The sequence below is a fragment of the Telmatherina bonti genome (assembly GCF_933228915.1).
Source record: "Telmatherina bonti genome assembly, chromosome: 3".
Lineage (NCBI taxonomy): Eukaryota > Metazoa > Chordata > Actinopteri > Atheriniformes > Telmatherinidae > Telmatherina > Telmatherina bonti.
The window spans coordinates 31499742-31571830 of NC_136621.1; the positions used below are offsets into that span (position 1 = coordinate 31499742).

Below are 72089 nucleotides of genomic sequence, written 5' to 3' on the forward strand. Positions count from 1 at the left end.
TGTGCCATTAGTTGTAAAAACAATAACAAATTCTGATGTTATCAATTCAGTTTTGTATTAGAGAAAGAAAAAAAATCTAAAACACTGTGGTCTACCTCAGTGAATGCTTCAGGACAGGGAAGATGGGTAGAGGAGGATCTGTAAAGAATAATATTAATAAAAAAACAGTAATCTGCCCTGATACACAGCTCTTAACTCCTCCTGAATGCTTTTTATAGCCTACAGTATAACAGTATACATTCAGTATGTTGCAGGACATCATTCGCAATGCAAATTGCTTCAGTGATTCTCATATTTCCCCACACTAAACTGTTAACTGTCATGGAAAAATAAACAGTATCACATGAAAGATACCTACTGCCCTGAGGTCGAAAGCCACTTTTCAGACACTTCCAATACACAGGTGAGGTTCTCTCATATTTCTCTTTTTTTTCCACTGGTTTTCTTTACTAGAACTCTGAACTGTAGCTGGTAAGAACATAGAAAAGCAGTTTTTATAAGCAATTAGAATCTGAAACATCACAATGGCCTTTGTACTTGATGGTGCTTCTGTGAAGTTGAAAACTTATCCAAATCTTGTTTAAAAAAAAAAAAAAAAGCAAAGTATGCTGCCATGAACAAGGTTATTTCTTTAGGGGATATCTGCAGTTCTGGATGCCATCAGTCTTTTTTTGAATCGCTTAGTCAAATTAACGGGCCAGCAATCAACCCAGCTGCCATTGGGTGAGAGGCAGGGTACACCCTGGACAGGTCACCAGTCCATCACAGGGCCAGCACAGAGAGACAAACAACCATTCACACCTAGGTACAATTTAAAGTCACCAATAATCCAACATGCACGTCTTTGGACAGTGGGAGGAAGCCGGAGTACCCAGAGAGAAAATGCAAACTCATAGAAAGACCACCGTTCGGGCCTCTCCCGCAGTTCTGGATGGTTAGAAGAAATAATGCTAAAAACATTTACAAAACATGTTTTTCTATGCACCAACATTACAGTTGAAGAGCTTATGTTAAAGTGCTGAGATAGGTTCTTTCCAGGTGTCAGCAAGTAGTGCTCATCTCCTGACAAATCACAAGCAGATTTGTTTGGTAAAAAGGCAGTGGCGGTTCGCTGCAGAGTCATACTGAACGCACCTGAGCAGTGGTCTCTGTACCTGACTTCTGGTGCTCCTATAGGTAGGATTCTCCTCCATGACTTGATTTTTACTCGTTATGACTAGATCGAAACAGTGTTCTAGTCCGTACTAAAACTCACTGAAAGAAGAATTACAGTATCTTATATTCTACCATAAGAAAGACAGATATAGTCATCATAAAATAACCAAGGCATGTTTAATACAAATAAGCCGTTCTGGCTGGGACAGAACAGATGCGTAGCAGAAATTTACTGACATAAATGAACTGACTTTGCAACAGAAACCTTTGTTTTTGTGTTCTGCTCTTCTGCCAGAAACAGAGACACAGACTTTCTCCTCCTGTCTCTCTTTAACCACATGCTAAGTTTCCACGTGAACAAAACCTAATCATAACACCATGCAGAGCTCTTTTGAAGTCCACATATTTGGGATTATATGTGGGTCAGAGTGAGGTCAATGAAACAATCTTCAATTTGCAACTTGGTTTGGAATTTAGTGTTTGTTTTGGATTATTATCACTTTACAGAAGGCAGCCTTTCTTCATCCTCAGCTTTTCTACACATGGTGTGATGCATGCCGGCTGAAGTAGATGCTATTTAGATCATTCCACGCCTCCCTCTGCCACTGATTCATCCTCGTACTTAAAATATGAAAACAAAAACACACACAACTTTGCAAGTTTCTTTTTTTCTGACGAAGTATTTCCCCACAGTCAAAGGATGATCTTTGCAATTTTGCAAATTTTTATGCTGATGTGTAGCGCTGTCCACATTCAGAAAAGTAAACATTTTTTCAAACAGATAAAATTAGGTTTTTTATTTGTTGCTGCAGAAGGCAGCCTTTCTTCATCCTCAGCTTTTTTACACATGGTGTGATGCATGCTGACTGAATTGGATGGTATTTAGATCATTCCACGTCTCCCTCTGCCACTGGTTGCAACACAGACCATGTTTTCTAAATTTTTCAGGATTGCAAGATTCTGATGCTGATGTGTATGTCCACAATCAGAAAGGTACAAATGTTCTAAAACAGAAAAAAGGGAGGCTTTTATTTGTTGATGGATTTAGGCCTTTATTTAACATACAGAAAGGGTTGTAATTGTGGTCATTCATCGACCGTTGAGTTTAGAAAAACTAAATAAAGTCATGACTGATGATGATATGATGAAACTGTTGTGGTTAAATTATATAGTAAAATGCATCTGTTCCTTCTGAATAGCAGATCACAGCTGCTCAAAAGTCCACAAAGAGTTTTAAATATTGAAATGACACAACAATTATGGAAAAATGTTTGTGTACGTGCCCCCGCACAGTGGACAGGCTTCTGGATTTCTGAAAGCAGCTCTCTCTGAAAGTCTTCTATTATTCAATACTTCTCCATTATTCCTAATTAACCACCATTTTTTCCCCCAGTATTACTAACTGTTGTATAATATAGCACTGTCATGTATTTCTTCTACTTTGCCTCAAGAGCAGAATAAAAATGCATTAACAAAGTGTCTGACTGCTTTTAAGAGGAGTCAGACAATAATAAATTATGCACACAGAATTTCCTCCTGTCTCTCTTTAACCACATGCTAAGTTTCCACGTGAACAAAATTTAATCATAACACCATGCAGAGCTCTTTTGAAGTCCACATATTTGGGATTATATGTGGGTCAGAGTGAGGTCAATGAAACAATCTTCAATTGGCAACTTGGTTTGGAATTTAGTGTTTGTTTTGGATTATCATCACTTTACAGAAGGCAGCCTTTCTTCATCCTCAGCTTTTCTACACATGGTGTGATGCATGCTGGCTGAAGTAGATGCTATTTAGATCATTCCACGCCTCCCTCTGTCACTGATTCATCCTCGTACTTAACATATGAAAACAAAAACACACACAACTTTGCAAGTTTTTTTTTATGAAGAGGCATTCCCCACAAAGGATGATTTTTGCAATTTTACAAGATTTTTATGCTGATGTGTATGTCCACATTCAGAAAAGTAAACATTTTTTCAAACAGATAAAATGAGGTTTTTTTATTTGTTGATGGATTTCTACCTTTATTGAACCTATGACCATTCATCGACCAGTGAATTTAGAAAAATCTAAACAAATCAATGATTTGATGCATGTTGTGGTTCAATGATATAGCGAAATGGGTGTCTCTTCTGAATATCAGATTTAAACTGCATAAAAATCCATGAAGAGTTTAAATTTGAAGTTGTGGCACGATGTGAGATCTTGACAACCCTTTAGCTCTTTGATAAACTTATTTCTCTTTTCTTAAACTCATTTTATTTAGTGTTTTAACTGTATGAATTAATTTTCCAAGAAGAAAAATGAGAAAGGAGAAGAAAGAAAAGAGTAACTATTTTACACCAAAAGCTTATGAATCTATAAGGTAATGTTATATTAAATGTGTATTTGATGCAGCCTTACTATATTTATTAATGCACTTTAAAGCGGGAAGACAAAAAAAAAAGGAAGAGAAAGAAAATGATACACAAAAAGAGAAAGAAAATGAAAATGATAGGAAAGATAAGGACACTGAAAAGGGGAGAAATAAGAGGAAACAGAGAAAGACAAAACAGAAAAGGGCAAAAAGTGAAAAAAGGTGAAAAATGAAAAGAACAAAAGAGGAAAACAAAATTAAAGTAAAGTTTAGGGACAAGTTTAGGGATAGCCGGGCTATAACAACAAAGAGAAGGAAGTAAACCATTTAGAGACATCTTGTTTGTTTTTTTTAAATACCATATGCAACCATATACTTAATTTCCTGTTTTACCCTCTCTTTACAGACCCAAAGAGTTGTTTGTCATTAACCTTGTTGGTAAATTGTATTACAACTGGCTGTTTTTCATTGCAATGCCAGTGATGTACAACTGGACCATGATCATAGCCAGGTGACTTTCAGTTCATTACATCTTTCAGCATAACACTTCCCCTACATGTCAAACTATCACATGTATCTATTCTGAATAGTATTTAAATTAATTGCTCAAAGATAAATGTCTTTGTTTGGTCTTCAGTTTGTGGTGAATAACTGGTCCTGTTCATAAACTGGGTCTAGCTGCTTCTTGTTCTTCTCTGCAAACAGAGCCTGCTTTGAGGAGCTGCAGCATGACTACATTCTCTACTGGATTTTGTTTGACTACACCTCTGACCTGATCTACCTGGCTGATATGTTTGTCAGAACCAGAACTGGTGAGAAAAACCCAACCTGAGCTTCAGGTTGATCATAAATGATTTTGGTGTATGTAAACATGTATTTTTGTATAACAGGAGCAAAACACAAAACACATTTTGCATAAACATTTATATTATACTTTGCTTATGTTATCTTAAAAGTGCGACTTTTTTAATACAATTGAGATGACTTGTGAAAAATGTTTTTAATTCTTTTTACTGAAGTTGTGTGTTTGCCTCCCACTGAGAATAAAAAGCAGAAAAAGGCATCATGACAAACTACCCTAACATCTTTTGCATTTAGGTAATGTCATCATGTATATCTTTAACATCGACTTAAATGTATTTCAGCAAATGCCTGTTGTGTGTTTCAAAAAGCCTTCATCCCTTATTATATATGTTTGCTAAAAAACACTGTTTAAGAAAAAAAATAAAACTTAGTGAAACTAAATAGCATGCCAAATTCATGCATGCCTGATTCTTCTATGATAAAGCCATAGAAAAAGGAGATTTCAAGTTGAATTTTTACAGCAGAGCAGGAATGATTCTCAAGTCTTTACTGTATGAAGCCATATGATCCTTAAATTTAAAAAAAAAAAAAAAAAGATAATAATGATGATAAAAACATGAAATGGGTGTAACAGTATTTTCCCAAACAGAGTTTTTTCACAAGTAAAGCAATAATATCTCAGATAAAAGACAGTTACACACCTGGCTGTAACAAGTGAGCTCAGAATTGTCATTAATTTTAACCAGGAAGTCATAAAAGCTTCCACCAGGTGGCGTCTGGATGCTAAATACCTGAGAGATCCAGGATTCTCTCAAAATAGAGAAAATGACCATCATTTGGGAAAATGACCAATTACAAACAACATTGTGGAAAAAACAAGCAAAGTAGTATTAAGAGGGGAAATAATATAATATTTTTGGAAAATATTTATCTGCAAAAAAGGTTGGTTAGATGTGGCATGTTGTAATCTCACTGCGGTTGTGGGGGCAGGGACTTTTTGTGTGTTTTGGACCCCTTCTCTGTATCCTTCTCTTTAGTTATAATGTGACCCATTTACTGGCCCAATTGACCCAGGTTTTAGATGCACAGTGTACATTTTCTATCAGATTTAGCCAACAGAAGGTTTGTTTGTTATTTGTTTGTTTCTGTAAATAGAAATAGAAAAGGAAAATTTGACAGAACTGTACAGCTCGTACAATCAACAACCTGTGAGTCAGACTACTGCAGGTTACTGTGACAGTCCCCTGACCCTAAACGATACCATTTTACCAGGAAATAATGCTGCCTTGTTTGCCAGATCAGATAACAAGAAGCTTTTCTCTATGACACATTTATTTACTCTTGTCATTGACGGCTACCTTTTCCTGTGTTTAACAATTACTGTGATAAACTTACAACAAATTTTCAGTGTTACGTATGAGCTGCTTTTTATATCAAATTAGGCTAAATTAGTTCATTATTCAGGCTTCTAAGTGCATACTTTTCTTTCAGCCTCAAAGTCTCTCTGTACAGTCACTGAGCTCATTTCCTTATTGTCTACATTCATGTCAAATTACATCACTCAGATCTACAATGTCTCAGTAGTGATTTTATTAAGGTTTTTTTTTTCCTCAGGTGAATGGGGAACGTTTAGCTGTGAGTGGCAGAAGCATTTCCATAAACCAAAATGCCTGAATGACATATTAGTTTATGTCACTAAGAACACAGTTCAGTTTATCTCAGAGAACACAGAGGTCAATTTATAGGTAAAACAAAACACAGATTTCTTCACTTCCTCTGGTTTTTCTGTACATACAATTAATAAACTGTGAACAGAGTACAGTTTCTATTCAAAAATCAAACATCAGTAACAATAAATGTCACACCTTTAAACTAAAAGCAGCATTTAAGCAATGGACACACTTTTGTGATGGGCTCTCAGAACTGATAGGTGATATCTTTGTCTCAACATTTTGTTCATTGAACATTTTGTCTGCTAACAAAGATGGTGAGTTGCTCTTTCATTGGGTCGAATTGGGTCAAATAATGGACAGTTATTTAACGTCTTCCATATTACTGTGTCAAAGAAGTGTTATTTATACACATCTATAGAGAGATAGATGATATAGATATTGATATAGATATAGACATAGATATAGAAATAGATAGAGACACAGATATGGATACAAATATAGATATAGATATGTGTCTCCAGATTGTCATCATCAAGCGCTCAGTGTGACCATGAACGTCTGTCTTAAATCAGTCTGGATTAAATAAAGTTGAGCAGCTTTTGTGGAACAACTTGAAGTTTAAGTAGGAGAACACACTAGTCTGAGCCTGACTCTTTATGTTTTTTTGTTTGTTTTTTTGTCTGTTAGCTGCACAAAACTCCTTAAAATCTGCCATCAACAAGTTTTTTTTTTTTTTTGTTTTTTTTTTTTTGTACTTAATGTCATAGCTGCAGCCAGAATCAACAGAAGGGGTGGAAAGAAAAGCAGTTTCAACAACTAATTAGCAGCTGATTGAGAATATTGTGCAGGTGCAAGTACTGAGAAAATGTCACTGTGATGAAAAAAGTAGCAACATAAATACAAAAGGAAACCTAATTGCTTAAATTTAAAGAATTTTTTTCTTTATGCCCCACCCGAGACGTGTCACTGAAAATTATATAAAAAGTAAAGACATCAAAACACTTATCATGAACTGAGCAGTGATAACCTAAATGTCTTGGCAGAACGATACAGTGGAGTGATGGACAGCATGACATTAACCCTGGGGAAATTGCTGCCTACACGGCAAATTTCCTGGAAGAGATATTTCTCTGATGGATTTGGAGCTCAAAGAATTTTAAAGCAATATAAACGCCAACATACAATAGGGAGAAAAATATTTCTACTGAACACATGCAGCAGTGAAAAAATGTTTCTATTCAACACAATTCTTTCACTTTAGTGACTCTGTTGTTAACAACACTGTTGATAACATTGATGATAACATAACATAACATAACATAACATAACATAACATTGTTAATACCACTCATCAAACAGAGCGTCAGAGTGATTATTATCTCATTATCATAAGTAATTTAATGGTCATGTGGCTCCAAAATGACGCTGGCACGGTTTCTCAAGACGGGCGCTTTATTGTGGCTAAACGAACGCTGTGAAAACTTACAGAAATAAAAGACAGTAGTTTTAAACATCTTTTATAATCAACAGAAACATATAAATGTTAGCAAAGTATTACCTTGTGGCCGCCTGCCACTTTGGAGGTCTTAATCAGGTAAACTTGCAGCTTTGGGACAGTCTTGTGCAGCTAGCTAATTAGCCTAGCTGCTGTAGATGTGGCTCGGTCAAAGTCCTTTGTATGTCTGATGCAGCTCTCGAAGCCTCTTACACTGAGCCAAACCTCACGATATTAGCAGTAATACAATAAAATATTCTTATGAACGCTATATTGATGAATGAAATGCCTTTTCACATTATGAAGAATAATAATTTCAGGCAAAACAATAACAAAAAAAAAACAAAACAAAACAAAAAACACCTTAGTATTTGGAACAGCAATAAAATATTAAGCTTCTTATTTGGCTTCTCTGTAATTTCAAAGACACTTACAGGTCATAATAGGTCAAAGGTCGAGGGAAACAAGCTACATAGATTGTATTTAATGACCTACCTGAATTGAGAAAGCAGATAACTTAGAGGAATTTTGCACTTCAAAAGCTGTCTTTACTACATCTTTTCTTTTTCATTATCTTTCTTCCAAAGTGATGTAAGTACAAGTAAACCTTTTCTTTCTTTTGTTAGTAATTTTGTAAATAGTTAACTGTTTTTAGGTACATTTTAAATATCTTTTATAAAGCACCTTTCCGCATGTTTTTAATTAACACATGCACTTACACAGTAAATTTCTGGCATCTAGTGGTAAAGGTGAGGAGAGAAATTATTTCAAATTTCAAGCACAGTTATGAATGGATGGTGGCAAAAATTCTTCTAGACATAAACATGTTTTCATCTCAGAGTGAATCCAGTGGTCTCAGGTGCAGCAATGATTGCAGTACCCGAAAGCTGGATCACAGTGCTCATCCTCTTTGAAAAAAGCAACACCTTTAAGCTAGTTCAGGTTGGAAACTTTCCCATGTAATTTATCTCATTCTGCGGAGCAGATTTCAAACACACCCATCCTATCTGTGTTATTAATTTAAACTGCACAATTCCTGTGTTTACGTTTTGTTTCATACTTTCTGCTGCTGCTCACAATAAGCTTCTTGCTTTTCGTGCAGTTGCTGCTTCTGCTCAAACACAACATGCTCCTTGCTTTTCTGCTCCTCCATCACCCCAGTATCCACCTGTAGGCTCTGGGAAGCCAGCTGGTTGTTTAATTATTTCTCACAGCAGCTTTGTGTCTGAAACACACATCAGTACCAACTGTTTGTTGCCAAGGTCCAGGTAAAGGAAATATAAAATGTGGGGGAAAAAATGTGTTTCAAAGATTATTGCTACCAGTTAGAAGGCTGGAGTGAGATTGGGACCCCACAGGTCCTGCAGGAGCCTGACAAATTTCACTTTGATCTGTGTGTGTGTTTATTACTTTCCACTCGCCAGATGCTTTGATTTAGAGTGAAGAGTAGAGAATGAGTTTTTGATAGACGTACACTCCGATAATCAAGTCCACCTGGTAGCTTTACACATTTACACTTTATTTTATACTCTGTTTTAATGTATTTTTATCTTTTAATCAATATATTTTATCTTCTTTTATTACGTGTTTATTTTGTTGTTTTATTGCATACTGTAATGGTTTCAAGTACCTTAATTACAATGCACAGTATTGCATAATGGCAAAAAAGTATATTCTATTCTATTCTATTCTATTCTATTTCACAGCATGAAAATATGCTGGGAGGGATCACAGACTAAGTGCAGCAGAGCTCCAATCAGTCAGTGGAGAAACATGCTAATGTTTTCCATGGTCTTGCTCACATTATGCAATCTATGAACTCAGATATCCATAATTTATGTTGTGAATTTTCAGCCGGACCCACAAACGACTTCATGAAAGTGTGTTGGTTTGTGTGTAGCCGCAGAGAGTTGTTTCCACCCTCAGGAGATGGTGTTAACCAATCAACACGTTGCTGTGTGTCAGTGTCACCGAAGCAAATACTGTAGTATGGAATTGATTTGTGTGGAACCTTGGCTGCGATAGTAACAAAAAAAGTGTATTGTCTATTTCATTGGACTACCTACAACTGAAACCCCTGCAAAGCTAACCTAGCTGTACCATAATATGCAGAACCATGTACATTGAGTCAGTTTGAACCATTCAAAGACAGTACAAAGCAAAAGAAAATTAGATGTTTCCACTGATCTATGTTTTAAACAATACCAGTTTGGAGCTGGATTGGGATGTTAGCAAGTCCTACAAGATGTGTGTCCTTCCAAGTTATGGAAACATCTTCAACTACTGTATTTACTGGAAAGTTCTTCAGTGAAGAGCTTTTTTAATCCACTCTGTTTACAATAAGTTTGTTTAGGTCCAATGTATATCAGCAGCATCATTACTGTTTCCTATGGTCTGCTGTCTTTCATCTGGTGTAGATTTATTGGCTGCTTCCTGACAAGAAATTGCAGATAAACATCTTATCTAACCTTCTTTCTCTGGAGTGGTAGAGGAAGGTGAAATCTTTATCCAGAATAGACCACCAATAATTAGAATCAAACAAAATAAATAATGCCGCACAAATGTTTTTTGTATATTTTGCCCATCAGACGATTAGGGTTACAGAACAGGTAACTGTGCCTCGGATGCTTAATGGTCCTCCACCAGTTGCAGAGATGCAGGTTTAATTCTCAGATTCTCCATTTTCCATGTTAAAACATTCTTGGGCAAGATACCCTCCATTGTTCTCAATGTGCTTCTTACTTCCAAGGTACAAAAGTTCTCCCTTTTTTGTTTCCAATGTTTGCACAAGCTGGACAGTTAAATAAAAAGACTTTTGTGTGCGAGGTCTGATGTGTGCCACAGAAATAATAAACTCTCTCTTGTTTTTCAGAATACATTTTGAATTACTCAGTTTCACGCTCCTCATACCGCTTGTACCAAATGGGACACCTTTCTAAACACAAATAGGAGGCAGTATTCCTGCCACTTCAGCAAGTCCAGATATATGCTTTGGAAAAGGGTTAATTCCTGATATTACTATTAAATAAAGACACCTTTAAAAAAAAATGAAAAAAACAAAAACCAAAACAGTTATTATTATTTTATTTACTATTGTTTTAAAAAAAAGACAATTTAATAAGACTGATGTACAAACATGATTTGGTGGACTGACTGGGAGGCTTCAGTAGAACTGGTTACTTACATTTTACACTATTAAAGAACAAATTGAAAGAAAGAGTCTTGCAGCCGCAGTACCTTATCATGGGGAGTCTGGACAACCTTCTTCAGTGTAGCTTCAACTGTGCAATTCATCACTGTAATACCGAGAGCAGGGCATGATCATTAGCTTGTGATGATTTAATTAAAAAGGACAGGATGGCTTCTTATTAGCTGTACATTCATCTCCTTGTCCATAAATTGCCTGTCTTGTTGGACTTGAGGCACCCTCACTAGATAGGAAGAAAGATATGTTGAATCATAATATGCTAAATGTGTTTTGGTGATTTTGCAGGTTTGTCACTGAAAGATGTGACTCAGGTGGGTTGTTTTCACTTCACTGCAACTTGCTGTAACAAGTGTGTTTATGTGGCTTATTTGAATTGCTGCTAGCACACTCATAACACATTTATATTTCCTGTTAACACTGTAAAATGTTTACTTGTGTGTTGTGGAAATCTGATGGAGACGTGAAAAACAGTATGTTGCAATAATACATGTCATTTTGTCTTTTTTGCGTCCATCGCCCCACAAAAAACAAATAAATAAAATAAAAAAAAACAATAACAAAAAAAACATAATGCCAGTAAAAGGTCAGTCCATAAGAGAGAGAGGCTCCTCTCTTATGGAACCAGCTCCCACCGTGGGTTCGGGAGGCAGACTCCCTCCACACCTTTAAGCTCAAGCTGAAAACCTTCCTTTTCCATGATTCTTATAGTTAGGATCAAATCAAATCAAATCAAACTTTATTTGTATAGCACTTTTCGTGCTTAAAAACAATACAAAGTGCTTTACATTATAAAACAATTTACATCAAAATAGATAAAAATAGATAAAACACTAACACACATCACATCCCCTTTCACCCACCCACAACCACCCTCACCCATGCCCTATTTGCCCTGTGACAGTTAAAAGAAGTTGAATGGCCAGGTGCATTTGCACCAGATGTGCACCAGATAAGGAAACGATATTCTCAGGGAGCCTCTACACAAAGGGCTACCCCCAACCAAGACCACCCAGGCCATCACCATGGGGGCCACCCGGGTCCGGGCAGACAGGACCCACGCCACAACCGTAAGGCTGCAGCGCTGGATCCCAACCCACCAGACAGGGACAGCCCCCACTGCAACACCCATGCAGTCAGAGCAGGGGCAGCCCTTGGTGAAGAGGACCCCAATAAGGAGAGAGCTGGAGTGAAAACAAAAATAAAATCCATTTAAAAAAAAAAAAAAGAATAAATAAAAATAAATAAATAAATAAATAAAATCTATACTAATATGTAAATAAATATATAAATAAATCAAATTAACTAATAAGATGTAAATCAATATATAAAATATATAAATAAATAAAATTAACTAAAAAGAAGAATAAATATGGGTTAATATAAGAATATTAAAACTTAGTTATAAGCTAAACTAAAAAGGTAGGTCTTGAGCGTTTTTTTAAAAACATCAACAGTCTCTGCAGCCCTGAGGCCCTCAGGCAGGCTGTTCCATAGGCAAGGCCCGTAATACTGGAATGTGGCCTCGCCATATGTTTTGGTACGAACTTTAGGAAGAACTAAAAGGCCGGTACCTGAGGACCTCAGGGTCCGCGAGGGTTCATACCTTAAAAACAGATCAGATAAATAAGAAGGCCCAAGACCATTAAGACATTTATAAACCACTAAAAGAACCTTAAAATCAATCCTGAAATGCACGGGGAGCCAATGCAGCGACTTTAAAACTGGTGTAATGTGTTCCCACCCCCTGGTCCTTGTCAGAACTCGTGCCGCCGAGTTCTGCTGTAGTTGTAAACTAGAAATATTCTTTTTGGGAAGACCAGAGAGCAGGGCTTTACAGTAGTCTAGTCTACTAGAAATAAAAGCATGCATTAGTAGCTCCGTGCTGGCAAGAGAGAGATATGAGCACCTCCTGAGTTGGAGCCTGCATGTACGGGACCCAACTATCCAGGTTATGCTCTTTGCTCTTATAGTTATGGGTAGTCTAGCCAACCATTATTTATGTAGCAATGGGGACGTCACCTGATGCACTGACAAAGTATCTCGCTCTATTTCTCTAATATATTACTGTATAAATATATGACAATATTGCCGTCTCTAACTTATTTCTCCTTTTTTCCACAGGTCTTCCTGATTAAGTGCAGTTATACATGTTGATCTGTCTTTCCTGTCGTCTCCACCCCAACCAGTCGAGGCAGATGGCTGCTCTCCCTGAGCCGGGTTCTGCCCGAGGTTTTCTTCCTGTTAAAGAGGAGTTTTTTTCCTCCCACTGTCGCCGTGAGCATGCTCAGGATGAGGGATTGGATGATGCAATCAGTTGGTTTCTATAATAGGATATGTATGAATTGGATTAAAATGATGTGTATATTGATTTGTGTATGTAAAGTGCCCTGTGACAACATTGTTGTGAAGTGGCGCAATACAAATAAAGTTGAATTGAATTGAATAACTGGAATTCCCAGATATAAGTGGGACATTTTAAAGACAAATTTACATTGTAAGAGAAATCAAGTGGAATTTGGATTATTCTAAGCTCTTGGGTCAGTTCATGATATCTCTGAACTCTACCACTGATTTTTTTTCCAGGTCTGCACAGAAAAACTGCAGAATTTCCAGGAATACCCAACACATCTGTTCAATTAACCAAATAGAGCACATGAAATCCCATTGCACATTTAACTCCACTGGTTACCCATGACTGCTTGAACCAAATTCAAAACATTAATGCTTCCTTGCCGACTGACTGGAGCTTTGCACCCAGTTATCTAAACTCATCAGGTTTATGCTTCTGTTGACAATGGCAAGAAGGATCATGAGCACTCAGGAATGTGTTGCAGGCTTAAAATGCCAAAAATGATCTTCATAATGAGTGAATAGCTTCTGAAAAGGACCATTAATGTGTTTTTTTTTTTTCTTAAATTTGCTCTCTACCCAAATAATAAATAGTAACCAAGTAGCCAAGGTACCTGGCAGGGGTAACTGGTGTATCATAGATGCATGAATCAAATGTCTCTTCAATTTAATCTTATTGAGCAGAGGATACGTATTCTCTCCATGATTCTGAAGCTGCGCTTCAGCAAGATCACTGAAAAAGCCAAGCAAAGTAAATGAAACACAACACAGAACATGGCAAGGTTCACAGATTAACAACCAGTGTTTGTTGTCCAGTCACTTGCTCATGCACGTTATCCAGTTATTATCCTCACATCTTGCATCTTCCAGCAGCTTTATGCTCAACGTGACCTTTTTTTGTTTATTTTTTTGTTTATTTAGTCATATTTAGTAGAGCGGAGAGTCTTCACATCTCTACTGCTGCTGTTTTTTTGTTTTAGATATGTTTTTTTTAATTGTTATTATTAGGTCTAACATTATTATTATATTATTATTATTATCATCATCATCATCATCATCATCATCATCATCGTTATTATTATTATTATTATTATTATTATTATTATTAATAATAATAATAATAATAATAATAATAATAATAATAATAATAATAATTAATCAGTTTTTACTAGTTTGTTTATTTTATTTTTTTACTGTCAGGGGAAAAACATTATTAATTTTCATTTAAAAACTATAGTGACTTCCCTTGTTCTGGACTCCAACGTACTAGATGAACTCTACCACCTGAAGCATTTGCCTTCTCTAAAATTGTTAGTTTTGTCTGATATAAAAATCAACAGGTCTTTGTGATTAACATTCACAACACAGTTATTACAGAGTTATGCCATATGGTTTTAATGTCATTGTTTGAGAAAATTAATGGCATAAAATGTAATCAAGGCTGATGAAAAAGGACATTTTCAGGTTAAAAAAAAAAAAAAAAAAAAGTGGGTTAGGTAGAGATGGAAAATAGAAAATGAATGTATGAAACTGAGACGTTTTTAAAGGGAGAGAGTGAAATCATAATGAGCAAGGTAATTATATGGATTGTGACATTCTCAATTTGCTACCAAGAAAATGTCACGACACCAGCCACAGAATGTTTTTCAAAACAGAGATTTTTATAAGAAGTTATGGCTTCACCTGAAAGTGCTGAAAAATTATTCAAATGTTTTGTAGCATGAGAAATCTGACTCCTGAGGTGACTGGTGGGTACAGATATGTAAATAGAGCTCATTGCAGTTGAGCAAGCAACATACAACATAAGTAATGATAGTCTCTACAAGATATATTCATATGGTAGATTCAGATTTCATATATATAAATTCAGTCAGAAAAATAGTCATTCTAATCTTTTTAATATATCTAATATATAAAAAAAGCAATATAATAGAGTAAAGCTGTTTAATTCACATCGGACTGTTTCTTGAAGAGGTGAAAGTCATTAACAGTAATACCATAAGGAAAGCTGCAAGAAGCTGCAGATTTTAGGCTGTAGTACTTTGATATGTCAAGTAAAGAAGAATTCAGTGTTCAGTGATGGGATAGTTGCATTCTTTGTTCACCTCATAGGGATAAGCAGCTCCAGTCGTCAAGGACCAGTGTCCTGCAAGTTTAAGATCCTTATAGCTGCAACATACTTGGTTCAAATAAAACATTTAACAGCTTGTTGTGAAGTTCTGCACAAGTCTGTTAATGACATTTCAGACTTAAACTAGTCCTATTACAGCCCTGACTCAATTAATCATTTCAGCAAACGGTTCATAAACTTTAAGTTCATAGTCTGTAATGCTTTTCTCTAAAACAATATCCTGCTTATTTGGTAAAACTGAAAACTAATTTATGAATGAAGTATACTTTTCAGGAAAGTATGCCTTCAGGCATAGTATCAAATCATGAATATATTGGAATATGAAGTGCCCTGAGGTGTTTATTAAAAATCCCTACTTGCTTGCCGGGTTGCAACGAATAAAATAGAGTTTTGAGGCTACATAAAGGTGGTTCAGAAACTAGTGTGTCCATGATCTACACACAGTCAGAATCCTAAAGATCAGCTATGAAGTTGCAGAGCAAACAAACCGAAGCAGTCTCACTACAAGACTTGATGTCAAAATTAAGTCTTCTAATCATGTCTACAGACATAATGTCCACTTTTGTGGACCTAATAAGTAGTGCCTTATCATTATTATTATTATTGTTATTGTTATTGTTATTATTATTATTAATAATAATAATAATAATAATAATAATAATAATAATAATAATAATAATAAAGATTATGATTGTTATTATTATTAATTTTTATTTGTTATTATTATTATTAATAATAATAATAATTCATATTAATTGTTGTTGTTGTTAATTTTTTTTATTTATTTATTCTTATTTTTATTTTTATTTTTTATTTTTATTCTTATTTTTATTTTTATTTTTATTTTTATTTTTATTTTTATTTTTATTTTTATTTTTATTTTTATTTTTATTTTTATTTTTATTTTTATTATGATCATCTCCATCTCATTTTGCTTCTCTGGTTACGAAGTTACTTTGCTCTCTAATTTATTTATTTATTTATTTTTTTTTTTTTGGGGGTTGGTTGTTTTATTGAGAGGATGTATGTGTTGGACATAAATTGAAATTAGCCAATCTTAACCCACTTTCAGAGATTTCTCAGCGCCGTAAGTTGATGTTTGTGTGGGTTTTGGGGAAAGTAGAAACTTGTTTCCCCAACACAGTCTTTTTGGTGGACCTGTAAAACAACAAAGAATCATTTCAGGCGAAGCAACATGGACTGAATTTGTGGTAAAATGTTTCAGCTGGACAAATAAGCCATCTGCCACAGTTTGATTGATTAGCGTGGTGTTGGTCAATAGTCACGCTCAGCTGCACATAAAATTTTCAAGTATAATCAGCACCAAAATGTAGCTCACTCATGGTACTCATCGAAAGAGCATAATTTCCCATAGTTGATGCTTAAGGTATGAGCTAATTAGGAAATAACTGAGGAGCGGCGCTCTTTCATTAGCAAATAAATTTCCATCCCCGGTCACATTCTGAATTAACCTAAGCAGACAGCCTCAAGCACTGACCCGATTTGTGACACATCAGAGAAGCAGCTGCAAAAAGAGCAGATAACAATGCTGCAGCTGCTGCATTGTTTCTGCCCTGTTATTTTCACAGAAGGCAAAGTACAAGAAGAAATGCATTGAATTCAAGCCAGGAAGTGATTACCTTACAACAGTCTCATCCCTGACATAAAAGACACACACCTAGGATAGTAACAGGCACACAATGAGCCCACCTCACCTCATTAGGAGGGAACATTGACTTTCATGAGCATCACATTCATGACAAGTATGTGTCAGATTTTGTTCTTTTTTTATTGGTCATTGAGCCCACTCACTGCTGTAATGTGAAGCATATGCTGCCTCAGACATGCTGCATGTACGTGGAATAAAATATCAATAATTTAATTTTATTACAGAATAAATGTACTGATTTAAGAATCTGAGGCTTGTAGGTCAAAGTTAATACATCTGGTAACCATAATGTACCTGCTCTTAATGATATGTAGCATGTCATGCTCTATTCAAATCTTTCTTCATGTCAAAGGCAATGACCACTTCCTAGCAATAAATAATAGACTCTCTATCCATCCATCCATTTTCTAAACTGCTTTCTCCAGTTCAGTGTCACGGGAAGCTGGCTCCTATGCCAGCAATCACTGGGCAAGAGACAAGGTACACCCTGGACAGGTCGCCAGTCCATCACAGAACCTGCGCTCTATATGTCATCCTTTAATCTTCTGCAACATTTATTAGAAAAAAAATCTATAAAGTCATTTTGCAACATTACTCCAAGATAAAAAGTTCCTAATTAGATTGTAAAAAGTATTACTGTATCATTTAGAGTGATTGACAGTAAATCACTTCTCATGTTAAATAGTTTTACATTGTGGAACTGCAGAGTTTAATATTAAGCCACAAAGAAGTCTGGAAATAAAGCTGGCTTTTTGTTCTTTTATAACTAAGCCGAAGTTCTGAAAAGGTAAGTCTAGAATATTTCTTTGAATCTCTTCTATTCTCCTTTGCGACATGTGGTTTTCTTGAACACATGTGACTGGAAGAATCATTTTCATTACACATTCAATTTCAAGACTTCCACTGCTTCTTACTAATTTCTGCATTGCACAGCAGAGTCCCACAGGGTTTAAATACAGCTCAAAGCCTCAAGTAAGAACCACAGCAAAGAGATCTATGTATCAGTAAATCATTACTCCAATATATTCGATGCTGTAGTTTCTGTATTTCACTGTAAAATATACTTTCCCCTGCCTTACTCCCAATGGTTAAAGAGACATATGGATATTTTATTGCTAATGGTGTCTTTACATAATTGATGTAGATTTAAAAATTGAATAAATAGCATAAATAGATCTTTCAGATACTTTGTATGTGTGCTCTATATCTTATGGCATACACTGCTTTATCATTAAAGTTTTGGCAACATTTGCAAGTCATCGGGGATAAAACATCAAAAATGTAAGTGCCCAACATGAATTTTAATCAGCATTAATTAACAGTTTTGCAAAGCAGAACAAAAACAAAAGTCAGCTGGTTTGAATATACTGAGTCTAACACATAAAACATCTTGGATTAATTATGAATAATGAATTATTTTAACATCTTGTCACAAATCACAGATTATTTTTTCATGAGAGGTAATCTTGGTTTGGTTTCTGTCCAAACATTTTAATTCCATCAAACATTAGTATTTACTCACTTTAAGAGAATATGTATAATGTAAACAATGTGATAAACATGATAAAGTTTAAAGCTATTAATATGATAAAATCCTGGTTATTTTTGGTTTCAATTTGCAATTTTTCATACATTTGTATATGTAAACCTCTTATAAACCACATGACTATGTACATTGGCACATACAGACTGAGAAGGAACATACATCTTTCATTTTTATTCCAAGATCTCATGTATCAAGTCGTGAAGACATCTGGTCTTACAGCCCTTGAACTTCGGTAAATACCCTCTTAAATACACACAAGCACATTGCAAAGTTTCATTATTTATTTAACAAAGCTAAGCCAAAATGCAGAATGTATAAAACCTGATAAAGTGTTTCTGCTTCTAAAGAATAAAAAGACATGTTGATTCAAGTTTATGCATGTAATGTATTTTAGATGTGAAGCACTTCAATGAGCTTCACATAACAGAAGATATAAAGGCTATAGGTGGCAGCTGGCTGAAGATACTGATAATTACATACAATTGATTAACTGATTATTAACAATGTGAGCACCTCTATAAACAAAAGTTTAAGCATTTTTGCTGATAATGCAGAATTCAGTTGTGTGTTTACTCAGTGCTGAAGAGGAAAGACATCTGCAATAATCGTATAAAAGCAGCTGTTGTTCATAGATCTGGGAAGGCAATTTACAGTTTGAAGTCCATCCGTATAGTGAAAAACATTTATTCACAAGAAGAACAACATGCAAAGGGGCTGTCAGTCTTCTCAAAAGAGGTAGTCTTGTCAAGTTAAACCAAAAGTCACATTGACTGCTTGAAGATTTGTATTAAATTCCAAGCATCAAATGGCAGACTCTACAGGACTCAGTTAACACATCAAATGTTCAATTTAATGAAAGTATGCTCAGAAAAGAGGCTGAACAAATATGGCTGGTTAAGAAAGACTGTCAACAAAACAAAACAAAACCTGTTTCTAAAAAAAAAAAGAAAGAAAAATCTAATTACACAGCACGAGAGTTTATAAAAGTCTTACATTTGGTAGAAATCAAACAAAGCCTATTAGCACAAGCACCACGAACTGTCAAGCGCAGCAGTGAGAGGGTGATGATTTTGGCTTGTTTTTCAACCACAGACCAATGGATGACCATAAACTCCTCTCTACATGTCATTTGTGGGTTCATCTATCAGACAGGTAAATCTAGGCTGAAACAGATTTATGCAACAGGACAGTGAAGCAAAGTACATCAGTAAATGATGCACACTTCGTCCAGACCTCAAGCAGATCAAAATAGGATGTTAAGAGATCTGTGCATAAATGAACACTTGAAATTTTTAATCAATTAATGAAACATGACTGAGGAGACTGGGCCTACAGTTACTTGACAACCATGCATAAGGCTGATAATGTAAAACAGAAATAGTTTCAATATATCACTGATAAATGTGGCTCTATCAGCTAATCAATCACAGTGTGCAAGCTTTTTTACACTCTTTCTGCATTTAGCATGGTTTTTGTTAAATAAATTAAAAAATGTCTTTTACATTGTTTTGTCGCTCATCTGAAGCCGTATTTAAAAGCCTGAAAATTTCAATGTGATTTGCTTTTATGCCTTGATTAGTAAAAGCTTACAATTCAAAGAGTGTCCTTCCATGCGACTGTATCTGAAGAGGCACCGCAAGTTATCACTGAAATAAATTGCATTGCTTGCAGTGCACTCTTGTGCAATATGGGAAAAGAAATTATCTTATGCGTGCCTTTATGTAGCATTCTGCAGATTTAGCATGCACCAATGCCTTTTCATCAAAGACAGCTCACAAAGTACTGAGTTTAAATTGGTAGTTTGGGCTTGGCAGTGATTTGAGATCTCTGAATGAAGTCAAAAGAATATAAAAAGACTCAGGGCAACTTCCACTGAGAAACATTGCTGTATGTTGAAAAGCTTTACTGGTCTGATTGGATTTGATCAGCCTGGGAAAAAATGTCTGGAACCCATGAGGTTATAGCACTAAAGGTTATATAAGCAAATGAAGGTGGTTTATCTAATGTGAACAGTTGGGTGTCTGGAGGGGACTTCAGCCTGTAAGCTGTGAGTGCTGGCCTGACAGAAAAGGAGAGTCACATCCATTCCACCACCAAGTTAATGCAGCTCTGCATATCACCATTCTCTCTCTGCTGCACAGAGAGACTAATTTAGGACCGTAAATCTGATCCTTAAGACGGATCTACTTTAAAATGATAAGTCACTTACAATCTGATAGCAGTGAAGAAGTCAACAAAATGGTGTGGCTCTAAATTGTATGATGTCAGTTGCAGCAAATGGTTGAGAAAGGTGTGATTTATTGCAATCCTTCAATATCCACTTTGTGGAAATCCTGACACAAGATCATCAGACAGGTTAGAGAAGATAAGAGTGCACAATATGCATTGACTGATTACATACCGCGCAGAGAGACAGCACGGATCATTTGTTATTCATGAAGTTTAAAACGGCAGCCACAAGTATCAATCAATCTCTCTCACTGTTGGTACCACTTGTGCGTCACCGTGTTTGCTGCTGCTGCCGCGACTGGATGAGGCTGTGCATTCACACCCACATTCAACAGGCACTGAGTCACATTTGGTGGGCTGTTTCACTGCATTTAGTTGAATTTACACTTAAAAGTCTGAGGCGGCTGCAGACAGAACTCGTGGAGGAAGAGGACGATAGATTTTGTTTAGGACTTGAGGTTCTGTGGGTTTTTTTTTTTCTTTAATTTTTTCACTGTTTAACTTGCGCGTAATGGCGCCTGGACTCAGATCTCCTCCTGTTTCTACAGCTTTGTTTTTTAGGTAAATCTAATCGGATAAGCAACAGAAACCCTCACCACATTTTTGGGAATAAGAGATGAGGATGGGAGCTCCACAAAACGGATCCAACGTAACGTCCAACTACACTAATCAGTTCGTGCAGCCGCCGTGGCGCATCGCTCTCTGGTCGGTCGCCTACAGCTCCGTGCTGGCGGTGGCGGTGTTTGGAAACCTCATTGTAATATGGATCATTCTTGCTCACAAGCGTATGCGGACTGTCACCAACTACTTTTTACTTAACTTGGCTTTTTCGGACGCCTCAATGGCCGCATTCAACACTTTGATAAACTTCATCTATGCTGCTCACGGGGACTGGTACTTCGGGGAAGCCTACTGCAAATTCCACAACTTCTTCCCGGTCACTTCTGTGTTTGCAAGCATCTACTCAATGACTGCAATAGCTGTGGATAGGTGGGTTGAAAAAAATAAATAAGACTAATAATAATCAAATCCGCCATGTAGGTTATCATCTCATCTCCACATGAATTGATTAGGAAATCACAGGATTTTACGCAGAAGAAGTGAATTGGTGTCCAGTACATAGGTAGAAACACACACACCGTTTTTGCCACACCTTTGAAATGGATATACTCCATTTAAAATAAAAGAACTTCTCCAAAGAAACCATGAAATATACTGAACACGTTCACATACCATGAATATTTAAAGATTCTCCCCATGATAAGGTGTCTTTGCAGCTCACACTCTTCCATCTACGCTGTTTCTTTTGAACATTGTGTTCTCTGTAATTGAATGTGTTTATAAAGGGCCTCTGCAGTGGTGGAAAATTGCATTTTAGGCTCAATAAAATAAGCTCATTCACTTTCAAGTAAAAAAATGATTCAATCCGCATGGTTGCATTGGGCTGAATCATTCTTCTGATTATTTGTGTTGCTTTTGGCTTGAAGAGAAACTGCACTCCATTTTGGCACTCCTTTTTGGAAACCTCATCAATTTGAACCAAGTTACTTACTTTGCATTTGACTCTTGGTTTCATGATTTAATCATACTATTTATTTGTCACTTTTAAGTTTGCATACATTTCAGTTTCAACAAAAGTCATTTGTAATTTCTGATATGCATCACTGTTCTGGAAAGAAGGTGCCATCTGTCACCTCTTAAGTCCATTCCAAAGCTTTCTTTCCGTGTCCCACTGCCAATAGACTAAAAAGCTGTTGTTTTGCAGAGTCCACGCTGCAGTGAATGAGTGTGTGTGTGCGCGCCAACACCTTGGAAAGGATTGCTTCTTCCTTTGTGCGTTTTCACGCTCTAACTCTCTGGTTTTCTGTCACATGCACTCATCCTATTTGCTCTTTCACTTCACACATTCTTTTTTTTCTGTTTTGGTTCCTTCATCAATTTGTCTTCTGGTTTCCAGTTATTTGGAGATGCAAACTACTCCATCAGCTTTGATCAGTGGACCATCATATCATAGTGGCATGGGATTAAACTGGTGAGGCAGGAAGCTGCAGGTTGAACATAAGGGAAATCAAATGATGTACTGAAGGAAACTTAGTGCATGTCTGCAGCTAGAATAAGCATGTCACACTGTGTTTTGATACTAGGAAGAGTGTTTTCTTCCTCCAGTTCTTCTTCTCACACAAATGGAACAATACATTCCCTCAGGGTGTGCTCATTTAGGCTTCTCTAAAACAGCTATATTTTTTTCCTGCAGTGTCCATTTAGTTTGGTTGTTTTTTTGTTTTTGTTTTTTTGTTTTGTTTTTACTGAGAATGAGAACATTGGCATGACCAACATGATGCAGATGCAACCCCCGGTCATGCTTTTTTGTAACCCCAGTATGGTGCTGTCTCCGCTCTGATGTCTTGAAATGGCAAAGGCCACAGTTCGTGATCATCTGTGAATTTCCTCTTCCTGCTGAATTTCAGCTGCCAAGTTTGTTTCTGTGGGCACTGCAGGAGAAGTACCATGGTTCCTGTGGTAGAGGGAATATCACACCATTTCTTTTGTGTCATAAAAAACCCCCCACAATTTTGGTCTGAGACAATCAGCATCTGAAAAAGTAATGTTATGTTGTCACTCTTGATAGATCAACATTGTAACAACATTAAATGAATTAGCAACCCCTCAGAAAAAAATACAGTGCAGGGGTTCATGAAATTTTCTTATTCAAGAATTCCTTGTTAAATTCTGCAAAATTAATTAAGCCACAAGTCCTAAAAGTAGATGAAGAGGATTAAGATGCTTGGCTTATAAACATATTAATCAAGCAAAATGGTCTATTTTAAAAAATGATGTTGATGTTTGTTCTCACTATCTGTTGTAATCTTCTTTCAGTTTCAGACAAATGCTAATCAGTCATGCAAATCATCCGTAGCTCACAGAAGAGCTTCATTTCACATCAAATGCTTGCTTCAGTTCCTTACACGATGTTTCTCTAGGCTTAAGATTAGGACTGACTCGGTCATTCCAAAACATTACCTTTATTCTTCTTTAACCATTCTTTGGTGAAATACTTGCGTGCTTAGTCTCATGGTGTTGCTGTTTGACCTACTTATGAGTTTCAGTTCAGACTGATGTTCAGACAGATTTTCTTTAAAAAATTCAGTAAAATAAATCCAAATTCATGGTTTCATTAATAACATCAAGCCCCATTTCTCAGATTTAGCATCCTACCACCAAGTTGTTCTTTTAATTTCTCATTTTACAGAACTAATGTTCTTTGTTTATGTTTTGTTTTGGCTTTGCCTGAGTTTAAAACATTTCACAAATGCAATTTCTCCAAAGCAATTTCACTGTTTGGAAAACAGCCACTGTCATATGAAGGGTTGTTGTTCATTGTTAGGGTTAGTCCTATGGTTGATTCATGAACATGAATGAAAGGCTTTTAGCTGTATCAAAGGTATTGTGGGATCATTTATTTATTTATTTTACTTGACAGACCTTTAAAAGCCTAGTTCTTGAAGCAGTGTGTTGTTACAAGCTACTCCTAAGGAGGATAACAATAATCCTGAATTACTTCCACATCTACTCAGTCTGTCTGCAATATAATAGAGTTCAAACTCTGCATAAATGTTTTTGTCTTTTGTTTTATTTGGTTATTTATTGATTTTTGAGCTCTAGTGGCCTTTATTTGACCGTGGCTTGACAGGAAAGAGGGTCAGAGAGAGAGAGAATTGGGAATGACATGCAGTAAATGGCCCCAGGCTGGGACTCAAACCTGGACCGTCTGCACCGAGTAGCCTACACCTGTAGGCCTCTTCATGGATGCAAACACCAAACCAGTTATTCTACACATTGCCACTTTTCACCATTTTTAAAAAGTGGTCAATAAAACGGCACCATTTTATTTGGATATCCAAGTAAGGCATCAACTAGATGAATGAAATCTTTTCAGTAGTGACAATTCATGAATCAACCAGTTAATACGGGGTGTTTGTGGTGTTGTGGATGAGACTGACCCACTGGACATCACCCTCTGCCCCAATGACATCAGAGCAAATACCTGATTTATCTCTTCACATAATGTTTGGCTGCTGGCAGTGTAAGTCTAATCCAAAGCAATCTCTGCCTGTCTCAGTACAACATGGTATCTGAAAGTGTTCCTTGTTCTGATTAATGAAAAACAAACAAAGCAATAAATGTTTTCAATGGATTTGGATACCAAATGTGTGTATGTGTGTGCATGCAGATGTTACTGGGACTACAGAGTGGCTACTTTTCTGCAGCTTCAAGTCTATTACTGTTATTACCACAACACAAGCCTTTTGGATGCTAAATAACTGCTGCTTTAAATGGACATTGGGATGCATTAAGTTCCAGGCAACTAGAAGTGACTGGATAAAGTATTTCTGTTGTTATTCCTCTGTTATTCCTCAGACAGTTTCCCTTACTGATATGACAGGACAATTTCAGTAAGATTTAATTATAGCAGGTTTGCGTCAAATAATCTTCCTCCAGTTTTCAGCGATTCGCTTTGTGCTTCCGACAAAAATCTCATCACATTGCTGGTAAAATGAATCATTCATCAATTTCTGGGAAAAACACAACTCCGCGATGTAACCGGAGTTTGCCTTGCAGAAAATTAAGTGTAATTTTACATGCAGAAAATATCACAGAATTATCAGTTCAGTCATCTGAATCATCCACCAACGTAGGGGATTTTCAGGTCTGAGAATTTTTGAGAAATTCTGTGGTGAAGTGTAGAAACCTCAAAAATGATCATTTTGCCAGCATCAAATGATGCTTTTGTTCTGCTTACAAATTTAATTTAGTCTTTAAACTTTAGTTTGATCAAAGCCAACAGCTTTAAACACCCACTAACATTCATCTCCTGGCTGAATCTCTTTCTGTAGGACTTTCCAGACTTTCAGACAGATTTAGATCAATTGATCAGTCAGTATTAAATATTCAGTGAGCACTTTGGACACAAAAGTATCTTTAAATCTGCCAATTTCTCTCCTGTAGATACATGGCCATCATCCACCCTCTGAAGCCTCGTCTGTCAGCAAAGGCCACCACGGAGGTCATTGTATGTATCTGGAGCCTGGCGGTGGTTCTGGCGTTCCCTCTCTGCTACTTTTCCACCACCCGAGCTCTGCCCCACAGGACCATCTGCTATGTAGCCTGGCCACGCATGGCGGATGACCCCTTCATGTAGGAAGCATTTATATCTCTGCACTAAATTTGCTTGGTTAATTCTTCCTATGCAGTTGTTGATGGTAGCCCATGTTTATTAACTCTTCATACATGTTAATTACATGCAGTCTGACACATTTAGCAACAGTTACATCTTGTAAAGCAAGCCCAGCATGGTTGCTTCCAGTCCTCAAGACTAAACCAAATGAACCGAATGCTTGTTGTACCTTCATTTTAACATTATTTAGACAAGAATTATAAAAAGTATCTGCAATAAAGTAATATTTACTTAATGTTACATGAACTTAATATTAAATCCCATTCACTCTTCAAAAGTTTTTCCAGCTCTGCTGTAAATTATTGGAGTTCTACAACAAACTATTTATGAGCAATGAAAAGTGAGAGTTATCAGAAGAAGCAGAAATCTTTGGACGTTATCGCCCAGTCAATGCAATAGAAAAAGTAATCTTGTAATGGAAAACTGGATTTAATCCGTACGGGCAATGTTGTTGCACTTTCTTGCTTGTGGGCTTGAAATTATCTTGAAATTCACACTTCATTTAATGGTGACAAACTATTTTCTTCTCGATATGTAATAGACAACAAGCCGTACAACAGAGTTCAACTCATCCCGATCACTGAAACATCATACTTTGAATTTAAAGTTTTCTGTTTAATCTTTCCATAAGACAGGTTGTCTCAGCCTTGGTTATGTTTACAAAAAAAAAAAAAAAAGAAACCCAGTGCAACAAAAGAAAAGCTTGATATGAGTGAATTCATAAATTCTTTTATAAATATTGTGATATCAGCCATGTTTAAAATGTTTGGTCAGAGTTATAACTTTACACTCATCACATACCATGAAGTATGCATAAAGATTAGCCTGAGTTTGACCATTTGCCATCTGTTCTGTTCCAGGTATCATATCATAGTTACAGCTCTGGTGTATGTGCTGCCTTTAGTGGTGATGGGCATCACTTACACCATTGTGGGGGTGACACTGTGGGGTGGTGAGATTCCTGGAGACTCTTCTGACAACTATCACGGACAGCTCCAGGCTAAACGCAAGGTAAACATGGTACAGGGCAGTCGGTTAAGAAATGCATGTAGGGTTTGACCAAGAGTTGTGCAATTTCCAACATGAATGCAATTTTCTGTCATCTACATGCCTTTTGCTCTAGGTTTATTAAAAAAGAGTGAGATAATTACCCAAAGTGGAATATAATTGGGATTATTTGGAATAAAATGCCATTTGACACATATTGGTTTGTGAAAAAACCACGGAATGGGAGAGTCCTGTGGTTTCAGCTGCAAGGCATTTAAGCAGGGAGGCAGAACAATTATGCAACTCTCTGTTGTTGACCAAATACCTTCGGGATTTAAGCTTCTTTCTCTGTAAATGCAGTTACCCTGGCTAAAAGCACTGATATCCAAATGGAAAGGAATCCCATGGTGCCATCAAATCAAATGAATTGTTCTTTGGTCCCCTTTCAGTTCTCCATGTGTCATGAAGATCTGTTAAGTCCGTCGTACTGATAATCACGCTGGTCAAAGCACAGAGTCCTTGCTGGCGATAAAATCGATATAGTAAATAAATTGTTTTCAGCTATTTAATTCTAATCAATGTTTTTATTGTTTGGTTCTATTAAATTATTTGTATTTATATATTTAAAGTAGACAAGTGTAAGCTTTTTATTTAGTTTTAAATAACCTGAACTATTATAAACTAACTGCAGGAGGACTCATTTTCCTCACTAGATCAGGAACATTTTGTGTTTTAACAGTTAGATATTAGTTATAGACAAACAGGGACATTACCTCCATGTCCTGCAGGTAGTAGTGATAGAAAAGGGAGAAAAAAAAGCCCAAAGCAGTAAAGTACTCTGAAATCAACATTTAAATACGCAGTGCAGATAAATGTTGCACTTAGATGGGAGAGCATGAGTTTTGTCACAACACAGTCACTAAGAATAATCCTGTCAGTGAGAGTGAGTGTAGCCGGAGTTACTCCATCAACATTTCAGGGTAGAACAATGAACAAAACACAACACAACCTTTGTGACTGTCACTTTTTGTCAATGCAAATGGACAGGCACGTGTGCTGAAGAACAGCAGTGTCTTCAGGGTTTATGGGTTTCTCTGCACTTTGATAGACACATCTGGCATTACGGCCTTTATCCTCAGGAGTCGGCATCTGATTACAGACATGTCTTCACAATGGAACTGTTGAATGCTACCACAAAACATGAGTGAAACTGAGAAAAACAACACGGGGGTGTTCAAACCAAGCGCATTGTGACACTCTGTCATGATATAACAAAGATTTAAAAATCAAAAGCATATTTCCACTGGATTTTATTATACATTTCATTATAGTACCTCACTGTACCATGTTTGTTTTTTCTTTCCTCTTTTGAACAACACTGACTCAGTTTTAACATGATATCCCTGGTTCTTCTTAAGCAATATCTCATCTTTTGTATTTGATTTAAATGCTCCCATTTAAACCACAATAAATAGGATTTTATTATTTGTTAGTTGTTAAAATTGATATTGATGGAGAATTAAATTGCTTGACATTAAGTTTGGGGTTGAAATATTTCCAATCTGATTTGGTTTAGGCTTAATTTCCTGTTAACTCCCATCTGCAGTTAACAACTACATTAACAAAAGCATTGCACAACTTCCCAGGTGGTGGAAAATGAGTTCTAGGAGCCTTCGATTAATTCGCTCGCAGTTTAAGTATTCTCTGGATGTGCATCATGAAAATTAGATCTCTCTACCTTGATAAATGAGTGAGTAAACCCAAAATAACTCCCTTGCCATCTCTGTCTGACTCTGCAAAATTCTGTGGATGTGTATGTTCATTTATCATGCAGCACCACTGAGGAGACAGATCATCGGTGCCACTCTGCAGGGTGACAATCAGCCAAAACACACAGCAGAGTTTTAAACATTTCTCCTCAGAGAGAAGATGGAGTCCTGCAACTGCTGCTTTAAATGCCGGGCACTCAGACCAAATATCGATTCGGTTCATTTGTTTTTAACTTTTTAACACACTTTGAATAAAGATTATGCATAAAATACAAAAATAATTCCTTGAACTGCCTTAAGGTGATAGACATAAATGGTAAATATGATAAAAATGATAAAACTATGGACAATTTAAAAAAAGAAAAGATTAAAAAGTTGAAATTAAACAGATGAAAGCAGTTTGCATTTCTATTTAATTAGCATTTTATCAGTTCTAAACAGCTCTTCAGTCTTTTATAATGAGAGATCTATCACAGCTGCATAACATCAAAGTCTGTGTCCATTGACTTATTTTTTTTAATTATCTTGATAAACATTGATAAACATAAATCTAAAAGAAATGCCAGTATGAACATACTGATAATTAAAAAAACAAAAAGTTCAACAGATTTTAGGTGAAATATCAGCAGTGAGCTCACTTCTCTACAAGTTTTAATTTCATCATTCTACCAGCACTGCAGGCTCACAGACCTGATGCAGATAAATGTGGGGTTGAAATATCTCTTTATGCCTTACATACTTGCTGGCCTCACCATAGCTGTCATTAGTTCTCACAGAGAATGGATCTCCTGGGATTTCTTTCTGAGTGGCTGTGCAGATCAATAAGTGAAAAGGAATAATTGTGTGTCAAACACTGTGTGTGCTGTTTGTGTAAATGAGCATGTGCTTTGCATCCATTTTCTCTCATCAATATATATCTCAGTGTAAATGGTTCTTAGCACTGATTCAAGGACAGTTTTACATTTAACGTGTAAATGATAATATTTGACTATAATTCATCAATGAAGTGCACTCAACCTAAAGCTTCTGTCCTTTCCACATCACCAGTTTATAGCAGACAGTGTTCTTTCTGTGCAGGTGAATGTCACACAGGTTGAGAGTTTAGTGCTCACAGGGTCTGAAGAGAATAGGTTACAGTACAGCGAGGGAGACGATAGAGCACCCCCAGGCAGCACTGTCAAGCGTTACAAAACAAGCTGGCTTTGAAGCTTATATATTTATACTGTATTACTCATGGAAGAACCATGTAAGCACATAAAACGACCAAAGTCTTCGTGAATTTAAATAGACTCACAAAGGAGCTCAAATGAGTTCAATCACTGTGAGAAAAAATTGACATTTTTTTAACCCTGTCAGACTTCACACATAACAAAGTGCAAAGAAAACTAGTTTTTTTTTTTATAAGAAGTTTTATTTGGCACTTTAACTAAATTTATTAATTACATTTACATTGTTGTGGGGGAATATTTTACATTTATTCCCATGTTATATGTCAAACTTATCATGTAATCTGCTGCTTCCTGGTATCTATTAAGGCTCAAAAGACAAGTTTCAGATTGTGTTCAAAAGAATTTTGAGCAGTTTGTTTTTTTAAAGCCCATTTGAAATATCTCTTAACATGAAGTTAGGTTTAATTGCCTGTAGAAGTAAACAATGGCTCATTAGCTGTTCCAGTTTGAAAGTACTTTTTTTTCATTAAGGCAAATTATTAATATAAAGCACACTCGGGGAACTCATACAAACACATCAGAATTCAGTCAGTCACTGCTGTGTTGGTTACTGACACCCATGCTTGTGTCAGGTCACTCGCTACATAATGGACACTGATTACACTTTTCAGAGCATCAGAGAAACATTTGTAAAGATATTTAGTAGTAATTTGCTTCAAGTCTTGTTGGGAGCAGTCTGTAGCAGATTCTGTTCAACATTTATATATTTATTGATTTCACTACATTGCATTAAAAACACTAAATGGACTTAATGTAACAATTGAAACTGTTTCCATGTTTTTTTTTCATACAAACAATGATTTATATGCATATACATATACATGTAGATGCACATATATTAAACATAAAACTTCACTGAACATTCATAAAAGTCAAAGTAATTGTACTTTATTTACTTAATTTGCTTAAACTACAACAATGTCTTCATGAAAATGTTTCTTTTTAATAAGCCATCTGTGTTTTTGTCTTCAGCTGTTCATGTAAATGTTTGATTAAAATGTTAAACAATCGTAGTGGCTGTGTCACTGAGGAAAAGAAAAAGCTGAAACTCGAATGCTTTGTAACTGCTAAATTAAGTTGAAGCAGAAGTTGTGGATTATACTAAACAAAAACCCACTTGGGAACCATAAGAGTTGTCTTTACAAAAGTGGTGCAAGTCATTGAAAAAAGCTGGACCTGCCATCCCATGATGAATGAAGCAAATCAATATATTATATTAATAACACTATTTCAAGCATCATCCCCTGGCTGTGTTCTTCCTGTAGTGTGCACTGTGTTGTTCATGTACTGCTATCTGAACAATGTGCTGCTCAATGACAAGTGAAAACTTCATAAATGAAATGATGAAGGATGATGAAAAAACTCTTGACTGATTAGGAACTTACTTTGTTCCTTGCTGGAAAATATAAAGTTGAGAATTTTTTACTGTTTGACTTTTTCTTTTTAATGAAGACATGTCAGTGACACAGTTAAAGGAAATATGTATTATTAGTGTAGATAGAACTCAGGGATCACCAGTCCTGTATCCTAGAGGACCGGTGTCCTGCAGGTTTTCCAAGTGTCCCTGCTGCAACACACCTGATTCAATCAATGTGTATTTAGCAGACATGTGCAGAGCTTGTCTTAGTCCGAGTCAGGTGTGTTCCAGCAGAAACACTTGGAAAACCTGCAGGACACCGGTCCTTGAGGACCAGCGGTGGGGATCCCTGTTCTGACTGGTAACTTTAGGATGCTACCAGAAAACTGACTGGTCATATATGCAAGGAATAAACAACAAACAGTCATGGAATTTAATACACAACAAAGAGTCTAAAACACCACAAAGCACGGTGTATAAAATGTTTAACATGGTCTCATGCAGTAAACATTTTATAACAAATTACTTTAACAAAACTTATCAAATATGCTGAAATATAGGAACTATTTTTTTTGGCCTTGATGTACTTTTCATGCTAAACAACAGTTGTCAAGCTACATGTTTTTCTCATTCACCTGTCAAAAGCCAGCTGATCTGAACCAGTTAATTAATGTGTTGCTATGGTGACGCCTGTTACAGAGTGATATAACAGTGATGTAACTTGCTGAAGACGTGTGCATATCAGAAAATAATACAAGGCAGTTGCAATTGCATCAAAACTATATTAAGCTATTTAAAGTTATTACCTTGGTATTTCACTATATTGGTATATATACATATATATATATATATATATATATATATATATATATATATATATATATATATATATATATATATATATGGTATCTGAAAATATCCTGAGAGAAGATGTTGGTGTTCAAAATCATTTGTACCTTATTAAACTAACAGATAATAATAAACTTAAATATGCAGTCTGTATTATTTACATGGTTTTTTTTAGCATATTTGAAAATGATTGAAATGATGTTTTTAATTTCCCCTCAGCTTGCTTTTATGTTGCCATACTTTGCTAGTTCAGTGACTTATAGGTTCAAAGGAAACATCCATATATGGACAATAATGTCATAGCTCTAAGTCTGTGTAATAAAAGACTTGACTTATAAATACTGCATTTTTACACCTACGAATCAGATCTTGATGGTTAAATCCAAACACCCCCCCCCCCCCAAACATACCCGCTGCTGAGTTACAGCTCAACATTTAACCTGAGAACAACCTCTGTGTAACAAGTTTTCTAAATGTTGTTTATAAACCATGAGTCTGTGTGTGACAGCTCAGCTGTCTGAAGTCAAGGAAAGTACACACTGCCATTTTGCCATTACACCCTGTCCCTCGCGTCTGCGATTATTTATGACCTGCTACTGATGTACCTCACGCGAAAAATGTCCACAGTTCTATCAGTGTGAAGACGCTGAGGGGTTTCTGCTGCAGCTTGTGATAGAGTCAAACAAGGCCTAGTATGAAGTGTTTCACCTGTCCATAAATCAGAGAAAAACAACTCATTTTGGCGCGCTGAAGTTACTGAATAAACCCCTTTGTGAGGTGAAAACCTGGATATTTTATAAAGATTTTATGGCTCAGAAGAATTGAAATGAATATTTTGTTGCTGGAAGACAAAACGCTTAGTTCATATAATCGTGTTGCTTTGACTAATGACTGATGCTAAGGTTGTACAATCATCCTCCCTTCATCTTGAAAATATCCTTCCTTTTCACCTTCTGAAGGGTCACACCGGAGCTGGGCCTGAGCCCATCACCACTGGGTGAGTTGTGGCTAACTGCTGTACTGCACTTGTGATTCCCAGCGCTTTATTTTTAAGACATTCATATCTCAGTCATTGCTTCAACCACCACAAAGTCCACTAATCACCTCGACATTTAACAGAAGTAGGCAACCAGGCTTGTCAGTGGTGGTTTTGGCTCCTCTCCACCAGCTCTGCGTACTTGTCTTTTATAAAATTGTATCGCTGATATTTTAAGTGCCCAAATGGCTTCTTAATTAGCTGTATTTTTGGCCTCTATAGTTTCATACAAGCTTGTAAGTGGGCCAAGATGCTTTTAACCTTTTCAATCGGTACAGCTGAGCAAACAGATGCACTAAAACACATGGCAATCAGAGTCCTGAAACTAATCTTTTAGTGATTTTATGTCGTTTGGTTCTCTTGCTTATAATGCTCTTTTCTTTTCTGGTAACTTGTTATTTCCTGGTGTGTTACATATGAAAATAATGCTTGACATACATGTTCATGCAATGAAAGTGTGTGTGTGTGTGGTTTTTTTTTTTTTGGGGGGGGGGGGGGGGTAGTTTGTAAGGAAGTTAGTTTTAATTATAAAAGGAAATGTTGATGGAACATTTTAATCCTCTAAATTATAACATAAGTGATTTAATGCATAAGAGATTTAATGACAGATTTTTGTTGTTGCTGTTTTGTTTTACTCAAAATGCAAAATGATCAGCCCTGTAGTGGAAGGTAAAGTGCAGATCTTTAATCTATACTTTTTTTAAAATAATAGTTTACTAATTTTGGAGGCTAAGCCAGACAGGCCGACAGAAACAAACAGACAAACATCAATACTTTAGTTTACTTTTCTCTATTATAAGTTCATTGTTATCTTTTAATTTCATTGTTATCCAAGTTGCCATTTAGCTTGTCTGGACAACTTTTAGTGCAGATCAGGTCCTCACATATCAGTGACCACAACTTTAAATGATTTGTGTTATAATTGCATCTTGAAAACAGCTATAACACTCAGACTGATGAATGGGATTCATGGAATAATGTTTGGGTTTTTTTTGTGACAATGAGGCTGTATCAAATGTCCTTAGATTTAAATAGGAATAAAATAATTAAATTGAAGCTAAAATGAAGTGTTAGAATTTCTTAGTACATTCTCAAGATTTTATTCCCCTATGCTTCATCACGTTGACTCATTTACATCACAGGTCTCATAGGTGAAAGGAAAGAGCAATTTCATCATATTTCCCATCATGTTCTAGAAAGAAAGTCACTAGTCCTTTGTTCTGACTTAATCCGCTTTGCCACTATCATGACCCCACAGGTGCTCTATTTAAAGCTCATGCTCAGGGCCATGCATTTGAAATGTCAGTTTGAGCAGCAGCACTAATGGCTCATCATAAGACAGCACTTTAAGGCAATCTATGCGAGAAATCTGCTCCAAGACCCATCGATCATCCACTTTCTTGCAGTTTAAGTACTTCATGTAAGTCGAGTGTGAGTTTATAATGAATTGAATGGCTCATCTGTAAAAGATTTTTTTTTTTTTTTGTGAGAGGAAAAATGTTAACCTAAAGTGTGTCTGACTTTGTCACCAACCTCCTGCGTAATGGGGCTTTTATAATCCTTACCGTACAAGATATACAAAGGATGCATTAAAAATAGCTGTTCTTTGTTCATTTTCCTCCATCACCTCTGATTTATCATTTAATATCCAGTTTTGACCGGAATGACTACCCTCTTTCATGATCTTGTTGATGTTTTCCCAGATATTAATATGTTAGACTAGGCGCACCAGCCACCTAAGAGTTTTATTATCTAACAGTGCTTAATTGTCGAGGTTGTGGTGGAGGTGAGGACCCAAGTGCAGCAGACAGAAGCCAGAAATGCAGAATTAAGGTGTTTTGATATAAGAAGGTAACTTAACTCAGGGAAACCAGACACAGGAAGCTAAACAGAGCTAAACACATGCAATGGACCAGCAAGCAGACCTGAAACCGAAGGGCTTTAAATACAGACAGAAACCAAACAAGACACAGGTGTAATGAATAAACTTATGAGACCAGGTGGATCTAACTAACAGGAACAAAGGCTACACAGGAAACAAGACGAGGTAACTAAACAGAGAAAAACTACAAAAGAAAACCAGAATTTGGAACTTAGAAAACATGTAAAAATGACAAGACATGACACTTAATATTTTAAAAATTCAGACAATCCAGAGCAGTTTCTGTGTAAAAGGTATAAAAGTGACAATGAGTGCTGGATCGCTGTTGTTTCCTGGTCCTGAGGCTGCACTACGTTAAAACCAAGCAGTTTATTTCACTGCAGGGGCTCAGGAAAACCTGAGTAAGATACTTAATAAATAGTATAAGAAAGTTAAAATGTAAGTAAACAAACTCCACACAAGCAAAACTGATATTTTTCTTTATTTAGTTTTGATTCCCCCCCCCCCCCCCCCCCCCCCCCCCCCCCCATTTTATCCAGTTTTCATTCTTTTACATGATTTTTCTCTTGTTTTAACCACTAAGATGCTGAGTATTTTCTGAGCTATAATATGCCAGTTTGGCCTCATCGTGTCATCCAAGTGTTTAAAGTTGATCACAGGATTCGTTCTGGTTTAAACCAACTAATGGGTAGTCATTAGGTATAGTAATGAAGGAACATCAATCTGCTGGAGCAAATGCAGGGACTCTTATTAAACAACAGTCTAACTCAGTATGCAGTTTATGCATAAAAATCTCATTAGTGTGTCACTTTCATGATTAAACATTTTTGTTTTTTCAAAATCATCCAGTTTTTATGAACCCCACTTCCTCTCCCATTAAAATCCCCTCATTTCAATTTCTGCCCCATCTTGCATTCCCAGTAGTAATTTCTTGGTGATATAATGTGGCAATGGATGCTTTTATTTGATAGTGAGTTGCCATGAGTTATTGAAGTCTGAACTTAAGCTGTTTGTGTAAAAAGTCTTCGAAAGTGGTTGTGGGCACAGTGATAAAGATTTACTTATCCTTTGACAAGCTTTATAAAAGATTAAAAAAAAAAAAAAAAAACACCCAATCCCCGCAATCATGTTCTTTGACATTTAGTGTGAAAATACAACCCTCCTCTCGGCCCGACTCTTGTGTTTGTGTGTATATATGTATATACATGCGTGTATATATATATATATATATATATATATATATATATATATATATATATATATATATATATATATATATATATACATATATATACAAATAGGCTTTCTCTTTTAAGTTTTACAATATATATATATGTGTGTATATATATATATATATATATATATATATATATATATATACACACATATATATATATTGCAAAACTTAAAAGAAAAAGCCTTCAGGGTGTTACACAGGTGTTTTCTTTGGGCCAATTTTGTGTGGCTTGACCCTCTGTGTTCAACAAATGAGACTGAATGCAAACACTTCAGATTCTAGTTTCAGACAAAAGACTCGAGACAATCGCAGCTTCAAGGGGTCAGCCAATTTCTCGTAGCTCTCTTAGGTATATTGGTGTCTTTTTAAGAAAGAGCTGGAACACTCGTTCAAGTTCCATCAGAACACACAGAGGGAATTACGCTTTGGTATTTTAGAATAATCCCACACAGTATGCCACATCTGTGTAACTTCTGCCTAAATCTATACAAGAAAATTACCACGAATATAAAAACAACCGGCTTGTTTCATTCATGGTCTGCATGCAGCAGATTGACTTCCATAGGTGGCTGTTATCCATGAAAAGGTTTTGTTTCACATTTACCACAAACAAAAAGTTTGTGTTGAGACACAAATGAATATAGATTTAGTTATCTTTTCCCTGTCAGTGTGTGTGTCAATGTAATCTTCACTGGATGAACAAAGAACAGAAAGAAAAGCGTTCACAAAGAAAAAGTCTTGAATTCATTTAGTTCTTGACAAGAAGTTTGTTTATTTATTTGCCTCAATCTGAACACTTAATTTCACTTTTTAAAATGAACCGCTCTGAAATTATCCTCTAAATAAAAGACTTAATGCTCTGGTCATTTATACAAGGTAATACCAGCACATCTAAAGTAGCTCTAATGAAGACATTACATCTCATTTGTTGCAGTTAGTCAGCTGGAATAGGCTGTGTTAATGGCACAGCACTTTTGTTTGTTGTCTGAAAATTGTCATGCAACTTAAAAATCAGTGCAGCGGGGAGTCAGAGGCAGTGAAGACAAGCTGACACTGCCCAGGTTTGGAACCAATTGGACCACAGTTCATCCATTCCAACATTCAGAGCAGAAACCTGAGCTAAGACCTCCGTTTGTAACGATGTCCAACCCAGACTATCTGGAAATGTGAGAGGGTTACGGGTCCAGTCTCGAACAGTCACCTTGACATCAAATATGTTATTTAGGGCCTAAAATCTGGTTACTTCTAACCCAGTTGCTGAGTGGCGTAATAGTAAACATTCTGGGCCTCAAGGCGAACTTTGGATGCTACTGTTGACAAATATTCAAACTGACTGTCCAAATGTCACCTATAGTTCACTGAATAAAACACTACCTGTGCTGATAATGTCTCCTCGACCATTTTCCCATCTAGACTCATTTAACCCCTTTTTTTATATTTCCCAGAGCAAAGTATGTCTAACATATCAGTAATTGTTGTGCAACTATCTTGATTTTGTCATATATCCCTGATTGCCTAATCCACCCTGACAAGTTTAAAGATCTTTAGAACATTAACTGGTTTTTGATCTTGCCATTATTGTCTTCTCAATGTTTCTGGGTACATACTTAACATCAGAGAGAAGATCATAACCGAAATCCCCCCTTAAATCTGCATTGCAACTTGATTTAAAAATCAATAAAGATTCAAAACTTTTGCTGTCTGAGCCTGGCATCAGAGGCAGCGTGGGCCGAGAGCTTTGAGGTGGACGCTGTGGTTAAAGGTGAGCTTTTAACAGCATGAAACATCTTGCATTTTGTGTAGGAGTAGGAGCAGGTGACTTTCAGTAAAAGAAGTAAAAGACTTTCTGTTCATTACCAGCATACCACTGTTAGAACAAAAGGAGGTATTGGATATTTATTACGTTCAGTGTTTCAGTTTTAGATATATAATATCAAATCAAATCAGGAGGTTTTTCAGTTGAGTTTTAATGTGTATTCACATCAGCCTTTTTTTATTTGAATCCTAGTCCATTTGTTTGGAAAGTCCGCTTTGTTTGGAGAGCTGTGAATACACCAAATGATTTCTGATTTGGACCAAAGAAGCAAACTTGGTCCGCCTACAAACTCAGGTCTCGGCCCGCTTCAAGCGAACCAAATATGGGAAGCGGACCACAAAAAAAGTCACCCCCTGCATTTAACGTAGCATTGCATTGTGGGTAAATACACAGCGATCACATTAAGAGTGCTCTGCCTTGTCCATTGTTCATACTGTGGTCCTTATTGCAGTGTATTTCTGCAGTAAACTTGCATGAGACAAATAAAAAAACAAACAAAACAGAGATAGTTTCATTCTCTATATTTGAGTCCCAACAGAGTTTTCTTCTTCACACCGATCTTGTCCTTTCTTTTGCTATATACTGGTGCAACGCCACCTTTGGTGGGAACAGGGATATAATATTGTAAAGGTTTGGTGCGTTTGATCAAAGTGCAACCTGAATGCAATCTTGGTCTGAATGGATACACCTCCCTACAACTGAGCCGAGTCCCCAATCGGACCGAGTCTAGCAGACTATCCTGATGTGAATGCACCCTAATTGTAAAGCAGACAACTGACTAGCTACTTACACAATAAGGGAAATAGAAATGTAAAGGTAAAAAGAAAAAGTTCCAGTATTCATATTGGTACTTCAGGTAAACCTATTCAATGAAAAGCAGCCATGATTTTATACAGAATCTCAAGGAGAAGAAGCCAATCATGAGCAGGTTAACAGCCAATCAAGTCATGGTATTAGCATAAAAAAACCAGAAGGAAAGGCAGATTTCAGGGATGAACATGTACACTGTCATGGCTTACCAGCTTCAGCTGAAACTGACATGAAATAAACTACAAGTTTATTTCTTGTTTTAAAAAAATATGGCCAAACTACAAGCTAGAAGCTGCAATGTCCCACAATGTGAACTTTTATATTTCTGTTTTTTTCCAGAATCCTTTTTAATGTATATTTTTAATAGACTGTAATTTATTTATTTCCAAAAGTGCTTATCCAAGGCAAGTTTATTTGTGTAGCACATTTCATGTCTAGACAATACAAGGTGCTTTACATAAAAACATTAAAACATGACAGCGAGTTGCAGAGAGCATTTAAACAAACAAATGTTTAAAATAAAAAGAAAAATATCAAATGAAAAGAGAGAAAAAAATTATTAAAAGATATGTCCAAATTGAGTTTAGTAGGGGAGAGGCAGAGTTTAGCCTGGACAGGTCGCCGGTTTACTGCAGACTCACAGACATAACAGAATAATTACAAAGGCAACTGATTTTGTTTGTGTTTTCTTTCCTTAAGTTTTACTTGTGATTAGTGTGGCTTGATCCAGACATCAATAATACTGATACCTATTTTAGCATCGATACTGGATTAATGCTAGCATGACAGTATCAGTGTCAGATTTCTTTGGGCAGAAATGAAAATTGAGCTAAATGCTGAATTTCCTTGGTTGCAAGAACACTTTGGAGTAAAAAGACTCCAACAGTAACGCCGTCTGTGCATAACTTGGTATCGTTGTTGAACCAACAGGATTTCCGCCTCAGTCAGAAATAATGTTTAGGTGTAAAATGGAAGCCCAAAGCTGACAACCTAAACAAAGGGTTGATGTTGCTGTGATACTATTATATTATGATTGTATTACACACCCTATTGTTGAGGCCTACAGGCTTCATTTTTATTTTTAATTTCACATTTAGTTGTGTGGAGAGAAAGCAGAAGCTTCCTGAAGTGTTGTAGTGAGAAATGCATAATGAGATATCCAGGAGACACCCTGAGTTAAGTTTTTGTGCTAAATTAGGCTGTTTGCTGTATTTTCTTACTGTATTCATCATTGATATTTTTATGCAGTACTCAGACAGAAAGGTCATTTATTTATCATATAATTATCATTTAAAGGTTCAGGTTTGTGTATTGTTGCTTCCCATAATCCTCCTGAATAGCCTGCATATTATTTTTTTCTGTTACTAATAGCTGAGGGCGGGCTTGCTTAACCTTGCATTGACGGTTGCCTTGCATATTATTCATTGTACCTCAGCACATCCAGCCAACTGTGCAAAATTCATGGTTACAGTTGTGCAGGTCTTATTACTCTGATTATTTTTTTCTCTGTGGGATTTATTTCACCGGCCTTTGTAGTATAGCATTCATGAAACATCAAAGTAGTAAAAAGATATTTGCCATTGGCCCTTTGAAGTTTACTCAGCTGTATGTAAATTTCCTTTACTTGTTCTCCACCCATCACTCATTCTCTCTGCTCTGTCTGAGCCCATTAATGTTGGACTTTTAAAGATCAATTCAATCAATCAATGGAGATGCAGTCGATATATTCAGCAACACTTTACTGGCATGACACGAATTTCCTGGAATTGCTGCATGTTTCTTATTTTAGGGTGGCCTTGAAGTGTCACAGCAAAACAAAAGCCACAACGGAAGTGATTTTTTTTTATGTTTTAAATTTCACGGGACCACCGCAATGGAGTTGACATTATCTGAAGTGAGCAGCGACGTAGCCTACGTAACATCACGGGAAGTCAGCTTTTTTCAGTCCTTACAGATTATAAGCGGGAGATCGTTTGAAAAAGTCCGAGAAAAGATGAAAACACTGATGGTAAAAAATAAAAAAAAATGTAAAAAAAAAAGATTAAAATAATTTCAGTATGCATTATAATTATTGTTTCCATCCATCCATCCATCCATCTTCTGCCGCTTATCCGGGGTCGGGTCGCGGGGGCAGCAGCCTAAGCAGGGAAGCCCAGACTTCCCTCTCCCCAGCCACATTTGCCAACTCTGCGGGGGGGATCCCGAGGCGTTCCCAGGCCAGCCGAGAGATGTAATCCCTCCAGCGTGTCCTGGGTCTTCCCCGGAGTCTCCTCCCCGAGGGACGTGCCTGGAACACCTCACCAGGGAGGCGTCCAGGAGGCATCCTGACCAGATGCCCGAGCCACCTCAACTGGTTCCTCTCGATGCGAAGGAGCAGCGGCTCTACTCTGAGCCCCTCCCAGATGACCGAGCTCCTCACCCTATCTCTAAGGGAGAGCCCGGCCACCCTGCGGAGGAAACTCATTTCAGCCGCCTGTATACGAGATCTCGTTCTTTCGGTCACGACCCACAGCTCATGACCATAGGTGAGGGTAGGAACGTAGATTGACTGATAAATCGAGAGCTTCGCCTTCTGGCTCAGCTCCTTCTTCACCACGACAGACCGGCGCAGAGCCCGCATTACTGCAGACGCCGCACCGATCCGTCTGTCGATCTCACGCTCCATCCTTCCCTCACTCGTGAACAAGACCCCGAGATATTTAAACTCCTCCACTTGAGGCAGGACCTGACTCCCGACCCGGAGAGGGCAATCCACCCTATTCCGGCTGAGGACCATGGTCTCAGATTTTGAGGTGCTGATTCTCATCCCAGCCGCTTCACACTCGGCTGCGAATCGCTCAAGCGAGAGCTGGAGATCACGACCAGACGAAGCCAACAGGACCACGTCATCCGCAAAAAGCAGGGACCCAATCCTGAGGCCACCAAGTCGGATCCCCTCAACCCCTCGGCTGCGCCTAGAAATTCTGTCCATATAAGTTATGAACAGAATCGGTGATAAAGGGCAGCCTTGGCGGAGTCCAACCCTCACCGGAAACGAATCCGACTTACTACCGGCAATGCGGACCAAGCTCTGACACCTGTCGTACAGGGACCGGACAGCTCGTACAAGGGGGTCCGGTACCCCATACTCCCGGAGTACCCCCCACAGGAGCCCCCGGGGGACACGGTCGAATGCCTTCTCCAGGTCCACAAAGCACATGTAGACTGGTTGGGCAAACTCCCATGCCCCCTCCAGGACCCCAGAGAGGGTATAGAGCTGGTCCACTGTTCCGCGACCAGGACGAAAACCACACTGCTCCTCCTCAATCCGGGATTCGACTATCCGGCAGACCCTCCTCTCCAGGACCCCTGAATAGACCTTACCAGGGAGGCTGAGGAGTGTGATTCCCCTGTAATTGGAACACACCCTCCGGTCCCCCTTCTTAAAAAGGGGGACCACCACCCCAGTCTGCCAATCCAGCGGTACTGCCCCCGATGTCCACGCGATGCTGCAGAGGCGTGTCAGCCAGGACAGCCCCACAGCATCCAGAGCCTTAAGGAACTCCGGGCGGATCTCATCCACCCCCGGGGCCTTGCCGCCAAGGAGCTTTTTGACCACCTCAGCGACTTCAGCCCCAGAGATAGGAGAGTCCACCCCTGACTCCACCAGCTCTGCTCCCTCATGGGAAGCCGTGTTGGTAGGATTGAGGAGGTCTTCGAAGTATTCCCTCCACCGACCCACAACGTCCCGAGTTGAGGTCAGCAGCTCCCCATCTCCACTGTACACAGTATTGACGGAGCACTGCTTCCCCCCCCTGAGCCGCCGGATGGTGGACCAGAATCTCCTCGAAGCCGTCCGGAAGTCTTTCTCCATGGCCTCGCCGAACTCCTCCCATGCCCGAGTTTTTGCCTCGGCAACGGCCGAAGCCGCATGCCGCTTAGCCCGTCGGTACCCATCAGCTGCCTCCAGAGTCCCACAGGCCAAGAAGGCCCGATAGGACTCCTTCTTCAGCTTGACAGCATCCCTCACTGCTGGTGTTCACCAACGAGTCCTGGGATTACCGCCATGACAGGCACCAACGACCTTACAGCCACAGCTCCGGCTGGCCGCCTCAGCAATAGAGGCACGGAACACAGCCCATTCGGACTCAATGTCCCCCGCCTCACCCGGGACATGTTCGAAGCTCTGCTGAAGGTGGGAGTTGAAGCTCGCTCTGACAGGGGACTCAGCCAGACGTTCCCAGCAGACCCTCACAACACGTTTGGGCCTGCCAGCTCTGACTGGCTTCCTCCCCCACCATCTGAGCCAACTCACCACCAGGTGGTGATCAGTTGACAGCTCCGCCCCCCTCTTCACCCGAGTGTCCAAGGCATGTGGCCGCAGGTCCGACGATACGACTACAAAGTCGATCATTGAACTGTGGCCCAGGGAATCCTGATGCCAGGTGTACATATGGACACTCTTATGCTGGAACATGGTGTTCGTTATAGACAATCCATGACGAGCACAGAAGTCCAACAACAAAACACCATTTGGGTTCAGAGGGGGGGGACCATGCCTCCCAATCACTCCCCTCCAGGTCTCACTGTCATTGCCCACGTGCGCATTGAAGTCCCCCAGCAGAACAATGGAGTCCCCAGAAGGAGCACCCTCCAGCACTCCCTCCAAGGACCCCAGAAAGGGTGGGTACTCTGAACTGCCGTTCGGTGCATAAGCACAGACAACAGTCAGGACCCGTCCCCCCACCCGGAGGCGGAGGGAAACTACCCTTTCATCCACCGGGGTAAACCCCAACGTGCAGGCACAAAGCTGGGGGCTGATGAGAATGCCCACACCTGCTCGGCGCCTCTCACCATGAGCAACTCCAGAGTGGAAGAAGGTCCAGCCCCTCTCGAGGGTACTGGTTCCAGAGCCCAAGCCATGCGTCGAGGTGAGTCCAACTATATCTAGTCGGAACCGCTCAACCTCGCGCACAAGCTCAGGCTCCTTCCCCACCAGAGAGGTGACGTTCCACGTCCCTAGAGCCAGCTTCTGCAGCCGGGGATCGGACCGCCAGGGTCCCCGCCCCTTGCTGCCGCCCAGCTCACATTGCACCTGACCCCTACGGCTCCTCCCGCAGATGGTGAGCCCACGGGAGGTGGGGCCCATGTAACCCTTTCGGGCTGAGCCCGACCGGGCCCCATGGGCGAAGGCCCGGCCACCAGACGCTCGCTCTCGTACCCCGCCTCCAGGCCTGGCTCCAGAGGGGGGTCCCGGTAACCCGCGTCCGGGCAAGGGAACATTTATGCCCAGGTTTGTCATCGTCATAGGGGTCTATGAGCCGTGCTTGGTCTGGTCCCTCCCCTAGACACCTGTTTGCCATGGGTGACCCTACCAGGGGCATAAAGCTCCCGACAACATAGCTGCTAGGATCTTCGGGACGCACAAACCCCTCCACCACGATAAGGTGACGGCTCAGGGAGAGGTAATTAATTATTGTTTAATTATTGTTTCAACTGTGTAAATAAAGAGTTATTGTATGTTCGTGGTATGTGGCTATTTACATAGACCAAACCGACCATCTCAGCCTGTTGCCGTGATAAAGTCCCAGAAACGGAAAACTGGTTGTGCAAAAAAACATAGCAAAATACAAACCGTTGCTGATTTCAGGGTGACCAGACGTACGGATATGTCTTATTTTTGACAGCTTAAATAAGAGTTTGACTGGAATGTAAAAAGTACAGGAATTTTGCGCTACGTCAGCCTCATCCGATACAGAGTAAAATACTGTAAGTGTTGATCACACTGCATACTGAAAATTAGTGAGCATCGCTGGTCTCGACGCGTCAAAATAGATCAATAAATTGGAGACAGGAGCTTTAAATGCCGCAATGAAGACAGCGACAAACTATAGATAGCCTACTTCATTTTTAAAAATTGTTTTATTGAATAGAAACACAGAAATAATAAAATGCAATACAGAGAAATAAAATATTTTCAGGGATTAGTGTACATATCACAGTTGAGAAAATAATGGTAGGTAATACTTACATTAATAATCGTTTTAAATAATTTTATTAATTTTAATTTTTTTTTACCATCAGTGACTGCTTCAAACGATCTCCCGGTTATCATCTGTAAGGACTGAAAAGAGCTGACTTCCCGTGTTACGTACGTCGCTGCTCACTTCAGATGATGTAATTCCATTGCGGTGGTCCCAAGAAATAAAAAATAAAAAAAAGACTTCCGTTGTGGCTTAATGTGTTGTGTTGTGGCTTTTTGTTTTGCTGTGACACTTCAGGGCCACCGACTGTATTATTTAATTCATTTTTATTTCTATAATTATTTATTATTTCTATAATTTTATTTCTTCCTTTCTAGTTTTATTTGGACATAAAACACGTCAGATTTGTTATTGAACAAAGAAAGAAAACAAACAAAGACACAGAAACGATCACAGTTAAAACAGGCTGTTTATGCAATGAATGCAATGCAATGAAATCTTATTTAGAGATGTTCCAAAAGGCTAACATGCTTTCCTACCAAGCATGTGTTTACTGGCAGCTTCCTGCCAGTATGAGAGTAAGGCAGTACGCATGCTGGTGGATCTGCTGCCTCGTTCTCTTTTTTTTCTCACCTTCGTGTTACTTTCCATTTCTTGGAGAACATTACAAGCAAAATTGATGCCAACACCACCACCATCATCTACTATTCTTAAAGTTCTGATGAAGTGTATTGTTTGGGCCACAGGTTCATTTGGCCAGCTGAGTAAATTTGAACTCATGCTGTGTTTTACAAACTTCCTGTTCCTTTTGTCGACACATCTATATAAAAAAAAGATTCTTGATGACAAGTCATCATTTATGATGTTCATGAATCTTTACATGCCAATTCATTATGACATAATAAATTGATATTCTCTGTCTCTATAGCAACTAAGATAGTGCCGTCAGCCATAAGATAAAATCATATTTCGTCTAACATTAATACAACCGTACAGTAATCTCAGAGTCAACCACGGAACAGGAAATTAAACATGCTGAGAGAAGATTTCTTTTTGTTATTCTCTCTGTAGCTTCTTTTTAGTAGTAATGCCAGGGCCCCCCAAGGACAGAAGGAGAATGCTCGGTGCTTCAGGTGAATCATATATGATTTTTGTGTCAAGAAAAAGATAGATGTTGACACAGACAAAATTGCTGTTATTTATTTTCCTTGACATGTAAAAATGATGGTTGCGCTACTGTGTCCTTAACGTATAGATGGTAAATGTATGCACAGTCTCAAGCATGTATGCTTTTTCATTAATTCTAACTGCTTCATATGGGTGACAGGTCTCCTGATAAATCATAAAATATGTAAATAATGCACATATATTGGGTTTCAGTCGAAAAAAAAAACTGTTATAAGTTTAGCGTTAATGTATTTTTGCTGAAGACTTTCATGCTTTGAGCATATGTATGAAATGGACACCAGAAATTCTATAAAAACACACAGCAAGGTGGTTTAAGTGCTCAAACCTAAACAAATATGCAGAAAAAATAGACCAAAACAAACAACTAGAAGAGCTTAAAAAAAATAAAATAATAAATAAATGATAGTTGTTCATTTAATCCCACTGCCACCTCTCACCAAGAGATTTTTTTTTAAAATAATTTTTGCTTATTTTGATTGGTAAGTTCTTCATTATATGTGTTAAAAGTTGAAGAAACTACATCAGTGCTCTGTTGCTGTACTTTAGACTTTCCTTTAACCTTAAAACAGTAGAAAAAGGTCTTTTTATGTATTTTTTTTACTTCTTTGGCACAATAAAGATAACAGTTTTTTAAGGGATGGTCGAGATAAAAGTGAAATTGTCACACTAGTTAAACGTTCATCCTTACAACATTATTGTGACAACATATACTTGCTTTTGATATTACATATCTAAACTACGTGGTAGAGTTGGCTCTGTTTTTTTTTTTGTTTTTTTTTTGTTTTTTTTGTTTTCTCACAGTTTTATTAAGATTATGTCCATTGAAAATGTTGTCCTAACTAAGGGGTTTAAAAAGGTCTTGAAAAGTTTTCGCAAGCTACTACCTCAAGCAGATTGATATTAAAGTGAGGAGTATGTATAAATGTGTGAATAGGGAGGTGGGAATGGATGGACGAGTCAACAGAAAATGAGTTTCCATTAGTTTTTTTGCAATATAGAAGCAATATTTCTAAAATTTCTTCAAAGTACACTTGATATTTGCAGGTGTTTCTACTGAATGGTGTTTAGCAAAAAAGCCATCATTATCTTAAAACGTAGTGTTGCTTCAGGGTTTTCTACTTTATACGGAGGATTTGCCACATGCTTTTCAAAATAGTTCTCCCTCATTTCTTTTTCTTCATTGTAAAGCTCTACATTTTGCTACCAAGGATGGTGGTTATTTTTTTCTCTTTAATTGTTTATAAAAAGATTTCCATCTCCTCCTCTGTCCATCCACACAGCGACATCTTTACTTGAAATAAAATGGTCATGTGACCCCATAAATCAAATCTAGTGACATATAAATGTGAGGAAAGTGTGTCCATTACGATTTTGAAATATACTTCTATATCAACGTCGCTGAAAAACCACGTCATGAAAGCGTATATACTTTTTTAGAAATGTTTAAGAGGTTTTCTATATTTAGGTGTTTCCAAAACCAGTTTTTAAGTTTTGCAAATATTCTAGGGGTAATGAAAATGTAGCTAGAAAAGCAAAACATTGTTTTATCTATACCTGTTGATGGAAATTAGAATTCTAATCATTGCATTGTTGTATCACAAAACATATTTTTGGATCCAACAATTATATTTATGAACTATGGAATATATGGACAATTTACACATAATTCTTTTTAAATAGCAAAACTTGTTGAATTATCCTCCCTTAACATCACATTTGACATTAGTTTTGTGCTTTCCATCCCAACTGTTGCAAACTTATCTCCTTCTAGGATTCCACACAGTCATTGCTACAGAAACCTTGTTATTTGCTGTGCTGCATCAGCCACTGCAAAACGTGACACACACAGTAAACACTGGTGGAGTGCCATTTTCTTATTCATGAACTGCTTAGTCTGCAGAAGGATGTAGGAGAAATGATGGTAGAATGTGTACCAGAATCTTTCTTCTTTGCACCTGGGTTTGGTTTCTTTATGAGATAGTTGGTTTTATTAGTTTCAATCTGACTAATTGGTTAGGTTAGAGCAGGGAAATAGTTCTGGCTCAGTGGCTTCCTGCTTGTCAGATTTGTCATAATCTTCATTCCTTGTGGATGAAAAATATATTTTCTAATTATTGAACAATAGTGGAGAAACTCATTGCCAGACGTAAAGATGCATTTAATGTATTTCTAACAAAACAAATCACAAGACATTAAATGCAAATGTGATGGCTCATGTTATGTACAATAAAAAGGTTTTATGTTTGGTAGTAAAGGATTTCACACACGTTTCAGGTCATCTTCAGGTCCATTTCAGATGAGCATTATAAAAGACAGTCCATACCCAGTTTTGGAGCTGACACTTGGTATTTTTAAAAGGTCAGCAGTGGATGACATGACTGAGCTGCAAAGTCATAGACCACTACTTTACAAAAAACAATATTTTGAGCCAGGATATCAGATTTTATACACATGTATAAGTTAGAGTTATGTTGCAGATTCTTTCAGAGCAGCTAAAATGTGGCTTTATGAGCTGGAAAAGTTGCCTGCATTTTAGTACAACTTTCAAGACCTGTGAAAAAGAAACAATGGTTCCAAGGTACTTTTCACTAATTCTTAACTGGATTCACCACGACCCTAATGACTCTCGTGGAAAGACATTTGGTGAGACCATTAGCCCAGCGATAAAAGTATCTTTTACCCAGACCATTAATTCTGAATGTGAGTTTTTAATTAATTTATAATGAAGACTCAAGGGAGTAGACCTCAAATCGCTGTAGAGTTACTACCCGCACAAATAAAATCCCTTAATGTCCAGATTATTAGAACCACATTCACTTGCTATGAGCAACTAAATCAGTCAACGTTATTTTAATGTTGTCGTTTTAATACTGTTACAACCAAGTTGTTTTGGACTCATTTCCATTCGTTAATATGAGTGAATCAGCACTGAATCTGAAACAAAAACACTACAGTTCAGATCAGCATTGTCCTAAACTGATGGCTGTTCTGACTTGCTAACATGATGGTCTTTTGGTGATCTGACTGGCTTACATTCACTTATTATAGACATAGAAAATAGATGCCTCCTTCAGTTAGAACCATTTGTAGAGCGCTGTCCTATTCCGCAAGGTTTTCCTAGAGAGGACCTCCCAAATGCCACTTTAACTTTTACTGTCACTCAATGAAATCTTCTGGCACCTTATTAACAGTCAAAACCATTATAAATACAGGTACATCTCAGAAGATTAGAAAATTATGAAACAGTTCAATATCTTTTGTCATTCATTTCAAAATGTGAAGCCCATATTTTATATAGATTCATTACACATAAAGTGAAACACTTTAAACATTTATTTCTTGAAATTTTGATGATCTTATATTTGCTTATAGATAAGGAAAACCCAAAATGCAGTGTCTCAGGAAGTTAGAATATTACATAAGATCAATGAAAAAAGGATATTTCAAGCAGAAATGTCAGGCTTCTGAAAAGTATGTTCATTTCCATGCACTCAGTACTTGGTTGGGCCTCCTTTTGCATGAATTACTGCATCAATGCAACGTGGCAATGGAAGTGATCAGTGTGTGGCACTGCTCAGGTCTAATGGAAGCCCAGGTTGCTTTGATAGCAGCCTTCAGGTCATCTACATAGTTGGGTCTGGTGTCTCTCATCTTCCTCTTTGGAATACTCCACAGATTCTCTATGGGGTTCAGATCAGGTGAGTTTGTTGGCCAATCAAGCACAGTAACACCATGGTCATTGAAGCAGCTTTTGGTACCTTTGGCAGTGTAGGCAGGTGCCACGTCCTGCTGGAAAATGAAATTGGCATCTCCATAAAGCTTGTCAGAAGAAGGACACATGAAGTTCTCTAAAATGTCCTGGTAGATGGCTGTGTTGACTGTGCACTTCAGAAAACACAGTGGACCAATGCCAGCCGATGACATGGCTCCCCAAGTCATCACTGACCGTGGAAACTTCACACTGGACTTCACGCAACATGGATTCTGTGCCTCTCCACTTTTCCTCCAGACTTTGGGACCTGGATTTCCACATGAAATGCAAAATTTGCTTTAATCTGAGAAACAGTCCACTCTTTTTTCTCCTTAGCCCAGGTGAGACGCTTCTGTTGTCTCTGGTTCAGGAGTGGCTGGACATGAGGAATGGGACATTTGTACACCATGTCTAGGATTCATCTGTGTGTAGTGGCTCTTGATGTGCTGAGTCCAGCTTCAGTCCACTCCTTGTGAAGCTCACCAAATTCCTGAAGGGACATTGCTTGACAATCCTTTCAATGCTGCAGTTCTGCCATTTGCTGGTGCACCTTTTCCTTCCACTCAACTTTCCATTAATATGCTCGGATACACTCTCTGTGAACAAGCAGCTTCTTTAAAAATGACCTTTTATGGCTTTCCCTCCTTGTGGAGGGTCAGTGATCGTCTTCTGGACATCTGTCAAGTCAGCAGTCTTCCCCATGATTGTGTAGCCATCTGACCCTGACTGAGAGACCATTTAAAGGTTTAGGATACCTGTGCAGGGATTTTGAGTTAATTAGTTGATTAGGGTGTGACACCATGACTTTCTAAGATTGAAGTTTTTCACAATATTCTACATTTCCGAGACACTTCATTTGGGGTTTTCATTATCTATAAGCCACATATTAAATAGCTGTTCATATCTAGTTGCTCAAGGTTTGGCAAGCCATTGCTTCCTTTTGTTTTAATATAAAATTGTCCAATAAAAGAAATTCTTATCTTGTTTTCACTGGTGAATACTTCATCTTTAACTTTGGACTATTTGGAGATGAGCTCATTTTCCACTTACCTAACTAACAGTGACAGAAGCTATGACCTTTTGATAAGACAAACACCTGACTCATTTGGCTCCCATCAAGATACTTGATTGAATGATTGCAGTCCAATCTTCAACGAATCTTTGGCTGCGCAGCACTAAGAAACCGCATCGCACACAGAACTTCTCAGATCTTTCAGTTTGGGGATTCACATCACCTTTAGGCTGGATTATGCTCATGAATCCATTAGAACCTTTTAATGTCCACATGGTCATTAAACTTCACCGTGCAACAGCCCCATCATGCAGTTTACAGCATGATTTGTGCTGTGCTGTAAACGCTTTTGAAGCATTTGCTAAAAACAAAGGGTGCCAAGACTATTGTTTAGATTTCACAAGGGACTCACTGATGTCTGTTTTGTGTCTGGCAATGGCTCTGCTAACACTTGCTCTCGAGAATGTCACTGGCGACTCTCATGCTGTTACACATGTTATTCCCACTCATCACCAGGAGTCAGTCCACATCCTTCTCTTCTTTTCATTATGAAGAAATTATAGGAATTACTCAAGATTTTCAAGGAAAAAACTTGGCTTGTGATCCCAACTTTTTCTCTTCTGTAGCTGATGGCAAATAAAACACTTTTGTCACTTTTATTTGATGCAAAAAGCAGCTGAATACTGAAGTGAAGTGTAGCAATACATTACACCTAACAGAAAAATGTCATTCTATTCATATTTCAATTTGGAGATGTGTGTCAAACAGCTGCTGTACAACCAGATGAATGTTACTTTCATGGTTAAAGAATGGCTTATTTTGTTTCCAGTCAAAGCCCGGGCCTCTAATATTACTAGACTCCAGTCATCCTGCAGACCACTTCTTTGAACTGCTCCCCTCTGGCAGGTTTTGCAGGACCCAGCATTCACATACCACAATAAATGTTGGACTGCTTCTTTCCCAGTGCTGTTAAACAACTGAAGAGAGGCTTACCACCCAGCTCACATCCAACAAGAACTTCAGTCATATAAACACTTTTGAACAGTGTTAGGAACGTACTACGCTGTTTGTCAAATCTTTTCTTTTTTCCATTGTTTCACACAGTACAATGACCATACAGTCTTTTTGATTAGGAAAAGGGCATTTTGACACTTCAAAATAAGTTGTACTTTGCTTTCTATGGATGGAAAGTGGCATTTTCTGTCAATTTATAAGTTATTGATTTGGTCTATTGCCCAGAACGTTAACTGAGCACCTGAAACACAGCCTACAACTCTGCTGGTTTCTGCATATGTTTGGGCCTAACAGACTGGATACAGGGATGTTTCCGGAAGTGTTGTTCTTCATAATCTTCATAAACATATATCTGTGTCGGATTTTGCAGAGTCTGTTGATAAGCAGCACAGTATGTTGTTTTTTTGGATTTAATTTGCTGCCTGTTCATGGCGATGGAAAGGTAATCATGTTGAGACTTGTCACATGTGATTTAACTAAAATTTTGTGATCAAAACAACTGGAATTTATTTGACAGCAGTATCACTTTTTATCAACTTTTTCCTCTTATAACTGTTTTTAAACAACAACCAGTGAACCAAACAGGATGTCCTGGTTAGATATCCATATGTACACCAGCCAAAAGTTTGGGCACACTTTCCCATTAAATCCAATGAGAAAGTGTGTCCACTTAATCTTATAGTAGTACTGGAAATAAATGTTATCAATGTGACAAAGTTTTTCAGGGAATCTGGATCGAACATGGAGTATCACACGAGTAGAAATGGAACATGGTGGCCTAAATTACAGAAGTGCATCAGTCAGTTTCCTGCTAAACAAAAATAAGGATGGAATTTGGAAAAGGAGTGAAACTACTCTCACTTTATTACTGCTAATGCTGTTTTGATAGACATATAATGCTCTTAGTTATTCTAAACCTGAACATGTCAATGTCATGGTCATGCACTAACCTTAGGGGTTTGTTTTTAAAATAAAATAGCCAGAATTGATTATGTTGTAGTAACACATATAAGACAATCATGTGCAGTAGTATTGGGTATGACTTTCAGCTCCTATTTCTTTTTAACTGAGCTTTGGGTTTGTGTGTTGCTTTGATCATTAAACCATCATGAGCATGAGGACATTTCCCACTACTTTGATTCACAACCATTATGTTTTTACACAACCACAGGGCCCTTGATACATTAATGTGAATTTTTATTGCAATGTGACAAGTAGTTCTTAGGAAACTGTAACTCCCAGGACTTTTGTAATATACCTCACTTGATGTACTGTCCGATCTCACACGGATAGCTATTAACTGCAGCTAATACACTGCAGCTCACTGTTAGGTACTTGTCGCAACTTTCAGTGGCTGCATCCAGGCAACAGCTGCAGACACATTTATGTAGGGAAGTTTGTGCAGACTTTATTTCCAATTGTTTGCATGATTCATATAGACAACCAGCCTTACCTGGCTGCTCCAGAACTCATCTTCCCTCTCTCCAGGTATCAGCATGCTAATGCAGATAAAGACACAGGGATTACTGATAGGTTTTAGCTGCCACTCCTCCCCCTTTCTGAAACCACACACACCACCACAGTACATCTGACGTTGGGGAATATTAACATCAGCGTGACCAATGTTTGAATAACTGAATGCCATTACTGTACTGAGGTGATGAAGTCATTGTCAAAGGAGGTAAAGTATTCATTAAATTTTCATCATTTCTCATTTTTTTATGCTGCAGGTGGTGAAGATGATGATCATTGTGGTGGTGACCTTTGCATTCTGCTGGCTGCCCTACCATGTGTACTTCATTGTGACGGGTCTTAACAAGTATCTAAGCAAGTGGAAGTACATCCAGCAGGTTTATCTCTCAGTGCTGTGGCTGGCAATGAGCTCCACCATGTACAATCCCATCATCTACTGCTGCCTCAATAGCAGGTGACTAACAGAGATCACTGGGGTTTACAACCAAACCTGGATAGAAAGAGGACCGATCTATTCCTTTGTTTACTGATCCCTGCTGTATTAGTCTGTCTGTGAGATGCTCCGTAAAATAATACATACAAACTTTATAAGTAACTAGTTTCAGTTCGAGACTATTTTTTTTTTATTTAGAAATCTTTATTTAAAAAAAAAAAGACTGCGAAGTCCTCATTTTGTTTTCCTGAAAAGTGTCTGTGTGGAGCTGACCATGAGTGGGTTGAACTGCTAATTTCTGATAGATTTCATTTTTTACATTTTTCAATAAAAAGAAAAAGCATCAGAGAAGCTTGAAAAATAACTGGGAGATGACATTTAAGACATCCTTAATAGTGGTATGCTTAAAGTGGAACTATTATGTGCATTTCAGGCTAATTTATTTTTATTTCTGAGACCAGAAGGCCTGGGATTGGTCGAGTTATTGTCACAAATCGCTTTATTTACTTCAGACCAACCCTCTCCGTAGGCTGTCAGATCAGCCTGTGGGCAAAACGAGTGGATTGAGATTCTTCCGCATTAAGCCCCGCCTCCCGCCACTGCACTACATCGGGAGCGCGCACCACAACTGCTTTCGCCGTCATTGTAACATCTCATAAACAGAAGGATTAGGCTAATATGAACTCAATAAAAAAAACAAAATACAATGCCAACACATAGCATACAGCCCTACATGTTGGAACCTGAATCAGACCCTGAAAACGAAATGGAAAACAGCAACCCACAGCAACGAATGCAGCAGGATGTCTCTCTTTGGTAAACTCACCAGCCATCGTTGGAAATAACTTTATCCCACGTTTTCCACCCGCCTGATGTATTTGTACATGCCCTAGTTAATCAGTAGAAGGTAACCAGTCACCGAACCTTATCCCCCGGGACGTCACAAGGATTTCCAAGTAGAAAAAACTATCTAAAAAGATGCGTTTTTCGTCGCCATGGAAACCGAACTGAGAGAGTGCTGGAACTCAAACTCAAACTCAAACATGCGTTTAGGTGATAAAAACCAGTGCCGTTCACATGTCTGATGAGGATTCAACACTGTAACACTGTAGAAAGCTCAGAAAACCCAAAATACCATATCAGGACCCCTTTAAAGGAAATGGTCACTTCGGTTGTTTATTTATACATAAGCAAATAAAAAAATGCAATGACGCTTTCAAAAGCTACCCAAGATTTCTTGCTATTTAAACACTTAAAAAAAAAGACAAAAAATATTAGTCTAGTATAAGAGGGGTGGGGGATGAGCTTACAGTATCCATTGGAGCTTATTGACATTATTTATTTAGTTTTTATTTAGTGTATTATTCTATTTATACCTCAATGAATATTGTTTTTTCCAGTCCTACCTTGTGTCTCCATGTGAATCAATTACTGAACAGATGTCAGACACCTTCATGCAAATTCTTCTTTCTTAGAAATATTCTTAATGTGTGTTCAGACCAAACGCGTTTTGGGCGTCAAAAATTCCTCAAACGCTGAACGCTCGACACTGGTCACTAAACTGCCACTTTTGTGTCCAACGCCCAAAATGCTCCCAACGCTCCTGCCGCGGCTGCCACTTGTCTGGAGCAAGCGGCAAACGTGGCGGAAAAGAGAGGAGGGAAAGGCGGAGCTTTCCTCCAGGTCAGTTTGAATGATGGCGGATTCAGTAGAGCGAGGGCATGGTTTTATTTATTAAATAAAGCTAGACGACGTTGTCGTAGGGCAGTAATAGTCAGTGTTAATGCAACAAGAGCTGCACTCAGCAAAGAGCGCCCCCCCCCCCCCCCCCCCCCCCCCCAAACAAAGCGTTGCTAGGCAACGTATCCTGCTACGTTGCCAAATCGCGAACATTTAGGTTTTTAGCAAGGAATGGTTATCCTAAATATGGCACAGAGTAATCGCATCTCAGCCCCGTGTCTGGGTTCACCACAGGAATCCTCCAGGAGCTGCGAGCTGATTGCTCTGATTGGTTGACGCCCCGTGTCGAGCGGCCAAAGTTCAGCTTTGCCCATCTCTGGCTTTTGACACGCGTTCCGCTGAGCTTAAAAAACTTCTTAAATTTTCGGCGCCGACGCCCAAAACGCTCAAAACGCGACGTGAGAAAGCTTGACGCCCCCTTGTCGTGCCTCCACATAGACTTTACATGGAAACCTGCCGCTCTCGACACTCAAAACGCGTTTGGTCTGAACACACCGTTAATTTGTGCTGCTTCTCTTTTGATTGTTGACTCTTCATTCTTCTTCATGTCTCGCCAGATTTCGTGCAGGTTTCAAGAGGGCGTTTTGCTGGTGTCCATTCATCAAAATGTCCAGCTACGATGAGCTGGAGTTACGATCTACACGGCTGCACCCAACGCGCCAGAGCAGCATGTACACACTGACGCGAATGGATACAACCATGGTCGTAGTTTATGACCCTGCTGAAGGTAACGTAGGTGGTGCTGGACGGAAACACTCCCTCTCAGGCAGGAAGAAAAGCTATGTCACGTGTCGCCAGACAGAGATCACTGGTTCCAACAATGCTGCAAAAGCACAAAATGGCATTGCACCAACTGCTCAACCCGAGGAATTTACTTGAGGAGCACATTTGCAGACATACAAAGAGCTGAGTTGATTCAGTCCTTGCATGATTAGATTATTCTACAAACATGCTTAATATGCTGTACATACAAACACTGCACACAGTGATTTTACATTTTGGAAGCATTACGTAAGGACAGAATTGATTACTGCAGCATGTGGAGAGGTTGTCATAACCGCTCATGAAATATTGTTCTGTTCGCTGCTCCTTCTGCAGCCAGAACTTCCGCTCTGATTCGGAACAAAATGTAAACATCACCTGTGTAGCTGGTTGGTAGATTAATAAAATCAGTTCTAATAAAAGATTTGTGGTTTAAGTGCATGTAAGCATGGTAAAAAGAAAAAAAAAAGCCTGACAATGAAGACCATTCTCTGCACTTTCCCTTTGGCCATGGACAAGTGGCTGCGGAGTCATCAATGGAATAGGGGCTGATTGAACTCGAATAGCATCTTTGTGGCTCTGAGTTTGACTTTTGATTATGTAACCCCTTCATGGAACATGTTCTAGTGATTGGCAACAAGCCAGAGGTGAAATCCAGTGTTTATTCGAAGCTTGTCAATAAACAAGCTGCACATTGAGCTCACTAAAATCAAGTTAACAAAGCCGTTTGTCATTTACTTTTTCAGTCAACTGAAAGAACAAAACAAAAGAAAATCGCATGGATGACTGGTTTTAATGTTTGTTATGTAGGACAAGTTTGGCTTCCTGTTGCCATTGGTGTTTTAATGTTGTTTTCCTGTGTTGTGTATTCGCTTACCTCACTATTTTAGCTCATATCAGGTGCTGATTCTGCACCCAGCAGTGTGCCTACAATATGCCACACTGGGTTTACAATTTCATAAGTGAAATTGTGGCTCAGTGCACAAAAACACAGATGTGACCATTAGTCTAAATGGTCAGATTTTTTTATATATTTAATTTAATGTATAAAATCATTTAGACTAATGATTATTATTAGGCCAAATTCTTTGTTTCAGATACTCATCTGAATTGTCTGTGGGTCACCTGTGAGCCTCATAAAGGTCATCACTTGTCTTGATTTTTAAAAGTAATTGTGAAGCTCTTAAATTAAATGATCCTTTATCAAATGTTGGCTTATAGGCTCTAATCTCACACATGGTTTATCTGGAGTTTAGTTCGACAAGATGCACAATAAGTAAAGATGGAGTTAGGTGTTGATGTGTTTAGCACATGTTTATGCTGTTTCCCAAGCCGAGACATGTCAACTTTCCTGGTTTAATGCCATATGAGATTTTTCTAATTCTTTCTAAACTGGCACTGAGTTTTCAAATGAAGCCTCGTTACAGCCACCATGTGTATTTCAGGTTCTGGAAACCATTTGCCCATTACAGTCTCTAAAAATTAATGAAACAGCCTCTGAACAGGAAGTGTGACCATATCTCGGTTACCCAAAATGCAGGGCACTCTTCGCTGGATAAATTGTTCTGCAGTGATGCAGTTATAATGCTGTTAGAAGCGCCTTACTTCTTTTTCCCATTGTTGGCTGCTAAGGTCAACTTTGCATAAGTTGAACTCATTTTGAGGAAGTGAAAAACCGAGGTAAGGGGGGAACTTGAAACTTGTAAGTGAACTTTACCAGACCACTGGTTCTTATTCAAGGAAACTTTCCTCGGGCTATAAGAACAATCTTAAGGTGTTTTGTGCAATCAGGCTTTTAACATAAATAGCTCAAGTTGCTGTTATTGCTTTCCTCAAAACATTACAGCTTACAGCTAGCTGCAAAATGCCTTGTAGAGTTACATACATAAATAACGCTTTTGCTGTGATTACTATTTGCTGCTGACTTAGATATGATGAAATGTTTCCCACAATTGTTCATATTTGTCTTGGATGTGCAAAGTTGAGCAGCAACCGCAGCCATAAAAACGCAATGTCATTGTAATTAATTATTCTTGCCGATAACTTTGAATGTTTGGAGACTATGAAAGTAATAACTAAAGAATGTGAAGAAATATGTGCCGTGCGTTTCAGTGTTACGAATTCTAAGGTATTCTTGAATTATTTTATAGATAATCGTGGTAATCGAGCCATTTTCACACTTCTCTGTATAAATGTGTTTGTTTGAATGTACAGTACTATTTGTGCCTCTTTGTTATTTGGTGACAACAGTTTTTTAAAATTGTGTTTTAAAGGGCAATAAGTTGATTTCAGCCCAAAGTCTTGCTTGTTTTATACACTTACAAAATAAACCTTCATGTTTCCATGAGATAGTAACACATTTTGGCCCCATTATGTTACAGTGCAGTTTAAACAGTTCTCATAGCGCATAAGTAAAAAGAAAATAACTTTATTGTCCTTTATATGAATAATTATAGTTATGAAATTATAGTGGCTAGCAAATTAAAAATTGTAATAGGTGGAAATAGGAATGTTTTTAAACTGTCTTTGTAAACCTCAAAAGTTTGGCATTTCTTTGCATCAGTCAGTATTGATGTTTGCTTAATGTGGCTTTCTTGTAGTATTCTTCTTTATAATATCATACTTACCTATGTCACAATATGCATATGATAAAATGTGCTGCATCTTGTACCAACATCAAATTTTATTAACTTGGTGTTTTGTTTTGGTGTTAGTTGGTGGAAACAGTGCACACTGTACTAATTTACAACATTTTGATATCTCAATTTATTTATGTTCTTTAAATATGGACCAACAGAGGAGGCCCAGTCCAGTGAAATGTCCAAGACAGTTTCTCATTATAAAAAGAAAACCATCTTAATCTATTTTTGTGATGTATTTTAAAAAAGAATCATCACAACTGAGATCTTAGAAATGTTGGGAATTAATGCATTAATTAAGCCTCTATTAAAGTGCCAATATGTCTTGTTATGTCTGTATTGATGTACAGAATTGCTTAATAAAATCACCACTAATTCATACTGTAATGTTGTAAAACGGAGCAGAATGTCATCATAGATCCGACAGGGAGAGCATGTGAAGTCAATCTGTTTGAAGCAATTTATCTTAAATGTATTCTGTTGTGTGCAAATCTGAATAAAAGTTCTCTTCTTTTTAGACCTGTGGAAAGAAACTTTAAGAGACACACAATGCATATGGAGATAGCTCACTGAGTTTCACAGCAAGGCTCTTGTTCTTGCTTTATCTCAATCTGAGAGCAGCTAAATGAAATGTTGCCATGTCTGAGCTGCTCAAATGGAAGCTGTCTATATGACCTCAATTCTCAAATTTCAAACTGAACTGTGTAATATTTTAGCTTTCTGTCTCCTAAACTTGTTATTACTGCATGGTTTACATGATCTGTTTTTTTTTCTTTTGTTGTTGTTTGTTTTTTTTACAGCAATTGTCATTTCCAGATTTTAAAAAAAGTGCTACATAAAAAATGCCTAATTATTCTGCAAATATTTAATATAATGGATATTACCAGGCCACAGTCCCTAAAACACAAACTTCACTTTGTTTAATCCATGAATATTCTTTATTAATCTGTCAGCTAAGTAACTCCTATAGAAATGCAGCCTGAGGGGAATATCAAACGTGCAGCATGTAATGACCTTGTGTGTAATTATGATGAAATTTGTCCTTTTTGAGGTGCAATATACTAAAAGCCCAGCAGAGATTGGAGCTACAGTTGAAGCTACACACTCCTTAATACTTCACATTTGCTTTATTAAAATATATCTAAATAAATAAACAAGAACTCTCTTTTTCAAGTGTTTGTGGAACCAGTCAGTCAACCACACAATAAAACTGATGAAGTATCTCCATTTTGGCACACTCTACAACATTGACATGCTGGTTTCCTTCCTCCTTAGCATTGTGTTAAGCCTGAATGCTCCAGAAAAACGCACCAAAATGCCTGCTCAGAACTACACACACTTTGTAATCTATTAAATCAAGTGTGTTTTATTTGCAGCATTTGGTAGCTGCTAACTCTGTTAATTCTGATGTTTTTCACACACCGCTTCTTCATTTTGGATTTATTCCCGCTGAAAAGTTACAATACCTTCTGATATGTCCCGTACGGTTGTTTATTCTCCTGGAGCTGTTGTTCACATGATCTGTGACAAATTCCTGCTCAGCATGTTTTTCTTTACACAAGAACCTGAATATATTTCTGTGACATCTTCACATATTCTATATCTAGAAGTGAGTAGATATCTCCTGAAAACTTAATGAGCTCAATCTTAAGCTGAATTTCCATATACGTTACTTAACTGTGTTTCCAATGAAGAGGGGTCTTTTCAGCATGGACAAGCAGGGATCTGCAGCGCTAAAAAAGGGAATTGTTGCACAGTTACTGTGTGCAATTCAGCAGTGCTGGTTTGTGTCAGCTTCTTGACCCACCACAGAGGTGAGCTGCAGGAAGCTGTCAGTTCACCCCAAAGTGCACACTTTATGTTTTGCAGTTCAAACTGTTTGTTTCTTTTATTGATGAGGACATTGAGTTTTATGTTGACCTAGACAGTAGTTGCAGCAATTGTGAGTAATCTTTAAAAATTCTCTTTAATGGCAGTAATGACAACTTGTTCCTCCATCTTTCTTGATCAAATCGGAGAAAATTGCAGCCCTCTTTCTCCTCATTTCCAGTTATACTCATTTAAATATGTATGCCACTGCTTTAAAAAAATTGATTGCCTCAGAGATGAAGGAACAGGGTGATTTTTCCTCGATTTTGCATTTGTACACTTGTGTCATGACATTCAAAATGTTTCCCGAATATCTCATTGTGAAACTAACACCATGGGATTTCTGTCCAAGCCTGTGAATCTGGAAAGACTAAGTGTGCTGGCTGCATACATCTCTGGGGATTTGAACCTCTGTGGATTCATTTTCTCCAGAAAGACACGTTTTTATGATCTGCTTCTGATAGAGGTCCTTAATAAATTGAATGTGCATTTTGTTTTAGATTTAAATTATCTTAAACATTTGTATTTCTTAATTTTTTTTTTCTTTTATCAGAATCCCTACCTGTCATTGTTTTTTTTTTTTAAATCAAGGTTTTCAGTACGTTTTCATACTAATTGCTATATGTAAAATGGAAAGTGTTAATCATCTCTCTCTGCAGACTGATAGACGACCTGTCCTGTCTTCTTACAAGCAAGTTCACAAGAGAACTGGTAGCATTGCTAGTCCTATAAGCTGTCTATCACACAACTTTCTTCCTTATAAAGGTTCTTTAAATACAACAAATTACTTGATTTAAAGCTGCTTTGTCTTAGGGTGTTTTACAAGGATCCAATATTTAGCCTAATTCATCTGTAATAACAATATTTAACAAGCTGTATTATCAGTTTTTTTTTTTCAAAGTAGTTGAAAAAAAAGTTTTGTTTTTTTTTGTTTTGATTCCTAAAAAGTTGAATTAGTTACAAATACCAAAAGAAAAGCAAATTGGCATAAAATGGATTTTGAAACTTCAACACCAGTTTTCAAAATCTGTCCACATCATCCATGATACCATGTTGTTGACAAGGGGATGTTTTCACATTATGCAATTGCTGTGATTGGAAAAAGCAATGGTTTACATACTATCTTTCTGTTTCATGGACAGTGACTGTACTGGACTTTTTTTTTTTTACTTTGATGCAGTAGGAGCAGCCCAGGTATCACTAATTTAATTCATACATTAATTCTGTAGCCATCAAGTGCTTCAGTTTCACGGTATTCTGCATCCATTGTCACCTCCACGCTTTATTGCACTGAACACATCTCTTAAAATAATTATAATCTGCAGTTAAATGACAAATGAAACAAACCTTGAACAGGTTCTGATGCATAGACTCCTGGAAGCTGGTCCAGCAAAGCCCACAACGCTGAGAGAAGCAACTCTCAGGATAGACATGAAGCTCTCCAGTCCTGGCTTTGGTTTTACAAGTGATGTTACAAACACATTGATCTTGACATGTCTGCAACTCTGGCAAGCAGAGAGATTAACCTGATAAAAAAGCACCGGATTCATCTGAGATGTTTGCAGTTTTTCATGTGAAACCAAACTGCAGATGAAGCAGTATGAGGAGCAAAGCGAGGCGTTTGGACTTCTCAAACAGAGTTGCACATAAATAAATAAATAATGGATGGCTTCTTTCCACTTTGGATTTCCAGTACTGCAAAACATTGTAATAATTCTCATATGGCTACAGCTAAGAATAATTAGTCACAGCTGCTTAGCCGTTAAGGTCAAGACAGAATGGTCAAATTAAAAGCTCAAAATGACATTTTCATGTGTGTGTATGAGTGTGTGCTTTCTAAATGCCATACAGTTAAAGTTGATGGAATTACTCACCAATTTTTTGTTGTTAAATGCTTCAAAACAAGAAAAAAATAAAAATAAAATCTTTAAACATAGCTTTTTAAACTCTTTTTGTTGTCAGGAGTCTTTTGGCTTTATTACATCGTGTGTTGCTCTTTAAGATCAGTATGGATGCACTGATCGTCAGAAGTACTGTGCAAATATGTTGATATAGAGAACAATAATCATACTACGACAGTGATGACAAGGCTGCTTTCTCTGAGCCACACGTCGTTCTGCAGAGACCTGGTCTGGTAATGAGCCATCCATTTTGACTCAGGTGTGTTAGAAAGCTTGCATCTAAAGTTGCAGGATAACAGTTCTCAAAGACCACTCCTGTTGTATGATGTATGAAGAGGAAACATAACAGCTATTTTAGTTATTTTAGCAGCTCCAACCTTAGATGTGGACAAAATGCTAAAATGATTTAATTTCCACAAATTTCCAAATACATGTTGGCCTTTGGACTTGATAGTCATGGCTATTTATTTCAGTCAGTGTACAGAAGAAGTCCCACAAATCATGTAGAAGATAATCAAAGATGGGATTGCAACAGCTAAAGGAGGGGGAAGGTTGCTTAAAAGACCTCTACACTGGAAACAGCAGATCTCTTAAAGCCGGAGGATCATGTCTTCCCAGGAAGAGATTATCTTCTGTATTTGACAGCAAGAGTTGCCCAAGTAATAAGTTCCAAGCATTTCCCAGGAACAGTGCACAGACAGCAGTATTTACATCAGCTTGCAGTCCATCTTTAGTGTCTTGGTGGTCCACCAGTGGTGGGCTGAGGAACATTTGCAAGGAGAGAGTTGATATCTTGTTGCCATACCTTATAAAACCACAGGCAGTCATGAGTCTGTAGAAATTGAATCTACTTTTCCCAGGACTGCTATCTCACACTCACATGTGGGGCTTTTCATTTTCTATTTAACAGTAAAACTCAGCAGAGAATTAATTTCCATAATGTTGCCAGACACTTACTTGCTTAATAACAATGTGATTCTGCCAATTGAAAAAAAAAGAATTGCTAGTTTCCTGTTCCACTGAAGCCATAAACTGCTTTTCACTGTGTTCTTGCTAAATATTGGTCTGGTTGCAAACATTTCTGTTCCTATTTTGGCTTAGATACAAGGGAGAAAAAGCATCTGTTTGTTTAAGTATATATATTTTTTTGTCTTTCTCCTGCAGTGTGAGAACTGAATATAAAGTATCAGGAAGCTGCTTGGAGGAGTTTATAGATGTTGGCAGGAAATGGATGGAAGAGTCAGAATATCTACATACAGTAACTTAGACTTGTGCATCAGCTGCTGTCCAACAACAAGAGGAATATCTTTGACTTTGGTAAAAGTTTCTCTGAGCTGAAATTGATTGAATCACTGAAACATTTGTTACTTTACAAATTTATAGACCAGTTTTTTAAAGATTCTTCTCAATGAATAATTGCAACAAATGGTGCTGACGCTCAGTATAACTCTACTTCAAGCTTTTCTAACAGCAACCCATCTACGCAGGTGGGATTTGCTGTTTATCACTCGGGTGCTATATAACCAGTAAATGTTTGGCACAGAGACATGAAATAATACTTTGCTGCTTGTTAGATAGAGACACAATTTTACTTTGTAAGTTTGCAATTGGCTTTGTGGTGTTTGACAATTTATCGGGAAGAGCAAAACAAATGAATGACAAGAAGCTCGCCTTCAGTAAACAGAAAAAAGAAAAATCCAGGCTGTGAACATAAAACCATGTTCATGAGTTCATCAGTCATGTACATAAAAGGATATATATTTGTTCCAGACAATCCATGGCTTGTTTAGTATTATAGTGCACTTTGAAAACTTAGCAAAGGTAAAATACATGTTTTAGTATCAGTAAATATAAGCCAGGGAAGAATGGAGCTGAGCTGTTCCACTCTGTGATCTGTCGGTCATGGAAAAGGTCCCAAAAATCCAGGTAATGAAAACTGTCAAAACATAGTTAAGATGAAAGAACTTGCAGATGTGCCCATGACTTGTCTTTAACCCCAATCTGTTACCTCAGAGAGCTCCATGAACCCTTTATTTAAGTGGAGGAATGTGAAAAGGAAATATTTTGAAGGAAGACAAGGATTGTTCCAGAGGTATGATCTAGCAAATCTTTCTGAGAATTAGTCATGATAAAAGACAGCGCTTTATACAACTATAGGTCCTAAAATCTGAATGCTGCTTGCATACTTATTTTTGTTTTTCTTTAACACTTTCAATGAAGTTTAAAAAAAAAAACTAAACTAATATGATTAATGATAATAGCCTGGAGGATTTGTTGTTACAGTGATTTACAAAGGTATTCATACATTTTGACCTTTTCCACATATTTTATGGGAATTTTGGTAGGTTTATAGTAATGACAGCTTTTATATTTGTAAAAACACTTAGAATTTCTTTTACCTTTTCAATTGTGTGTCTCTTTGCGCTGATATTTCACATAAAATTCCAATAAAATATATTTATGTCTGTGGTCACACTCTGAGAAAATGTGGAAAAGTTCAAAGGGTATGATTAGTTTTGCAAGCCACTGCTTATCTAATCTGCTTAATATTCCTTTGTGAAATATACACTGTTAACACCACACTCAGCTCACCACATGATTTGTAATTTGTTTGCACCATTAATCATCAACCATGAGAAAATGACTGCAACAGATAGAGTTGTGCTTATTCTTGCGTAACATTCAGCCTCTAATCTTACCTCAAGTTTACTCTGATGTATTTATGAACAGAGGTTTGACTAATTCAATCTTAATGAACTAATGATAAAGAGAAATGTGTGAAACAAGTCTCATCTCATACATACAAACATATTTGCTCGAAACACCGCAGTGGAGCAGTCAGCATGAACATATGATGACTTTCAAACATTTCCAGACACATTGGTTTGAATAGTGTCCAAACACGCACAGATATGATCATCCCTGGAGTTTCCAGCTAGAAAACATGCTGTGAATGAAAAAACTCCACACATAATATGTTGTTTTTAAATAAGACTTTATAGCATCTGGGACTATCTATCCAACGCATGCAAGTGCAACGCTAACATCCAAATGTGACTGAGCAAATAAAAGCAAAAAGGCTGCACACCGCATTGGTGTAAAGAGTTATCATTTCTTCTAAATCCAGTTAGCGGTGTGCAAAGCTGGTAGTAAAATATTTCTGTTTCTGTCCCTAATAATACATTCTGTCAGTTGTAATAGTTGTTAGAATGAATGCGTTTTTAATCATGTGGAAAATAAGCTGTCACTTTTCTGATTCCCAACCTCATTCAGCGACTAACACCTGGACACATCTGTTGGCAGATTTGGTAAGGGGAGATGAAGATTGACTGCTGCATTTACAAGCAGTCGCAGAAAATTGGGTCTTAACATGCATGTAAACCTGTTAAAGGATTAATATATTATTGTATATATGGTTCCTGTTAACCAGTGTTAAATTTTCTACATTGACAAAGTCAGGGTTCATTCCTTAAGGACCCCTGCCCAATTTAAACCCTGCCTGTGGGTCCACTGTACAAACTAAATGTTGGCTCCTTTTGATTAATAGGTTTCTACTAAGTGGAACTGTGTACTGTCCTTATCATGGATTTAAAAAAACCCAGGCAAATTTTAACCAGACTGCTAAAGTGAATACTTCAGAGCAGTACATTACAAAGCTTTGCTTTATGTTCTCTTTCCTTTGTTCATGCATCCTGTAGTCAAAGTGAGCCAATCTTTTCAACTGTGCTATTCACATGCTCTAATGTGAACTGTTACCAAAATTAAATTAAATTAAATTAAATTAAATTAAATTAAATTAAATTAAATTAAATTAAATTAAATTAAATTAAATTAAATTATTTATTTTTGAGAAAAATCTAAATGGGTTTTTGTTTAATACAGATATCAATGCTGACAGAGTACCTAAAACCAATGGATTTGAATGGTTTGGCAAGCAAAACAACAGGTGGTAAAATTACTTTCCTACAGACACATAAGACTAATGTTAAGTCATTCAACTTTTATAATATAAATTCCTTGTTCATTAAGCACACAATGTACTGTACCTCTTTGTAAGAAATGGTTGCTCAGCGAACAGATTTCTGACAGCCCACCTATTCCCCACTTTTTATTTTCAAACAATGAAGAAATCTTTAAAAAATCTTGTGCAGACAGAGTGGTTCACTCTGTTGAGGGTTCCTTTCTCTTATATACTTAACCATGATAGTTGTCATGATGCAGAAAAAAATATAAATATATATATAGATATATATACATACATACATTCATATATATAGTACATTCTGTTCGGCCTGCAAGAAGAAGGACAACAGTGAGGTTTTTTTTCCTCCTTTTTGCAGGGTAAAATTATGTATAGTCCTCCATTTCAATAGAAAAACAGACTAATGATTCTCTGCTGTTTTTGCTTGTGTGTTTATGAAAGCAATACTTGACTTTTGCCAATAAAAAGCCAAATTAGTTTCACATGTTGCCTTTAGGGAAATCTTTCTCACTGCTTGAAAACAAAATAATATAAAAATACTCATGACTTAAATTTACAAAAACAACCTAATAATTATATAAAATACACTTTTGGCATTCTGATGTATGGAAGGCTGGGCACTTTGGGTTTCACTGCAAGATTGTGAAAATGCCAAGAATTTCAGATGATATACTTTCATATTTGCAGGTTTGGATGAATACAGCTCCTGTGAGTGCCCTGTTGCTCACTGCATTTTTCATTTGAAACAGTTGGTGCTTTCCTCCTCACAACTGCAGAAACTGTGGCTCTCACGACTCGTGGATTATTTGAAATTCAAAGGCTTTTGTACAGTGAAATCCTTCAGCTCAAGCCTCAGGACTGCTTGTTTAAAGGGTTCCAACTGTGTTAATTCAGGGGGTGAAAAAAGTCCCTCTGGTAAAGTGTTTATCTAGCACTAAACACACTGTTGTGGAAAAACTTTGTGGAGAAAATACCATCAAGGGACATCTTCACAGAGTTTGAGGAGAATCTCTTACTCGCGTCCTGACAAATGCATACAAAACTCTGTTTAGTTTTGCTCTATTGTGGAAAAAGCTATTATGCAAAATGCTGTGAAGAGCAAATTGTCAATCACAGGCTGAAACAGCAGGTGCAGACAAAACATAAGTGTTAGTAGGTTCAATCTATTTTATTATTTTTTTTACAAAGAGGTTATTTCTAATTGCAAAATGAAGAATAAGTTAAAGGTCCAAATGACACCAGACAGCAGGAACATTAAAAAGGAACTACAGGTTACTTCTGCAAAAATATAGTTTTGTGAATCAAGATTTAGATCAGTTTTTTTCCTCCCTTTGCCAAGTTCAAAATATTTACTGTTTTTATTTTTCTTTAAATGACAAAAAAGAAAAAGAGTGACATGAATTTTGCAATCTCATTTGAAGGAATTGAACATTTAGATACAGTAATATTTTAAGGATTATACCTGCAAACACATTACTGTTCCTTTATCTTGCTTAATGGTTTTATTAATTGGGATAAATATGTACAAGTTAGAATGAACCAAGCCTGTGTCTTCTCTAACATTTTGTCCTCAATTTGTTTCAGTCTGACAGCAGGTTTAATAGCAATTGTGTTCACATTGTTACCAAACGGACACAAGTGACCTTGTTGACCCCATCAGTCTCGCTTGCCCAGAAAAAAGACAGCAGTTCTCTCCTCCTGTCATTGTCACTATTAGCAGGTGAACATTGCACTTGACGTAGCAGGTGGAGGTCAAACAGGAGGTGGATGATGTGACAAGACTCAAGGAAGAGAAGATAAGGATGAAATGAGGGTATTGTGCTAACCAATGAGGAGTAGGGATATTTCCTAATTCAAAAAAACATTTAAGGGTGGAAACTACTTGAACCAATCCGATCCAAGAACTTGATATCAGTGAGACGAGTTTGGGAATTTCAGTAAAACGTGAGCATTATGTAAAACGTCATCAAAGCCTCACATCAACTTAGCTGAGATGGGAAGGTAGGTGTAGTAGTCTTCACCATGGAAGCAGAAATCAAATACTTGCAAAAAGTTGGTAGGCTCGTGGACACATTGCTAAGAAAAATCCAAGTGTGGATGGATTAAATGATTTTATCGATTTATACAAGAAAGCTTTCAGAAAAACACATCTGAAAGGGAGGATGAGAGCCTGAACACTCATTACAGATCTTATTGAAAAGTTTACACTATATGGATCCAGTAAAAGAGGAGGGCAAAAACTGGCTCAGAGAGACAAAAACGAACGGCTGAAAGAAATGAATGAACAGTAATGAAGAGCTCAAATTCACCATACAATGTCCTCTAGCTACGCTTTTCCACTGTGACTATTTTACAAGCATATATTTTTGCACTGCAACAAATGACTCCTGACTGTTGCAGGGTGGGACTATGGGGGTACATATCATGTAAATGAATAAGAGACCAGCACAAACCAAGGGAAGACGTCAGGAAAGGGAATAACAGTGAATGGCAACGATTGCGTAATGTTTTATCATTTAAAATGAAGTATTCCAAAATAAATAATTTTGAATTAAAATTTTCTTCTTGTTTACATGGAAATTGTAATTCTGAATTGAAGTTTATGTAGAAAACACGTTTATTCGCCTTTACTTAATTCCGCTTTAGATCGAGGCGGCTGGCAAGGGTTCTGATTGGACATGAGGCAGACATGACATATTTTTTATTTCTATGGGAAAAAAACAAAACTCCTCTTCCTGCTTCGCTTCTTTTCAGCTTCAGCATGGATACCACATAAGAAGTACCATTTTCACTTTGATTTTGACTGGAATTTTGTAGCATCACCTCGACAGGAGCTGGTGCACGGCATATGTGTGTCATTGGACCAGGACAATGGAAAGAGCATGTGCAGAACGACTGGAAATAATTTAAAGCAGAATGAACAGATACATGATAAAGGGATTCATAAGTTTGGATATAAAATTTTATTAAACCAGCCACTTAATTCCAAAATAATTTCAGTTCATTTTCATTACGGAAACGTTCATGTAAACATGGCCGATAACATCCATTTCCCAACCTAAAGAAGGTGTTTTTGCAGTTAGCTGGTTTGACAGCTTCCTATTAAGTAAATACCTGTTTTCACCACATCAATTAACAAAATTAACAACTCTATGTGAAAATATATTCATTCATTATGGGACAAAAAAAATTCATCAATTGCCTCTACAGCCACCCAGAAACCTGGTGTTACTCACACAAGCATCTGAGGTTTCCATTTACTGTATCCATGTTCTTCTCATTTTTCAAAATTGTATTATTATCATCATCATCATTATTATTATTATTATTATTATTATTGTTGTTGTTGTTGTTGTTGTTGTTTATGTTGTTTTTTTGTTATTATTTTTGTTTATTTAAATTGTTTTAAATATTTGTTATTATTATATATGGTAGGTAGTACCATGGACTCAGTACTCTCCCTTACATTTTTGGTAATACTTCAGTCAATGTTGAAAGCATGAAAAGTTGATACTACATGATGGTAAAACACTGCAAAGTGGTGACAGAGAATCATTATCTGTGGGCATAAATCTTCTCTCCAGCTGAACACACACAATACACTTCCATGTTCCTTTACGTCTCATTTCCAAGATATTGTAAAGTTACATTAGTCATTATGAAGACATCTTCATCCAGTTTTCATGAATTGTCACAATTTTGCCAAATCCCTACAACTTTAAGACAACTTGGAGACATCAATGTCGTCGACTTGACCTTCTTGTTTCAGATTTTGAACATGCAGAAGTTAATGTTTAATCAAAGTTATAACTGTTGCTGCACCTCTTGCTGTTGCTCAGTGGCTCATGACCGAAAGAACGAGATCTTGTACACAGGCGGCTGAAATGAGTTTCCTCCACAGGGTGGCCGGGCTCTCCCTTAGAGATAGGGTGAGGAGCTCGGTCATCTGGGAGGGGCTCAAAGTAGAGCTGCTACTCCTCCGCATCGAGAGGAACCAGTTGAGGTGGCTCAGGCATCTGGTCAGGATGCCTCCTGGACGTCTCGCTGGTGAGGTGTTCCAGGCACGTCCCTCTGGGAGGAGACCCCGGGCAAGACCCAGGACACGCTGGAGGGATTATATCTCTCGGCTGGCCTGGGAACGCCTCGGGATCCCCCCCGCAGAGTTGGCAAATGTGGCTGGGGAGAGGGAAGTCTGGGCTTCCCTGCTTAGGCTGCTGCCCCCGCGACCCGACCCCGGATAAGCGGCAGAAGATGGATGGATGGATATTGCTGCACCTACGTAACAAAGTCATATAATATTTCATTTCTGTTCTAAAACCGAGCCTTTTCCTTGTGACTGCTTTAATTGCCTTCCACTTTAACCTTTCCCTCACAATAATTGGATTTCTTGGCCAGCATTTTCTTTGATGTAATTAAAATAAAATATTTTAATCAGTTGTTTTAGCAGACTTTATTATGAAATTTGTTTTATTTCAAACTATTTTTATGAACAACTCTACCTTATTTAAGGTCCCAAATTTAATAATGGCCTCTTTTGTAATTCCTTTATCTTACGTGTAATCTTGCTTTACTGGGACAAGATGTACAACATATTATCACATTGCATGCTTTTGTGTGTTCATGTGCCGTTTTCTCAATTTTACCTCAAAATAAGAGGAATATCTTTTGAATTATCACTCACAGAATGTTTCTTGCAGCCTGGCTTTGCAGCAACCAAAAGATGACGTCAGCTATACACAATTACTCCCCAAAAATAACCTTCATGTTTATGTTGCAGCAGTAACCTTGTCTACACCCTGCAAGGTGAATAACAAAAGAAGAAGAACCAGAGCAGTGAAATGAAATTCACATATGTTTCTATTGTATTGTCATATTTTTAAAATGACATTGCAACAAGTTTGTCTTGTGTATCTTACAACAGGAAAAATACCAGAAAATCCCATTGTGCTGTCAGGAGACATCTCTCCAATCATCCTGTCATGCCATGTCAATCTTCAGTATTACTAGGTGGATACTAATACTATGCCTGTGGTCTCCAGGACACATTTATTTTTTTCCTTTTTCTGTTTTTTATTTAAGGAAGACTGTTGATGTCTGTGTTGTGCACATCACCAGTACAGCAGTATTAATTGGTTACTTCAACTTCACAGAAGCATTACAAGACCAATATTCTTCCTCTTTCTGCAACAGAAACATAACAGAGATGGTTTCTCAGTGTGAGATCAAGGCTAGTTAAGATCACCCCCTGTTAATTCAGTTTAGTATACTTTTACTGGAACAGTATTAAAGGTTCAAATGAGCTCTTTTCTGCCCCCACTGACAGCTGAAACCTTTTTAATATATAAGTACCATAAAGCCTTTTAAAGTCTTAGTTACAAACTCTTACATGCTTGTTCCCCAACATTATCATCGCTTTTCTTTTCTGTTGTCTTCCTTAGAAGGCCACTAATGTGGAGACCCAACAGGAAATCATTTCTGAAAATTGTGATTTCTAACCTCTGGGTTTTAAATAGACCCCAATCAGAATAAAATAACA

At 37.7% G+C, this 72089-nt stretch overlaps 1 protein-coding gene across 1 annotated transcript; it reads left to right on the forward strand.

Moving 5' to 3' along the window:
* Window positions 1-21240: 21240 nt before the first annotated feature.
* tacr3a (tachykinin receptor 3a) lies at window positions 21241-56279 on the forward strand (the record flags this gene model as incomplete). Its single annotated transcript, XM_079263808.1, has 5 exons — window positions 21241-21608; window positions 25626-25814; window positions 26715-26865; window positions 53485-53681; window positions 55958-56279. The coding sequence occupies 5 exons, from the start codon at window positions 21241-21243 to the stop codon at window positions 56277-56279; spliced, it is 1227 nt and encodes a 408-aa protein (XP_079119934.1).
* Between the last annotated feature and the right edge of the window lie 15810 nt (window positions 56280-72089).